At 40.3% G+C, this 72,089-nt stretch overlaps 1 protein-coding gene across 1 annotated transcript; it reads right to left on the bottom strand.

Annotated features, from left to right (window-relative positions):
* Positions 1–48,543: 48,543 nt before the first annotated feature.
* On the bottom strand, positions 48,544–66,969 carry INHBA (inhibin subunit beta A). The gene is made up of 3 exons (XM_065938759.1): positions 66,861–66,969; positions 63,919–64,471; positions 48,544–54,042 (listed from the first exon to the last, which is right to left on the bottom strand). Exons 2-3 carry the CDS (start codon positions 64,304–64,306, stop codon positions 53,153–53,155), a joined length of 1,278 nt encoding a protein of 425 aa, XP_065794831.1. The 5' UTR covers positions 64,307–64,471; positions 66,861–66,969; the 3' UTR covers positions 48,544–53,152.
* Between the last annotated feature and the right edge of the window lie 5,120 nt (positions 66,970–72,089).

Genomic DNA, 72,089 nt, shown 5'->3' with positions numbered 1-72,089 from the left:
TTAGCAGAAACATGGTGAAGAAGCCATAAAATGTGATTTATACCTTATTACCAAAGCAGCTAATAATTACAGTGTTGAACGGGGACACTGAGAGGAATGGTGGAAAGGGCAGAGTGAAAACAAGATAAATGTGAGGTATGACATACATATTCATGAAATACGGGGACTGCGGAATGTTGAACCTGACAGAGGGCTTCCATTAATAAAGGGGCAACTGGTGATGATAGTTGTGGACAAGCAGAATTTCCTAAAGGGCATGTGGACTTAAGAGAAATTACCAAGAGGGCATTGAAAAAGCCTTAAGTGGTATGCAATATACATTGCTCCCTAACAAAATCCTTGCTTTAAATTAGTTAAAAGAATAGTCTGTCAGTGGGGAAAGATGGGAGGTTAATTGTTATCCTGCAGTTTGGATGCCTACAGTGGGGCTGCCTTAAACAGAGATGTTGATTGCTGTGGCCTTTTTACTAACCACACATAAAACTAGCAGGAATGCTAGGCAGGTTATACTGCCTTCCTTTACCAAAACTCACATGTTTGTGAACTTCATGCTGTTTTCTTATGTGAAAAGGTGATGAAAGTGAAAGTGAAATCACTCAGTCGTGTCCGACTCTTTGCAGCCCCGTGGACTATAGCCCACCAGGCTCTCCCATCCATGGGATTCTCCAGGCAAGAATACTGGAGTGGGTTGCCATTTCCTTCTCCAGGGGATCTTCCTGACCCAGGGATCGAACCCAGGTCTCCTGCATTACAGGTAGACGCTTTAACCTCTGAACCACCAGGGAAACCCTAGCCTCTCTAAACCTATCTCCCTTACACACACGTACACACACACATACACATGTTGTATTTTTTTAATTATTATTATTTATTCCTCTTTTACCTTTTTACTTTCAGCAATTTTCTTCCCTAATTTTTCCTTCACATTGCCATCCTGGGTACAGATTAGATGTCAAAGGTAGAAGACACCACCTTGGAAAATAAGGAAATCCTAACTTCAGTAGGATTTTCCTTTGACTGTGTGGATCACAACAAACTGTAGAAAATTCTTAAAGAGATGGGAATACCAGATCACCTGACCTGCCTCCTGAGAAATCTGTATGCAGGTCAAGAAACAACAGTTAGAAGAGAACATGGAACAACAGACTGGTTTCAAGTTGGAAAAGGAGTACATCAAGGCTGTATATTGTCACCCTGGTTATTGAACTTATATGCAGAGTACATCATGTGAAATGCCAGGCTGGATGAAGCATAAGCTGAAATCAAGATTGCTGGGAGAAATATCAATAGCCTCATATATGCAGATGACAATCACCCTTATTCCAGAAAGTGAAGAAAAACTAAAGAGCCTTTTGATGAAAATGAAAGAGGAAAGTGAAAAAGTTGGCTTAAAACTCTTTCCAGTCCCACCACTTCATAGCAAGTAGATGGGGACACAATGGAAACTGACAGAGCCTATTTTCTTGGGCTCCAAAATCACTGCAGATGGTGACTGAAGCCATGAAATTAAAAGACGCTTACTCCTTGGAAGAAAAGCTAGGACAAACCTAGATGCTGCTACTACTGCTAACTCGCTTCAATCGTGTCCAACTCTGTGCGACCCCTTAGATGGCAGCCCACCAGGCTCCTCTCTCCCTGGGATTCTCCAGGCAAGAACACTGCAGGGGGTTGCCATTTCCTTCTCCAATGCATGAAAGTGAAAAGTGAAAGTGATGTCACTCAGTTGTGTCCAACTTTTCGGGACCCCATGGACTGTAGCCTACCAGGCTCCTCCATCTATGGGGTTTTCCAGGCAACAGTACTGGAGTGCAAGGACAAACCTAGACAACATATTAAAAAGCAGAGCCATCACTTTACTGACAAAGGTCCATATAGTCAAAGCTATGGTTTTTCCAGTTGTCATGCTTGGATGTGAGAGTTGGATAATAAAGAAAGCTGAGCACCAAAGAATTGATGTTTTTAAACTGTGGTGTTGGAGAAAACTTTTGAGAGTCCCTCAGACTGCAAGGAGATCAAACCTGTCAATCCTAAAGGAAATCGGTCCTGAATATTCATTGGAAGGACTGATGCTAAAGCTGAAACTCCAATATTTTGGCCACCTGATATGAAGAATTGACTCATTGGAAAAGATCCTGATGCTGGGAAAATTGAAGGCAGGAGGAGAAGGGGATGACAGAGGATGAGATGGCTGGATGGCATCACTGACTCAATGGACCATGAGTTTGAGCAAGCCCAGGGAGTTGGTGATGGACAGGGAAGCCTGGTGTGCTGCAGTCCATGGGGTTGCAAAGAATTGGACGAAACTGAGCAAGTGAATTGAATTGAACTGAACTTCAGTAAAGCAGAGGCACAGTGCACAAGGTCAGGTCCAGAGGGCAGAGTTGAGATTGCAATTATTTTCAAACTAACAGTAATGTGTTGCTTGCAGAATAAGTAGTGGGCCAGACTGTTGGCAAGTTAGCATGGATTAAGGTAGTGACACCAAACTGCACTCTTCCACACCACACATGATATGAATAATAATAGAAATTTAAATATGTTTGCTGATGCAAAAGAAGTATTACTTCTATGTATCTTCATATTTAAATACATTTCAAAAATATTTTGTATAAAGAAGTAGGAAGTACATTTTGATGCATACTTTATTTTTTTGAAACAGCATTTTCATTTGAAAGAATACCTGAGAGACAGCAGTTATTCAGACTTGGATGTATGGTAGACAGGTTCTCATAAGTACATTTGTCACTTCAAGGAAAAGTGGCAGTATTGTTTACAACAAAATTTAAGCCAAAATTAAAATTTTGGAAAACGTGTATCTGCCACAGTGAGTTAGACAGCATCCCGAAATTTACAGTGATTGTAGGTAAGATTTGATAGTAATATTAACAGGAAAGATTTTTTCATATTAGATAAAACATGGCAAAATTAACTTAGTAAGTCAAAATTTCCCAAATGACCAATGCATGATGCTACAAAATCTTACATTGTTATAAGTCTATTTAAAATATCAATTAGGTCAGATCCTGCAATGAACCTTTAAGAAACTATCACTGATCAAGTTTTGGTACAATATCAAAGAAGAGCCACAAATATCTGAAAAGATGAAAAAAACTCCTGTCTTTCTACTATCTATCTCTATAAGGCTGGGTTTTCTTTATATATGTCAGCCAAAACCACACATCACAACAGATTTTATACAGAAGTAGAAGACAAGATTCCAGCTGTTTTATCTTAAGCCAGACATAAGAGGTTTGCAAAAATTAAGGCAATAACACTTTTCTCACTACTTTTTTTGTTTCCTAAAATACATAATATTTTTCATGATATATTATTTTTGTTAGCATGATATTTTTCTCATTTTATATTAGCTGAATTAGCAGAAAATATTTTTAGATCTCAGTTTAAATTACTAATACTAATATGGTACATAGTGATAGATATTGTTCATATACGCAAAAGTTTTGAGGGGCTTCAATAATTTTTTAAAGTGTAAAGGGGACATGAGATAAAAAAATTTGAGGACAACTGAATTGTGTGAATAAAAGATGAAAATTGAATTTTGACTTGCTACTATTTTTACTTTAGCTATCATTCATATAAAATGCTTAGGTTAAACAAATTTTTAATTTTAAAAATTATAGTAATAGCAAAGATAAAAAATGTTCATTGAGCCAGCTCCTAGCTAACAACTTTGTTTATATTGTTGGTGTATGATTGTATGAATGTTTCTGGCCCCCAGTAAATTCATATGTTAAATCCTAACCCCTAATGTTGTGGTATTAGGAGAGACTTTGAAAGATAATAAGAGCATGAGGGTGGAGCCCACATGAATGGAATTAGTGCCCTGGTGAGTGATATCCCAGAGAACTTCCTCTCCCTCCTCTCCTCTAAGAGGACATATTTATAAGACAGTAGTCTACAAACTAGGAAGCAAGCCCTCACCAGAAACAGAATGTTCTGCCTTGATGTTGGACTTCCCAGCCCCCAGAAGTGTGAGAAATAAATTTCTCTTGTTTATAGGCCTCTGGATGAAAGTGAAAGAGGAGAGTGAAAAAGTTGGCTTAAAACTCAGCTTTCAGAAAACTAATATCATGGCATCTGGTCCCATCACTTCATGGCAAATAGATGGGGAAACAATGGAAACAGTGACAGACTTTATTTTGGGGGGCTCCAAAATCACTGCAGATGGTGACTGCAACCATGAAATTAAAAGACACTTGCTCCTTAGAAGAAAAGCCAGGACAAACCTAGACAGCATATTAAAAAACAGAGACATTACTTTACAAACAAAGGTCTGTCTAGGCAAAGCTATGGTTTTTCCAGTAGTCATATGCACATGTGACAGTTGGATGATAAAGAAAGCTGAGCACTGAAGAATTGATGCTTTTGAACTGTGGTGTTGGAGAAGACTCTTGAGAGTCCCTTGGACAGCAAGGAGATCCAACCAGTTCATCCTAAAGGAAATCAGTCCTGAATATTCATTGGAAGGACTGATGCTGAAGCTGAAACTCCAATACTTTGGCCAACTGATACGAAGGACCAACTCATTTGAAAAGACCCTGATGCTGAGAAAGAGTGAAGGTGGAAGGAGAAGGGGACAACAAAGGATGACATGGTTGGACGGCATCACTGACACGATGGACATGAGTTTGTGTTGGCTCCAGGAGTTGGTGATGGACAGGGAAACCTGGCGTGCTGAAGTCCATGGGTTCACAAAGAGTTGGACACGACTGAGCCACTGAACTGATAAGCCAAGTCCATGGTATTCTTGTTATAGCTGCCTGGATAGATTCCTAGTAATCCCCACAACACAGCTGAAAACTTATTCTATAACCATTGCACAGAGAACAAATCTGTACCTTAAGGGAGTCAATAATTTTAGCAAGCTCATAGCTGGCTGGTGACAGAGCCAGTTCTGAAGGAAGTGGGCCTGTCCAGCACCAAGGATTCCTTTGTAAATCAGTCTGTCACCTGAACAGTCTCCCAATGACTGACACACAGATGCTTACCATACTCTAACCTTGTGCTAAGAGCTCACTGTGCTTTACCTCATTTAATCCTAATTTTAAAGAATGATGAAGATTTTTCATCACCTTTTACAGATCTGGAGTCTAAAGCTGTGAAAGATTAAGTGACTTAACCACAAAGAATGCAGTTGTAAATGGTGGAGCAATGATTTGGATTTTTCATCTCCACTCAAGTACAGAGATTTGAGTTCATCTTACTGTTCAATTTGTGGTTCACTAATTACCAGTTTAGCAAGACCTCTCTTGTGCTTTACTTTATTATTTTCTCAAGTTTTACCCATCCCTACTGCCATTAATCTCTCTCATAAAGTCACCATTTTAATGTGTTTCATTGATACGGCTCCTTTGATATATGTTTCCTAAATAAGTTGTTCTCTAATGTATGTATTTAATGTTTAAATGTTATTATATGATAGGTATAACCTTATCAGGCTTCCCAGGTGGCACTATGCTTTACCTCATTGGTAAAGTGGTAAAGAAACCCCTTGCCAATACAAGAGATTTAAGAGACTTGGGTTCGATCCCTGAGACAGGAAGATCCCCTGGAGGAAGGCATGGCAACTCACTCCAGTATTCTTGCCTTAAGAATCCCATGGACAGAGAAGCCCGGTGTACTACAGTCCATAGGGTTGCACAGTCGGACACAACTGAAGCAACTCATGCACGCACACATAATTTTATCTTGTTCCATTTTTTAAATTTGCTTTTTAAGCAGAGACATTACTTTGCCAACAAAGGCCCATCTAGACAAGGCTATGGTTTTTCCAGTGGTCATGTATGGATGTGAGAGTTGGACTATAAAGAAAGCTGAGCACTGAAGAATTGATGCTTTTGAACTGTGGTGTCAGAGAAGACTCTTGAGAGTCCCTTAGACTGCAAGGAGATCCAACCAGTCCATCCTGAAGGAGATCAGTCCTGGGTGTTCATTGGAAGGACTGATGTTGAAGCTGAAACTCCAATACTTTGGCCACCTGATGAGGACCGACTCATTTGAAAAGACACTGATGCTGGGGAAAGATTGAAGACAGGAGGAGAAGGGGATAACAGAGGATGAGATGGTTGAATGGCATCACTGACTCAATGGACATGAGTTTGGGTAAACTCCGAGAGTTGGTGATGGACAGGGAGACCTGGCATGCTGTGGTTCACGGGGTCACAAAGAGTCGGGCATGACTGAGCGACTGAACTGAACTAAACCCTACATTGTTTTCATGATCCACAAAGATAGTTTATGGATTCTGATAGCAGCATAGTATTCCAGCATATGTGTCAATGACTTTTTACCAGTCATTCCTAGTTTTCTCCTAATCACCGTTATCACCAGAATGTAACAAACAAGCCCAAACATCAAATATTATGAGCCACAGATTTGTTTTTGTTTTTGTTTTTCCATTTATTTTTATTAGTTGGAGGCTAATTACTTTACAATATTGTAGGGGTTTTTCTCATACATTGACATGAATCAGTCATGGATTTACATGTATTCCCCATCCCGATTCTCCCTTCCACCTCCCTCTCCACCCGATTCCTCTGGGTCTTCCCAGTGCACCAGGCCCAAGCACTTGTCTCATGCATCCAACCTGGGCTGGTGATCTGTTTCACCCTTGATATTATACATGTTTCGATGCTATTCTCTCAAAACATCCCACCCTCGCCTTCTCCCACAGAGTCCAAAATTCTGTTCTGTACATTTGTGTCTCCTTTTCTGTTTTGCATATAGGGTTATCGTTACCATCTTTCTAAATTCCATATATATGCATTAGTATACTGTATTGGTCTATCTTTCTGGCTTACTTCACTCTGTATAATGGGCTCCAGTTTCATCCATCTCATTAGAACTGATTCAAATGAATTCTTTTTAATGGCTGAGTGATATTCCACCGTGTATATGTACCACAGCTTCCTTATCCATTCATCTGCTGATGAGCCACAGGTTTTTAAAGGTCTATTTCCAGGAAGATATTTCTGAATCAGAAGATGCATCATTATCAATGTTATTAAATATTGCTAGAGAGTTTTCCAGAATGGATATAAAGTTATAGACTATTACCAGTTCATACATAAGGATTAACATTGTTGGCATTTCTCAGCAATACTGGGTTTTGTACATCTTTCCAGTTTTTCCTACTGTATTAGATTTAATCATGATTTTAACTTGAATTATGCTCATTACAAAGGTGGCTCAGTGGGTAAAGAATTCGCCTGCAATGCAGGAGATGCAGAAGACAAAAGTTTGATCCATGGGTCTGGAAGATCCTCTGGAGGAGGGCCTGGCAACCAACTCCAGTATTCTTGCATGGAGAATCCCATGGACAGAGGGGCCTGACACGCTATCATACATATGGTCACAAAGAGTAGGACACAGCTGAAGCGACCAAGCACGCACCCACACATGCTAGTTATTATAAATATGGAACATATCTTTATCCACCTGCTAGCCATTTGGATTTCTCCTTCTTTGCCTGATCCATATTTAAATTGTTTCCATTTCTTTATGGCATTTTCTTTTTCTTATTGATTTCCAAGTATTACTTTTATGTTGCAATATCAATTTTTTATGTTTTAAACATCTTCTCCTAGTCTATTATCCATTTGTCTAAGATTCCTTCCTTAAAGAATAATCCTTACTTTAAACATAGTGAAATTCATCAATTTTTCAGGATGAAAAATTCCTGATTTTTGGATCTGGGTTATAAATTTTCATCCAAAAAACATAAAAATGAAGATATTCTCCTACAGTTTCTGCTACTAAGTTTTTTTTTAAATTTTGCTTTTTACATTTAATTCACCTGGATTTCACTTTTATATGTGATGAGTTCTATTCTTCCCTATAGAGTGAGCCAGTTTCCCTAAGACTTTCCACTAAGCAATCCATTCTTTAGTCATTGACTTGTATTGTTACTTTTATATCAGTTTTCATATACATCAGACCATCTATTTTACTGGATGTGTTCTATTTACTCCTGCACATTGCCTTTTAATCATATTGATTTTGAAGTATTTCTTAATATCTTGTGGAACAGTTATACTGCCCACTCATCATCATCAAACCATGGGATCATTTTGATTTCCTTTTTCAAAATTTGGTTACCATAATTGGCACATTTATTTTTACATATCGATTTTGAAATCACTTTTATAAATTCCTTTTAAATATTTGCTTAAATTTTCAGAATTCTGTGGAATACATAGATTAATTTGGGAAGAATTGATATCAAGACATGTTAAATTGTCCCATCCATGGACTTGGTTTCTAGTTCTTTATTCATTCAGGTATTATTTTATGAATTTAAATAAGGGTTTATATGTTTCTCCATTAATTTTTTTTCTCCTGTGCTTTTTAAACAGGTTAATTTCTAGGTATTTTATAGGTGCTATTGTTTTTAATGAAGCAAGTCTTCTTTTCTAGAAAGTTCTCTACTCACTTTTAGTATTAAGAGGAGCTATTGATTTTTATGAGTTGATCTTATATTTGGCAACTTGTTTATACTCATAATATCCAGTAAATGTGTTAATTCTTTCAAGATTTCTCTATAAATAATTTTAGTATCTGAAAATAATAAAGTACTTGAGTCTCTTTCTTCTCACCCTTAATCTTTTTATTTATCTTTCATGGCTTATTTCTTAGGCCAGGACTTTTGGGGTCTATGGTAAGGGTAGAATCATATGAGAGCAGGTATGCTTGACTTGCTACTTTTGTTAAAAAAATATATTCAACATTTGTTAATTAACATTGGTATTTATTGTAATTTTTTGGTAATAGATTGTGTCAGGCTTGGAAAATGTCCTTCTAATCCTTTTCTTAAAATTTTATCATAGACATTGAACTTGAGCAATTTTTTTCTAGAGCTCTGGAGATAATAATGTGATATTTTCCCCATTGGCCCATTTTTCTACCACTGATAAGGTGAGTAAAACTGGTACATTTTCTCATGTTAAACTGTTTCAAATCATTGACAAATCCTTCTTTTTAAGTGAATAAGCTTTATTATTTTTTTTATAGCAGCTTTAGGTTCATAGCAAAATTGAGTAGAAAGTACAAAGTTTCCACAAATCCTCATCTCTACATACCAAAATCTCCCCCATCACAGACATCCTGAACTGCAGTGGTACACTTGTTGCAATCAATGAACCTATGCTGACACATCATTATCACCCAAAGTCCACAGGTTACATTTGGATACCCTGGCTTCCCTGGTGGCTCAGATGGTAAAGAATCTGCCTGTAATGCAGAAGACCCAGGTTCAATCCCTGGGTCAGGAAGATTCCTGAAGAAGGGAATGGCAACCCACTCCAGTATTCTTGCCTGGAGAGTCCCATTGACAGAGGGGCCTGGTGAGCTACAGTCCACGGGGTCACAAGGAGTCAGACACGACTGAGCAACTAACACTTGATGTATATTTGATGGGTTTTGACAAATCCCATTGCAGTGTATCCCCCGCTGCAGGACCATAGAAAGTATTCTCACTCTGAGGGTATAGTTCAAGTGGGAAACCTACAGCATTCCAACCTGGTCATATCCTCTCCTCATTTCCCTCCTCCCTAAAGAACCTTCTTTTGATTTGCCTGAGAAAGAGCAGCCTTTCCCTGTTACAGAAACCTTTTCCAGGGTGTGTGAGTCGGGGGGTGCAGGGGGTGGTATCCAGAGACTGACCTCATTGTTTTCTGCTCACCCCAGCACCCAGAGCTGCCGTTTTGTACCCCTCAGAAGTAGAATCCTTGCTCATTTTCCTCCCCTCGGGTACTTGGTCCACTTCTGCTCCTGCCTGCTGTTTCTTTTCCCTTCCATATTTGTCTCTCCAAGAGTTTTTCACAGTTTTTAAGATCTGAGAGCAATCAACTCCTGTCTTGTTTTTGTTTCATCTCTAGAGTTGGTTTTGGCATCAAGAGCCAGCATCTTATATTAGTTCTCTTCTTGTCAGCCAAAGTAGAGATTTAAACCTTAGTTTGTTTGACTCCAAAACTCATGCTCTATGATGTCATAAATAGAGAGAGGACTCGGGGCATTAGAACAACTAGAATTCCAGATGCTATTTTGAAATGAGAAGCAAATAAGCAATAGACTCTCCTACAGAAATTCAAGGACACATATTTTTATTCTCTGACCCAGATGTAATAAAACTTCATTGCAGAAAATTTTGAAAACATGCTCTTATAAACTATAGATAACTGTGATTTTATGGTATATTTCCTTCCAGTTTATTTGTATAAAATTTTTAAGGCAGAAGGAAAATCAATTTACATTTTTTCTTTAAAAGAAAGAACAGCATAAAGAGAAAAGAAAAATCTGAGGACAGTTCAAAGGGAATCTCACTTCAACCTCAAATGCAGAGTGATATCCCACTGAGATTTTGGCAAGAATAGCATCCAGCTCCTCTGAAAAGTTCTACCTCATGCCAGTGATTAAAATAGTCATTCAAAATCCATGTCCTATGGCAATCTAAAATAAGTTTAGAAGAATCCCAAAAGTTTGTCTACTGTTAGGAGGCCCTTCTAATTTGTCCCCAGGTACATAGAGCATGCCAATTTTATATCTCTATATCTAGAGTCTGTTGCCTCATGGTTTGGAATTGATCTCCATCAGGACCTTTGTACAGTTGCACATCCCAGCATTATACTTAGTTGCTTAATAGATAAATCCTATCTTTAAAGGTAAAAAAAAAAACAAACCTTCACAGTGACTTGAGAAATTTTCTACTGTAAGAGGACAGAAAAGTCTGAATGAACTTTTTGGCCAACACAGTACTTTAAAAGAATTGTGATTCAGTATGTAATTAAAATATTAAAGAAGCCACAAATGCTCGTTGACCTTAGCTTGTTTGGCACTCACTCACTTAACAAAATCCAAAGGAAAATTCAGGCCTCGGTGGTGTGCTAGAGGATTCACAATGAAGGTGGTTGAATGTTTTCTGAAAGTTTGGTGTAGATGGTTGTACATTGTGCGTACCTTTATACACTCTAAAATTATGTGACTCCACCTTAATCTCCCCTGTGACTATGACATAAGCAAATGGTGACGCAGAGATATGCAAAACACAATGCCAATGATTTTATGTGAGGCTGACCTGGGATTTTTTTGCAGCTAAAAGGAGGTGCAATAATGTGACTTGACAGATTTAAAATTTGATTAATGTTATTCTCATTTTCCTATAGGAAAATGCATTTCCAGGGAGTCCAAGGCAGAAGAAATGAACTCCTGCTACTTTTTCTACAGGCTTCAACTAATGGACTCTGTGTGATTAATGGATCTCCCAGAGTTGCTCCCATTTCTCTTTTTCATTTTTTTAAATATAAGAGTTTTCTTGAGATTTGTATCCCATACAATTCACCCACTCAAAATGCTGAGTTCAATGGTTTTTGGTATATTCAGTGTTGTGCAAGCTATCACTACAGTCAATTTTGGGACATTTTCATGATCCCTAAAGGAAACTCTATATCTGTTATTAGTCACCCCCTGTTTTTCCTCAGCTTCTTCACCCCAAGTCCAGACAAGCACTTATTTACCTTCTATCCTTATAGATTTGTGTATTCTGGACTTTCAAATGGAAAAGAATTGTACAATGTGACATTTTTGCATCTGTCTTCTTAGTATAGTGTTGTCAAGATTCATCCTTATTGTAGCACATGCAATACTTCATCACTTTTCGTCACCAAGTAATATTCCATTATACAGGCATAGCACATGATTTATGTATCCATTCATCAGTTGATGTGCATCTGAATTATTTCCATTTTTTGGCTATTATGAATAATACTGCTATGAACATTTGGGTATAAGAATTTCTGTGAACAAATGCTGTCATTTCTCTTGGGTATATACCTAGTTGTGGAATTGCTATGCCATACAGTAACTCTGCCTAAACTTTAGAGGAGCTGCTAGAGTTCCCAATTTTTTTATCTAGTTAATTCCTCATCCTTCAAGACACTTAGAAAGGATGTCTCTGCAACCCTCACCCTCCTACAACCCCCTGCCGACTGCTTTCGTTCTCCTGATATATCCTACATAGCAATTGGTACTTCATAGCCATTGTGAAATTTGTGATTACGTAGTTACTTTAATGTGAGCTCCATAAGGGCAAGGATAATATCTATTTAGTTCATCATTGGCTACCCATCCTGTGGTTCAATGCCCACAGGTATTTATTGATAAAACTCAATATATATCTACTGAAGGAATGAATGAATGAAATTAGAGTTGCTATTTTCCCTTACCTTAAGGAACTGATACACCAAAACATTTTATTTCTTAACATATTTGATTTCTTTTTAAGCCTGGCATTTTCCAATAATGACATTTTCTAGCTAACCTTGTCCAATAATTTTGAGATATATCATCCAGGAGTCATCAACAATACTGCCTTCAAAAATCAAGAAGTGTAAGGATATCACAGAACTAAAGAGTTAAACCCATGGACTATAGAAAGCACAGGCCCAGGCCACACCTACATTTAAAAAAAAAACAACTTAGAATCTTTATTGAAGAATAGTTGATCTACAACCTTTGACCCCACCCTGTCACATACCTACTTCAAGGACACAATAGAATACAGACAATCCTATTCCATTAAGTTTCAAAGTGGTAAATAAAGATAACTAGATACTATTGCTTTTCATATTGCATTTGCACATGGTAGATAATTAAATCTTATTTAGTCTGAATATAATTTATCAATATATTAACTATTTCTCTCAGCTAAAAACTATTGGAATTCATTTGCTATTGCTTGTATAAATTGGTACAGTATTCTTAGAGGGTGATTTGACTAGATTTTTAAGTGTGCATGTTTTTTGATCTGATTATCCACTTCTAGGACTTTATTTTTGAGAAATAAACCAAGAATTATGTGTGTGTGAATACGTATATACACAAAGATTTTTGTTGCAGTATTATTTTTACTACGGGAAAATTAGAAATAAACTCTCATTCTAATAATTGATTAATGAAATAAATATTAACACAACTATCTAACTGAATATTTGCAGCTTCTATGATTGATGCTCTATAAGTATAGGCATTGACATAGAAATAGTCACCATATCGCTAAGTGAAAAATATAAGTTACCATGAAGTACACAGATATTTATACTCATAGTCTATAACAATTTTAACTTTTAAAAATCCCATAAGGATTTTAATATGAAAACTGAAGTCAAAACATTCCTTAACTTATATGACTTTAGGAATTTCATGGTTTTATTAGCAAAATAAATCATGTGAAAAATAAGCATGAAATTTAAAATGTAACAGCATGCTGTTATAATATAATATATAGGCAGAAGACAGCATTTGGTTCTCAAAGCATTTCCCCTTCCTGATTATATCAGTGAGTTTTGGGAAACTTTTAGAGATGCTTTCTTGACTGCTTAGAAAATTCATCTTTGATTCTGGTGTTTTGCTTTCTGGAAAAAAAAAAAAACTATTTTTATTGAAGATATATTATTAAGAGTAGAATAAGGAATTTGCATGATTTGATGATTTTTAAGTCTTCAAATATCGCGGGGGCAAGAAGCTGACTATGTTTTATTAAGATCTCAGCTGAGATTTTCTGGTTGAAGTGATAACTACAAGTTGTGACAACCGAAGACCTTGTCAGTATTCCAACTGCCCCACCACCCTAATTTCACCCCTCAGCGAAGGGTGAGGATGCCTACAAGGGATTCATGACTCCCTGATTATCAAGTTCATCACCAGGCAATCAGAAACAGAGGGAACAAGTGCCCTTAAATTATCATTATAATGAGGCAATGCACCTTAAGATTATTTAAATGAACAGGAAAATAAATTGACTATTTGCAGAATTAGAACCAGTCTGAGCTCTCCTATAACCTGTAATCCACGGAAGCCATCCGAATGCCTCTGATGTAGATTGGGTTGGAACATGGAAACATATACTTCAATAATAGCAAATGGTATTTGGGGACTCACTGATTTGAGATTAAGTTGCCTTTTAGATGGACCCTTTACCCTGAAGCTATCAGAATGGTGCAGCCAACAAATTTGTCTGTGAGGGGGAAGCAGAGGAAATGCATGGGGTCATTTGAAATTAAATCCCTTGCAGCTGACCCATGAGAGGTGCTGATGACTTCCAGATGGAGCTTTGTCCAGTTCCCATTGGCCAGATGTCTGGGTCTGTCCTGCAGAATTGTTTTGTATGTTGAGTTGGGGAACCATGGAAATAGCATCAAGATTGACCAAAGGTTTACCCTTGACATAAGAGCATTCCAGTCAGAGGTGTGGTCTATAGCTTGAAGCTTATTCAGTGCACTGACTGGTTTCAAGCTCTGGCTCTGTCTCATCAGAGCTCTGTGCCTTTGGGCAAATTATTTAAACTCTGAGGATTAGTTACCTCATCTATAAGATGGAGGTAATGGGAACACTGCTGTGAAGGAGCACAAAGATGATCCATGTTATGAGCTGACTCAATAGGACTTAAGAAACACTAGCCACTTCTAATTATGAATACCATTATCATCTTTCTACACACATTGACTGAGCACATGTTACGTACCCCTAACTGTGTTCGCTGCTAAACATACAAAAATGCATAGAGCATCATTTTAACTTTCTGGAATGTTATTCAATTATGGAAGACAGGAGGATAAATAAATAATTGCCTAAAGTGAGTTTGAATGCTGATAGCAATACGAACACAGGTGCAGGATAGGGGAGAGGAAAGCCACATTTACGCACACTCACCATTGCCACACCCTGGCCTTTTGCTAGACAATGCCATCTTACTAGGTTTAACACAGCCCCATAGACAAGATTCCCCCCAACTTAAAGAGTAAGAAGCAAGCAAAAGTAATTTACCCATGTCCATATAACTTGAAGATGCCAAAATTTGGTTTGTCTTACCTTGTCCCCATTCTGTTCCACAAGCTGAATTCTGAGTACGAAGAAAGTACAGATGGCAAGAAGTGGCAAAGAAGAGTCAGCGAAGGTTTCATCAGTGAAGTGAAAATTGCTATTCTCAATGAGTAAATGAATTCTCTAAATGGGTAAAGGGCATAAAAACACAAAGCAGTGGAAATGCTATGTTTAATAGTATGCAAAGATGAAATAACAACATATCCAGAGAGCTACAGCTCCATTAGGTCTAGAAAACAAGCTTTGGTGTGAAGGTGGAGGTATGTGAAGAACCAGAAAAAAATGAGTGTGATACTGTGAACATCAGTGGGGAGCAGGTCACAAAAGTAACCTGTTGGGTGCTCATAAAGTGTGTGTTTCTTTGTTATGATTTGTGCCTTTTGTCTGGTTACCTCCTGGGCTTAGCACAAGCCAAAGGGTGGCCGTTCAGTGAATCTACAGCAGAAAGGAGAAGTGAGCTGGAGTTGATGTGAATTATGCAAAGATCCTGGCATCTCTGAAGGCCCCAGAGGCAAAGAAAAGTGGGTTATCTGAATGCTATTCTTTCACAAATACATTCAATTCCAAAGATAATTATCAGGGGCTTCAGTGGTGGTTCAGATGGTAAAGAACCTGCCTGTAATGCAGGAAACCCAGGTTTGATTCCTGGTTCAGGAAGATCCCCTGGAGAAGGAAATGACTACCCACTCCAGTATTCTTGCTTGGAGAATTCCATGGACAGAGGAACCGGTGAGCTACAGTCCATAGTCCATAGGGCTCGCAAAGAGCTGAACATAACTGAGCAACTAACACTCTCACTTTTTCTTTTATTATGTGGCATGGCTGGTTCTGAGGGCCAGAGGTGTATATGGATGATCAGAACAAATTTCTCTCTTCATAGACTGCACATCTTAGTCAAGAGAAACAGACTAAATGCCCTAAACAAGTAAATCATGCAGAAAGGTGACAAGTGCCATAGAAAAATAGAGTAAGTGGGATATATATGGAGTGGTTCAGGGAGGCCTTACAAAAGAGCAACATTTGAAGGATGCAAGAGAATGAGGTCTAACTGGGAAAAGACAATTCTAAGCAGAGAGAATTTCTGATTAGGCAATTCCTGAGGCAAGAACTCACCTAATGTGTTTGAGGAAGAGAAAGGAAGTGACAGAGGGAATGTGAATGTCAAGGGGTCGGAGGTGCCCCTGAGGTAAAAGCAGAAGACATTGGAGGGATCTGAGCCAATGAGTGATATGGTCTGGCTTAGATTTGGAAAAGTCTCACTTTGACTGCTGTGGTGAGAATAAACATGAATAACGATTTAAACCAAGAGTAGCTGGATGTCTCAAACTTCATACTTGAATGTCTAAATCAATGGCTCTCAAATTTTTGGACTGTGATCCATGGGAAGAAAGATGTCAGATATGATGACTAGTATTGATGCATACACCTATATAACTGACACAGTTATATACAAAATTATATATATACCTGGCTAGATACATATTTTGAATTCAACCAAGTTACTGGATGCTGCTTTTCTGTCTTTTATCATGGAAGGAACATTTTCAATTACAGCTGACATTTTTTGTGACTTTAGAGCACACCTATTGACCAAACCCTACACCCAGCTCTGTGCTACTGGAGACAGCCAGGCAATGCTTACATGGCTGGACCCATAATCATTCACTTCTTAATTTATCCTAGGAGCACATTATTTATATAACATTGAGTGACCCCTTTTCAGGCTCTTAGCCACCCTTTGAACCCTTGCCCATGTATATTATCAACCTTTGGTTGATATGCTGAAATATTTGGATGCAGAGTTTATAGCAGAGACTAAAGCTAGGGGTGTCAAAACATGACAAGAAAGGCTTTTTCTTGTTTGATTTCTGGCAGGGATCAGAGTGGAAGTGATGGAAGGCTTGGGAAAGAGCCCAATCCTGTCAGTGATTCTAGCCAACTTGGCCGACTCCATAGGTTTAGAGGGTTCAGATGAGCTGTGTCCATAAACCTTTGAATACTTGCAGAGAAACTAATCTTACTGTGTGAACTTTTTTGAGGTTCAACACATCTAACTGCTATGGAGCCAAATTCCTAGCTCCAACCAGACTCTCTACGCCCACCCTCCACCCCCCACAAAGCCATCGAACTCTACTCATCTGAGCCAAACCTAAACCCACAGAAAATGGCAAGAAGGTTGACAAGGTTTCAGCCTGGACCTCACCTGCATTGAGATTGTTAATTACCTGCTCTACTTTGGAGCACACATACCCACCAAAACATATGGAGACATTGTTTATGTTTGCATTTTGTTTTCATGCTTTTACACTTAGTAGAGCTCTGCAAGCTAAAAATGATCTCTATACCATATATCCTTTAAATGCAGACTTTTTTACCTTAGAAGAAGATTTCAGCTGATTTTTATTATTATTTCCAGTAGGTAAGGTTTTTGATTAAATTTTATAAGTAAACTGTGTACACATAAAATAACTTGTGATCTACAGCCACCCTATATAGTAAAACAACTTATGATCTGCATATACTTTACATAGTAAAACATTTTATGATTCAATTTTGATACCTGTATTATAATTCATCCCAGGCAAACCCTCAGTAAAAACATTTTTCCCTTGGAGGGGACACATGTGTATCCATGACTGATTCATGTTGATACATGGCGGAAATCAACACAATTCTATAAAACAATTATCCTTCAATTAAAAAATAAATTAATTAAAAAAAACAAGATTTTCCAGAGAAAGCATGCTATCTGACAATGTGTCATGCTGAGTAAAGAAGGAGACGATCTAGGAAAGAAGATGAGTTTAATTTTTTTTTCTAAATTTCTTGTTTTACATTACATAGATCTCAGATATTTATCTTAGGTCTTTGCAGAGGTCTGTGTAAGCACATATTTCCTTGAGAGTGTTCTTATTGAAACCACATTTCCATTTTTTATGTCCCTGGCATTACTGTGCCCACGAGGCTGGCTCAGGATCAGGAATATGTCACATATCCCTGCCACATTTCCTGAGTGAGTTCAGGGTCCCAGTTGTAGCTGTAGTTTCTCTAAGCTGTAGATACATTCAAGAAAGTCCACGTCTGATGGCCAGAGCGTAACCATCAATGTCCTCTTATCCTGGCAGGCACTTCCTTGAGGCAAGTCATAGATGCCCAATACTGTCAAAGAGTCCTCTGGATTTGTGTATCTTCCAACTTTGGTCAGCAGGACGGTAGGCCTTCATGCCCTAACACATTCCAAATGTAGAAATAGGTCACAGGAAGTGGCCCCGCCTGGCTAAAAGCACAAAGCATTTACTAGAGAAAAAAAGTAAGGAGAATAGACAGTTTACTGGGGCTTCCTTATCTCCCATATCCAGGATCTCTGGCCAATGCAGTCTCTGCAGCACTGAACTTCATATGGTTAAACACATTTTATCTTATTTTACTTATTTATTTTGGCTACAGCATGCGGGATCTTAATTCCCTGACCAGGCTCAAACTTGTGCCCCCTGCATTGGAAGTGCAGAGCCTTAACCATTGGACCACCGGGAAGTCCCTTAACTTCATATTTCAAGTATCAATAATGTAAAAAGTTTATTGAAAGTTGCAAGCTACAAACATCTAAGAAAAATCAAACCAAAGAATCAGAATAAGATAAACACTGCATTACTGTATTTCTACAAAGCTAGTTTTTTTTTTGCTTTTTTTTTTAAACAATCTATTTTTGATTCTCAAAAAGGAAGCCTCCATTTTACTCCAGCCATGACTCAGATAGTAAAGAGGCTACCTGCAATGTAGGAGACCTGGGTTAGCTCCCTGAATTGGGAAGATTCCCTGGAGAAGAAAATGGCAATTCACTCCAGTATTCTTGTCTGGAAAATCCCCTGGTCAGAGAGGGTTATAGTTCATGGGTCGCAAAGAGTCGGACATGACTAAGCGATTTCACTTGCACTTTTCACTTTTCATTCAGTCTTTGTGCTTGTTTCCTTCTGTTTCTGCTCTGAAGTAGCTTTCTAATGTGTTTATAGATTTTTACTATCCTTGGGTGCCTCATGAATGGAATTCACATATTTTAATTTAAATTTGAAATTATATCTACCATATGAAACAAAACTGCCGAAATTTATTTTTACATCAGAAAATTTTATATTTTTTAATGTATTTTAGTGTACCCCAGACATAATTATTAGAGGTATTTATAGCCTTTTCATAATACTTTACATCTCTATAGTTGCAAGAGTCACTTATGTAGTATCTTGTGGACATTCTTATTATGGCCAATATACAAATAAAAGAAATAAATTAATATTATGCCTTATAGAAGATCACATTTTAAAATCTATATTTAATTTGATAAACTCAGAGCCTTTATTAGAAATAAAGTAAAAATTATGCATCCATAAGTTCAGTTCAGTTCAGTTGCTCAGTCGTGTCCAACTCTTTGGGACCCCATGAACCGCAGCAGGCCAGGCCTCCCTGTCCACCACCAACTCCTGGAGTCCACCCAAACCCATGTCCATCGAGTCAGTGATGCCATTCAACCATCTCATCCTCTGTCATCCCCTTCTCCTCCTACCCTCAATCTTTCCCAGCATCAGGGTCTTTTCCAATGAGTCAGCTCTTCACATCAGGTGGCCAAAGTATTGGAGTTTCAACTTCAACATCAGTCCTTCCAATGAACACCCAGGACTGATCTCCTTTAGGATGGACTGGTTGGGTCTCCTTGCAGTCCAAGGGACTCTCAAGAGTCTTCTCCAACAACACCGTTCATAAGCATCAATTCTTCGGTGCTCAGCTTTCTTTATAGTCCAACTCACATCTATACATGACCACTGGAGAAACCATAACCTTGACTAGACGGACCTTTGCTGACAAAGTAACATCTCTGATTTTTAATATGCTGTCTAGGTTGGTCAAAACTTTCCTTCCAAGGAGTAAGCGTCTTTTAATTTCATGGCTGCAATCACCATCTGCAGTGATTTTGGAGCCCAGAAAAATAAAGTCAGCCACTGTTTCCACTGTTTCTCCATCTATTTGCCATGAAGTGATGATCTTAGTTTTCTGAATGTTGAGCTTTAAGACAACTTTTTCACTCTCCTCTTTCACTTTCATCAAGATGCTCTTTATTTAAGAGATCTAAACTCAATTTCCATTGGTCTTTGATTTCACTGAAGTGACCAATCCCAAGAGATCCTATATACCTACATTTTATTGTGGGAAGAGGCTAATAGAGAATCTTGGCAGATTAAAAAGTCTAGATTCAAAGGAATTAAATTTTAATAATGCCATTTCTGAAACTAGGCTTTCAGTTGGACAGTGGTGCTGGCAGCTGATACATCTGCCCAGTGAAAATGTCAGTCATGCCTGTTCCTTGGCAGAGAGAACTATGGCATTTCCCCTGTCCCCACCCATTCCACCCAGCCAGAGCTAGCTCCTAGGAGGGTAAAAGGCACTTAATGAACAATTTCTCCATTATTCTTTCAGGAGGGCACCAGCCACCAGCCTAAGAAGTTTAGAGAAGTCTTCTCCTTGGATATATTTTAGACCTTCCAGACTTAAGTGTAGATAGACAAAAGGGTCCCCATTCATCTAGAGCATGAAGAACACAGAAGAGCATCAAGGGTTACATTCTTTTCCTACAGGAAATACAGGAGGAATACAGGTTGGGAAAAGAAAGTCATTCAGGCAGAGACCATCTTGCCTGAGGGAGACCAGAGGAAAGAGTGCTATCTTCCAGGCTAAAATCCATCCTAGGAGTTACTGCATTCCCTAATCTTGGTATTTACTCAGCAGATAACCAACTAGGGTGGTGCAATGGTAAAGAATTTGCCTGCCAGCGCAGGAGACTCAGGAGACATGGGTTCAATCCCTGGGTCAGGAAGATCCTCTGGAGTGGGAAATGGCAACCCACTCCAGTATTCTTGCCTGCAAAATTCCATGGACAAAAAAGCCTAGCAGGCTACAGTCCATGGGGTCCCAAAGAGTTGGATATGACTGAGCACAAGCACACCATAACAAACTCAGGTTATGTGATGCAGAAAAAGAATCACTCTGGAGGCTTTTCTGAAGATTTTTTTGTGTGTGTGTGTGTGTGTATACCATTTATTTTAAAAGTCTTTATTGATTTTGTTACAATATTGCTTCTGTTTTATGTTTTGTTTTGCATTTTTTTTTCCCCATGAAGCATGTGGGATCTTGGCTCCTCTACCAAGGGTAGAATCAACACACCTTACACTGGAAGGGAAAATCTTAAGCATTGGACTGCAGGAAAGTACCACTATGACAGTTTTAATCTATGAATTTGCCATGTCTGTACAGACTGTAACTCAGGGCTCATCCTGAGCTTGGTAGGGATCTGGATCATCCCACATGGTCATTCAATCAGGCTGAGCATTAAATGCTTAGATGTACATAGTAGAATATACTAACGAACCGTTCCTAGACTCCATGCTCTCAAGAAACAAGCTTTCAGCAGGAACATCATGGGCAAACTTCTGTGATCTACCATCTGTAATTTAACATGCTGTTGTAAATAGTGACTGAAAGAAAAAGAGATGGATGAAAGGAAATACTGGTCATACAAGCTACCTGTTAAAATTTATATTTATTTGGACCTAGGTTTCCTAACCACTCCTTGGCTTATTTTATTTTGTAAAACTTTTTTCCTTTTGAAAAGATTAGTCAGTAATATATGGTAGATTTTCTGCATCAGATTCTCTATAAACATTTGGGGAAAGAGAGAGCTCTTTAGAAAACTCATTTGAAATAGATAAAGATCTCAATCAAAATTCTCTTCCCACAGTGAATGCCCTCCCGATCATGCTGTTGTGGACAAGTTGGGTGGACAGATGCATGGATGATCTTTTTTTTTTGGATCATTCCCTACATGGACAACCTTGTTTTCCACTTTATCAGAGGTCTGCTTTCACTTAGGCAAGCTGGTGGGCCAGGCAAGTTCAGAATAGAGTGGTGCATGAGGACTACCCTGTTTAAGAGAGAGGGCTCCACCTTAGGAAAGAGGTCCAGGCAGCCAAGAGGAAATTGAACCCAATAGCATGATTAGGGAAACAATGGGTTTTAATTCCAGTAAGATGGAGAGGGAAAATGATCTTTCCTGAATGAGCTAGGACATCTTCATGGTCAAGGCAACATAAAATTGGTTTTACAGTGGGGAAAAAAATGAGGTTGAAGAGGTAATAATGGGGTATGGAGCAAGCTCTCTGATGATGTAAATTGTGGGTGGATATACAACAAAAACACGAAACTATTTCTCTCAAGGGTGAGACTGAGCTAACCTTAATAGCAGAGTCATTATGATTATGTAATTTATGGAAAAATGACACACCAAACCTGTAAAATGAAAGTGGAAAAAAAAAAAGAAAGCAAGGAAAGAAAAAGGGTGACAGCAGAAGGAAAGAAAAATAGGATATGAAATCATTTCCTGGGCCAAGAGCAGCGTTTCCCCCATCTTCATGGTAGGTGAGAGATTTTTTATACAATGTTTCAAATAGTTGTTGCATATAGTCTTAAAATTCTGCCTCAGGGGACCCCAAGGGAGGTGGAGCTAGGGTGGAAGATAAGAGAAATGGTTTCCAGGTCCAAGGTTCCACTACCTCTCAAAAAACAGTTATCCGCTATAAATATAAACGGTTTCCGTAAAAGTAAATGGCTTCTGAGGCATGAAATAGCTTGAAAACAACCTTCTAAATGGTCATGCATTATGGTGGTCTTTTAACCCTATTCTTGAGAAAAAACCATGATGGGTATTCCTTGGCATTCCTTCAAGTCAAGTGAAAAAAAATGAAAGTCTTAACTCACCAAACAATTTCTGTCTCATTCCTCTTAACATCCAGTTACAAGGGTATATTAACCCAGGTGGCCAACATGGTGTCAATCTCCTTGCCTCTCTTGGAGGGCCATAACTGTCAGTGGAAATTATTTTAGCTATTTTAGTAACTTTATAGGAAAAGGTATAAGAACCAATCAATCTAAACTCCTGGAGTTCTAACCTTGCCTCAGTCTTCAACTTGCTTTATTAAGAGATGGTCTATGGATTGATTTTATACATCTGGTTCCTAAAAGATCCCTGCCACCATCACCAAATTCCCATCTTTGCATTCTCTGTGGGAGCTGTGCCCAGTCCCATAAAGCAACAACTTGTCTAAATTCTAAATAAAAGGAAAACTAGTAGGCAGCTTTCTTTTGCACTTACATGGGAAATTTCAGACAATGTCACAAGGATTTAGTTATTAAACATGGTTTAAATGAAAACATTTTTCATTGTAACTCAGACCTAAATTAGTGCAACTAAACACAGACCAATATATTAGTCAGAATTAATTCACACGGATGGGAGAGAAGTGTTCCAAATCTCCTCATTTCTTAAACTAAATCCTTTTCTAGTCCCTTGTAGAACATTCCTAACACAGCATGTTTTAAGTGTCATTGAGACGTCTCAAAATCCTACCCATTCCGCCATTTCTAATTCTTAATAGATTTATAAGTTGTTTCTGCACTATAATTAGAGTATTACTATACTTCTAAATCAAAAACACTCTTCAATTTTATGTCTTTTTACCAGAATGCCTACTTATAATAGAATTGCTTAGAAACCCCTAGATCTTTGCTAATCACATTAGCAAATTCTTCCCTGGTACCCTATCTTACTATGGCAACAACATGTGCTTCAAATTTTGGCCACTCAAAAGTTGTTTCTTACAGAAGAAGGAGTGCATTGCACATGGCTAAATGATGAGCACATGTTCCCACACAGACATACACATGAACAGACTTTGAATCAAAGTCTGTTACTGGGACCATAACCCATCTGGCCAATGAAAGTTAAAGGTGTGCATTTGAAGGTTGCCTGTACTAATTCACATAATTAATAAAGCTTATTCAAAATGACAAGCTCATATTGCTATATTTACTTATAGTATCTCTAGCTTAACTAATAGAGTCATGTGCTACTCCTCAATTCAAGTTGTGGTTTTCTGTCCTTTGAAAGTTTTCAGTCTGAATCAATTTCAGTTTATGGTCACCATGCCCTTGTATTCTGTGGCTGTCATGTGCCCAGTTACAATCCTTCTTTGATGTATTGAAGACACCCAACCGGAAAATATTTACTTTCAAAGAAGTCTCATCGTTCCCTTGGACAAGTGCTAACGTGATTACCAATTGTACAAATGGTGAAATTTCAAGTATTTTCTGCTCCTAAAAAATAGGAAATGTAATAGGAGGAGTCTGATCAGCAGTGGGCATCATTCTTAGGTATACAATTTTGTCCTCTATATTCCCTTGTTCTATAATATTACAATGAAGAAGGACTACTTGTGTTTAACCTATGATGGCTTAACTGCTCAGTGAAGACTAGACTCGCACCACAGCTGCTCATCCTGGAACCCAATGAAATCTGTTTCTTTGATGAAATTCACATTGGCAACATCACTTCTGATAACCAACAACCACCATGGTGACAAAGATCTCTTAGTAGAGAACAGTTCCCCATGACTAAGTGCAGTGAATTGAACTGTGGCCTCTAAAAGATATGTCCACATCCTAATCACTGAAACCTACATGAAAGTCATCTTATTTGGAAAAATAAAAGATCTTTGTAAATCAAATTAAGGGCGTTGAGGTGAGTTCATCCTGGATTATCAGAGTATGTCCTAAATTTAATGACAACTGTCCTTTTATGAGAAAGGCAGAGGGAAATTTTAGAACAGAAGGCACAAAATAGAAGGCTGTGTGAAGATGGGGCCAAAGATTGGAATTGCACCACAAACTAAGAAATGCCTGAAGTCACCAGAAGCTGCCAGAGATGAGATGCATTCTACTCTTGAGTCTTCAGAGGAGTTCAGCCTTGTTGACACCTTGATTTTGGACATCTGGCCTCCAGAGCTGTGAAAAACTATGTTTCTCTTAAGCCACCAAGTTTGTGGTAAACTGCTCCAGGAACCTCGGAAACGAATGTACTGTGACTTGCTATCTCTCTGAAATAGCAGATAAAATATATTTAAGTGTCCATGAATGTTGCTTTTCATTTTAGGAGGGAAAAAGCAAAGCCTGGGTATAAATATGAGGTTGGAAAGAGAAGACTTTTGTTGAATCATATAGAATTGATGGCATGATAGGCTGCCCATTTCAAAATCAAAATGATTTATTCTCAGTTTATGTTATTAAGTAGAATGCTTAACTGTAGATCTTCAGCCTTCTTCAAAGCTACAGTCAATCCCCAAAATAATAAGTGGAGTCTTACATTACATTGCTTCCCCTGTGGCTCAGCTGATAAAGAATCCACCTGCAATGCAAGAGACCTGTGTTCAATCCTGGGGTTGGGAAGATCCCCTGGAGAAGGGAAATGCTACCTACTCCAGTATTCTGGCCTGGAGAATTCCATGGACTGTAGAGTCCATTGTGTCACAGAGTCGGACATGACTGAGCGACCTTCATTTACATTACATTTGCCTGACAAATATAAAGTAATGTTTATAAACTAAATACCCCAAAGGTAAACACAAATTTTCACCCATTGGAAGCAAGAACTTCTGGCTTGTTTTCTTTCCCATATCTTCAAAATTCTTGGGATCTAGAAGGCTAGGGTACCTTTTAGAAAAATTGTCTTTATAAACTTCAGTGGATATTTAAGATCAGAAAATATTTTCCAGGAAGGCACTTTTTATTTTGATTTTAAGCTATCTCCATCTTGCTAAATTGTTGGCTATTCCTGATAGGATACATTTTTCCCCTCTAATAGAGCATGAAAAAATAACCATTGTAGTTCTCGTCACATTTGACTTCTTACCAGAAGGCCTCTTTAGTTCAGGTCCTTGGATTTCAGGTCAGACTTTCAATGCCTCTGTTTTTCCAATTCTTGGGTTGTTTCTAGGATAGCCTAGCTGACATTACAGATCTCATTAATAAGATAATTTCAAAAAGAAAGCCAAAAGCTAATGAAGCCCTCTTTCCAAAAGCTTGTCACTGCTCTAGAAACCTCAAAAATATTAAAGACATTCTTATAAGAAATGGTCACAGCAAGTTCTTTACTTAGCTAAATGGCTTGTGCATTCATTGCCTGCTAGACTTATAGGTCTGCCTAGTTAAAAATCCTACTTCATAAGGAGGAAACCCATGCTTTCTAAGATTCCACTAAAATGGGATTTGGTATATTTTTTTCAGCCCAAGAGAGACATACTTAAGACAATATGTAAAAAGAAAGGAAATAAACAGGGTTTACTGAGTTTATTATGACTCCAATGGTGGGCTAGCAATTTTCAAATACTTTCGTTTCATTTTCACAATATTCCTAGGAGGTAGTTATCACCTCCTTAACCTCATCACCATCTTTATATATTAGAAAATTGAAGCACATGAAATCAATAGCTGGACAAAGGTCACAGAGTTGGGGAGTGACAAAGACAGGATTCAGAACCACATATAGTATGCTTCCACAGCCCCTTTTTTTCTTCCACACTATGGCAGGGAACATACAGTCCCGGTTATATAACTCTTTCCTGCTTTAATTTGTGCATTTTTAAGTTGGTAATGAGGCTTAAAGTATAGCAAGAAGGAAAATAGAAAAAACAGCTTTTAATCATATTCATACTTAACATCTACATTTTCAAGAGTTTTATGATGATCTGCTGTAGATGTGCAGAAGTGGTACCTAGTGAATTTCAGATGAGGTTCATGGGTGCCACAGTCAAAGGTTTTTTTCCTGGGAATTTCTTAACTCCTCTTGTTCAATTGAAAAGGATTTTGCCAATAGAATTTGTGATTCTCTGGAACTTAACCACTATATATAATAACCACTATATATACAGTATAAGGAAGGTCCTTGACTTGGTTCTAAACAAAATATTAATAATAGTATGGTTTAGAGCAACTCCTTCCTGTGTATGTAATTTTGCTTCAGTCACAGGAGAATGAGCTGGCCTCCCAGGCAGTTAACAGGATACAGTGAGATGGGAGATGAGAAAATGTGTTCAAAAATGTGATAATGAATTTATTGAATGATGTCATAGTAAAAATGATAGAACTCAAACAATCAATGTTTTAAACTTACCCTCGTGAATGGACTAGCTTGGTCAGCTGTTTTTCCTGCTGTTTCTATCTATAATAACAACAGTCATCATAATTAATCCTCACAAAACCAGGGAACCCAACATCACTCTCACTTCTAGGTGAGAGAACTAAAGGCCAGAAATCTCAAATAAATGGCTCAAGATTATCTAGGTAAGACTCAATATTGTATCGCCTAGCTCTAAACTGTATACTTGTTTTCCATACTGTAGTACTGAGATTATAATGGTTTATCTCACACATCTATGCATAAAAATTCTCATTTAAGTGATAGGATTTAGGCAGTGCCCCAGACTGGAAGAAGACCCTCCACCACAGCCATGCCTCATGGCTGGAGACCTCAAAGGTCCCAGAGAAAGAATCACTTTCATTTGGAAGAGACAGTCCATCATTAAACCTCTTAGCTACTTTAGCTATCCTTTAGCTGCTTGGTTTAATTGGTTTGTCTCATTAGCTGGTTGCTTCTTACTGCCTCAAAGGAAAGAAAATGAGGAATTTAGTTCTTAATCATCAAGAAGTTCAGAAAGTCCAGAATTTGGAGTAAGCACTAAACCTCAGCCAAGCCTTTCTGTTAACACAAGAGCCTATGTTTGCTCCTGAAGCTTATTATATCATGGCTGTGACAGATGAATTTAGGAAGATGGGTGAAGAAAAGACTCTACATTAGACACTTAGCTGGGAATCAGCACAGACTTTGAAGAAAATTTGGTTTGGATAAAATCAGCCTCAAGCACTTCTTTATTTTAACAAATGAATCTCACATGATTTGACAAGGCAAGAATGTGTAGAGTCATAATGGACATGATGAAGTGTGATAAGACAAAAGAAAAGATACTATGAATTGAGAGAAAATGTTTTTTGCCCATAAAAATATAGTAAAAACAAAGGGAAATGAATGAAAACCAGCGTGACCATTTGAAAATCTGGTTTTGCCTATAAGGCCTGTGTGCATAGATCAGTATTTTAAAATAAATCTGAACATTTACCCAAGCCTAAATTTAGGTCCCCTGTTATTTGTACTGCCTGTCTTTATCATAATTCAAGGTTCATATTTCATTGTGTGGAAGAAGTATGTGGCAGGCTAATGGCCTAAATACCTAAGTCTCATTTTATAAATATTTATTGCCAACTGATGTGTTCCTATCTTTGAAGTCATAGGCATGGTTCACTGTGAGCCTGAACTTCCCTCCTCTCCTTGTAGAGAATAACTACCCAGGACCCTTGTTTACATGAGGATCACCTCAACACGGAGTTAATTTTTTTTATCCACATCTTCTCACATCACTCATCTTTGCTTTGTTATGTTTTCTCCCCTCTTTCACCTCACATTTCATGCAGCAAAGGCCAGAAATACGATAATAAACCAAACAATGTGATCTGTGCTGCCGTTGAATTAAAGCAGTGGTACAGGCTGAGCTGATCATTCATAACCTGCCTGGGGTCGCCGCAGGGGATCTACCAGATCCAGGAGAGAGAAATAAACAAAACCCAGAGAAGAAACTCAGAATAAAAGAAGTGAGCATGGAGGAGCTTGAACATCAAACCAAAATCCCTGGACATGATTCTTCTGACAATAGAGAGGTTTTGGAGGTCTTGAAGCAAGAGAACCAAGTTAAGAAACAGCTGAAAATTAACCAGGCATTGTACCTAAAAAATTGCCACAGGCTGGTGGTAAGCCCAATGAGGAGACAACTGTAATAATATGGATGAGATGAGATGAAAATCTGGACATAAACATAGTTTCACTAAAATTTAAGGATTGGATGATGACAGCAGAAATATATAGAAAGGTGCTGATGGGAGAGATGTGTGCATGCTAAGTCATGTCCAACTCTTTGCAAGCCTATGGACTGTAGCCCACTCTAAGTTCCTCTATCCACAATATTCTCCAGGCAAGAATATTAGAATGGGTTGCCATTTCCTTATCCAGGACATCTTCCTGACCCAGGGATCAGTTTCATGTCTCTTAAGTCTCCTGCACTGGCAAGCAGGTTCTTTACCACTAGCCACCTGGTAGCACCACAGAATTGACAAAATTTGGAAATATTGGATACAAGGTAAACTTGAGTAGAAAATATGGTAAAAAAAAAAAAAATTTAACTATAAGGAATAGGCAAGTGAGGGTGGCATTAACAAAACTTCAACAAGGAACAGAAGAGAAGCATAATGAGAAGAGAAGATTATGTGAATTGTTCATTTTAGGACCTCACAAATTTTAAGTGTTACTGGAGCATGCATAATGAGCCATCCACAGAAGGAATAGGTGATAAAGGCTGGCATGAGTTAAATATTTGGATGACTAAGACATGGGAAGTGAGGGGAAAAAAGGTACAGAGGAATGGTTTCTGGTTGTTGATATACATGGCCATGTGGTAATAATAGCCAGGGTAGAGTTATTAAGGAGAGAGGTTGAACAATGGGGGAGGGAGCCCATACAATCATGTTGAATTTAAATTTCTTGTAGGATATCCAGGTGAAAACATTCAGAAAGGTGAACTCACCTGCTTGGAACTCAGTAGGTGAGCAATCTAGATTTGGGAGTAGCAACAAGAATTTAAAACACTGTTCCACAGAAGAGCAGAGTTCCACTTTGGGAAGATGAAGTAGACATACCTTTTATTATTGCTGCCACTAAACAGAGCTAAAAACCCTGTACATTATTGATAAAACAAACCTAGGAAGATTCTTAGAGGTGGAAAGAAGAAGACAGACCCATCAGGACCTTAGGATGAGTGGAGAAATATGGTGGGAAGTTTCCAGGATTATCTTTGTTCTTATGTGTCTCAACTTGGAGCTGAAGCAGTTGGCAACCAGGAAACAACAATGACACAGACAACAAAGTCCAACAAGCCCTGCTTTTTCTGATCAAAGAGCCAGGAAAGGGGAAGCCTATCAGGTCAAAAACTTTCAGACAATGACTGGTCTACTCCATCTACACCACAGAAAAAACTGCAGCCCCTCCCCAACCCATGCTAGCTAAAGCCAAGTGAGGAGCCTAGACTTTTACTTTCATGGAGGCATAATAAGATGCCTCAATACCTTTGACAGGGTGGGATCAGAGAAGACCAAGTAAGGAACTAGGACTTTCATCCACGTTCAACCAACAATTAGCTCTGTCCATCTCTGTTTTATCGGTAGACACCATGTGGGGAGTCCTGGACGTCTGACCCCACTGGGCAGGGATGAGGCATCCCTCTCCCTCTCTGCTACAGGGCTGTGTCACAGGAAGCCTGGTGGAAAGTGAGGACCGTCACCATCACCCAGCAGTAACAAGGCCTCCATGCCACTGAGTCTCAGTGAAGACTACATGCAGAGATGGAGCTGTGATCCTAAGTTGGAATAACAAGGAGTTTCCACCCTGGGTGTTAGGCTGAGTCAAGAACCTGGACTTACACATCCACCTGGCAGTAACAAGATGCCTTCCTTTCCTCTCCTTCAGAATGAGTGTCAGTAGAAGCCAGCAAAACCCGATGATGTAATGTCCAGAGTCTTATAAGACAATATAAAATTGTCCTCACTTCAAATGAAAAGTACTTAGGAAGCCAAGAGCCAGGAAAATTTCAAACTAAATGAAAAAAGACAATCAATAAATGCCAACATCAAGATGACAAAGACGTTAGAATTATCTGACAAAAATTTAAAAGAAGTTATGTCAGATAAGCATCTGGATAAAAACTCTGAATAAATAGGAATAGAGGGGAATGTCCTTAATTTAATGAAGCATATCTAAAAAACCCTATAGTTCAAATTATAATTTTAATGGTGAGTGAATACTTTCCCCTAAGATCAGTAGCAAGACAAAAATATTTGCTTTTATTTGACTCAGTCAGCATACAGCTGGAAGTTCTAGCCAGTGCAATAAGGCAAGAAAAGAAAATAAAGGTATACATATCATAAAGGAAGGAGCAAAAGCTGCTCCTATTTGCAGATTACTTGTCTGTATATGTAAAAAATCCCAAGGAATCTACCAAAATATTTTTAGAACTAAAATGTATGCTTATCAAGATCACAGGATACAAGATAAATATTCTAAAATCAATTGTGTTTCTATACAGTAGCAAAGAATACATGGACAATGAAATTAAAAATATAAAACCATTTACAGTCAGTCAAAAAATAAAATACTTGGAAGAAATCTAAGAAAACCTGCAAAGGACTTGTATGCTGGAAGTAACCAAAGAAGATCTAAATAAATGGAGAGCCATATTGTGTTCATGGATCGGAAGACTCAACATAGTAAAGATGCCAATTGTCCACAAATTGATATACAAGCTTAATGCTATACTTAAAAAATCCAAGCAAGATTTTTTTTAGATATAAATAGGATTATTCTGAAACTTATCTGAGAAGCAAAGGAACTAGAATTGCTAAAACAGTTTTTAAAAAAAGAATGAAGTGGGAGGACTCAGTCAACTCAATTTTAAGACTTACTATATAGCTACAGTAAACAAGACTGAGAGGTATTTGGAAAAGGAAAGGCACATAGATCAATGGAACATTACAGAGATTCCAGAAATAGACCCACAGTTATATGCCCAAGTGAGTTTTGAACAAGATGCAAAAGTAATTCAACAGAGGATGGATAGCCTTTTCAACAAATGGTGCTAGGATGCAAACATAGGCACTGCTCAATCTAAGTATCATGCCTTATACAACAATACATTGCAAATATCTGTAGACAGTAAACAAATATATCATGTAAAATTAGAATTTTTTTAAATGTATAAAAAGTACGAGAAAATCTTCAAGAACTATGGACAAAGGATTATTTAGACTTGACACTAAAACCATGATCCATAAAAGGAAAATTTGATATCTTGGGCTTTATCAAAATTAAAATCTTTGTTCTGTGAAAGACCTCACAAGAGGTCTGAGGTACCTTATCCTCTTAAGAGAATAAAAGGACAAGCTACAGAATGGGAGAAAATGTTTTCAAATAATGTATCTGGCAAAGGACTTTCAACATTCAAAAATGAAAAAGCTAACAATGAAATTAGAACATGGGCAAAGACAAGAAGAGCTATTTCATCAAAGTAGGTATATATATGGAAAATAGGGATATTGAAAGATAGTAAACATCACTAGCCATCAAGAAAAACCAAATTAAAACTACAATGAAATACCACTGCAAATCTATCAGAATGGCAAAAAAAAAAGAGAAAAAAATGTCAGCACCAAATGCTACCAGGGAGACAAGGAACCTAGATGACTCATATTTCTAGTAAAAATGTAAAATGGTACAGTTTGGTAGTTCCTTATAAAACTAAACATGTAACTAACATATGACCCAGTAACTGCTTTCTTGGGTATTTACTTCAGGGAAATGGAAGATTCATTGTCCTACAAAATGAACATTAATTGCAACTTTATGAATAAAAGCCAAATTCTAGCAACAATTCAGATATGCGTCAGTGCGTGAATGTTTAAAGTAATTGTGGTACATTCAGGGAATGAAACAGTCCTTAACAAAAAAAAAAAAAAAAAAAAATCTGAACTATTGATACCAAAAAAGCTTGAATGAGACTTCAGAGAAAAATGCTGAGTGAAAAACATAGAAAAGCCAATCTCAAAAGGTTACATCCTGTATGATTCCATTCATATAGCATTCTTGAAATGACAAAACTACAGAAGTGGGACACAAGCTAATGGTTGCCAGAGGTTAAGAAAAGGTAAAAATGCAAGCTAAGTGGGTGGCATATAAAAGAACAACAGGAAGTATCATTTTGTGAGAGAACTGTTCTATCTTGACTGCTGTTGTGTTCATATCCTGACGTGGTTTTGCCCATAGCTGTCCATACCCTTGGCAGAATCTGGGTAAAGCGTACATGAGAATTCTACATGATTTTTTTACAACAGCATGTGAATCTATAAATATCTCAAATTTAAAACTTTGATTTAAAAAATACTGTGCAGGTCAAGAAAAATCTTGTTTTACCTGGATATGATCTGCAGGGTGATGGGTTACAAGTCTCAGGTAAGGAGTATGAAAGAGAAGGCAAACATGGCCAACTGAGAAGCATCAATATTCAAGGGGTTACTGGAAGTGGAGGATCATATGAAATAATATTGATAATTATCATAATAATAAGGTCATGTATAATCAAACCCAAAGATGACTGACCAAGGACTTCTCATTAATGTGTAGAGCCAAAGAAAGAAAGAGAATCTTAGAAAGTAGAACTTAAGCTTAGGAACTTAGGCTTATTTGGGAAGTACAAAATGGGTAACAGCTTGCATTCAGCAATACCCCTTAAATGCCAACATGTATAGATTTTAACGAACTTAAAGAAGGGCTAAGTTTCCAGTTTGGTAAATTTAGTGATAACTGAGGAAGCTAAGAAAGATATGAGGTCGGATTCAGAGGACATCATAAGAATATAAACAATCCTCCTCTCCCAACAGTAACCATGACAATCACTTGGGGATGGTCTTCAAGTCTATCTTGTTTTGATCTCAAAAGTCAGGGAAGTCCAATTTGATATTTGGGTAAAAACTTCAAACATGCTGAAATCTTTCATTTAAAAAACTCTCTCTCATTTTCTGCTCCTCTCTTAAGGCTGTCTGGTGGTTTTCCTACAGTTAAGTTCATTAAAACAATATTTTCACTGTAATCATCTCTTCATTTTCCATTGCTTTCTTAAAGCAGAATAATCTGATTTCTGCCTCCACTACTCTAACAAAATGACTCTCAAAAGTTACAGATGACTCCCTTCTTGCTAAATTCAAAAGATATTTTTTCGGTCAATATCTTCCTTAGTTTTCTTTTTTTTTTAATCATTGGGAAATGTGCCCCTTTTGAGCACTCGTTTCTTCCGTATGTGGTTTCTTCACCATTCTTTTCTAGCACTCTTTCTGCTTCTGCATCCACACTCTTGGACCTTTCATGTCTTCTGCTTTTTTGGTCATTCCTTGAATTTTGATGCTCTTTAGGTTGCCGTCTCTCAGTCTGCCCCTGGAATTTTGTTTAAATCTTTGATTTAGTTACTCCCAAGTCTACAGTGGGTCAAGATCTCTTTCTTTTGTAGTCAGACACAGATATAAGATACCCAACTCCATGTTGGACAGATTCATAAAGTGTGCTAATCATGTAAGTATTTATTGGGCTTTTTGTGTCCGACACTCCTCGACGTTAGAGCCGGGTGAACAGAGCTCCTGTTCTCAGGAAGTCGCAGTGTGGAGTGAATGCAGCATTTATTGCATGTCATTTCTGCTCCTCATTTGGGTTTCTGAAAATCTTTCTTCTCCTTCTTCTTTGTCATCTCATCAAGGTGTCTCCCTATGACCTATCCTGCTAGGTCCTCCCGGAGAGTACCATCCCCAGCGGGTATAGCTATCCTCCACTGTGGGCTGTCAGCTTACTTGCAGGACACCAGAGTGAACAGTGGCTGATGACCAAGTACAGGGGAGGAAAAATGATCCTCTCCCAAATTCTGTACCACTGACATCAGATGCCTATACCCCAAGTCTTGAGGATATCTTACCCTATTCAATTCATTTAATAGTTTTAAGTACACAGCTAATTTTTTAAACCGTATTTGGGTATATGTTCCTTAAAGCCAAAAGAAAACAACCAATCTCCTGAGACTGTTCACAAGACCAAATATAACCATTCAGCAGATCCTCTTGGGCTCTTCATATCATCCCATCCCTCTCGTTCTTTCCATCTTTCCTCTGACCACTCTCTGATGGGAGCACTGCTCATTTTGCTCCACTCACCTCATTCCCACCTCCCAACTAAGATGAACTCTTCCAATTTCCCATCAGTTGGGCTCAATTTCAACAGTTTTCCTAGCCCTAACTCCCTCACTACAAACCTGGCCACTTCCCACACTCTGGGTTCAAATCCACAGAAAGTCCCCAGTGATAAACATCAAGATCTTGTCCATTAATAGAGGAATGAATAAAGAAGGTGTAGTACATATATACAATGGAATATCCTCAGTCTTCAAAAAGAATGAAATAATGCCATTACCAGCAACATAGGTGGACCTGGAGATGATAATATGAGGTCATTCAGGCAGAGAAAGACAAATATCATATGATATCACTCTTATGTGGAACCTAATTTTTAAAAATGATACAAATGAACTTATTTGCAAAGGAGAAACAGACTTACAGATATTGAGAACAAACTTGTGGTTGCCAAAGAGGAAATGTGGAGGGGGGAAGGATAAATCAGGAGCATGGGGTTAACATACATACTGCTACATATGATAGATAATCAACAAAGACCTGCAATGTAACACAAAAAAATCTACTCAATATTCTGTGGTAAACTTTATGAGAAAAGAATCTGAAAAGGAATGAATATATGTATAACTGAATCACTTTGCTATATACCTGAAACTAACACAGCACTGTAAATCAACTATACTCCAATAAAACTTTTTAAAATGATCTTTATCCATATTGCTAATCAGAATCACTCCCCTAGGCAAGTACATCTGGCTTCTCTCTCTCCTTGCAACCATTCACTTACCCCAAATCATTCTACCCATCCCCTCTTTTCTTTAATCAAAAACTTTCTAGATGGCATTTCTTCCATTCCCTTCACTTTGAGTTAATATGTGCCGTATTTCTTTTCTCTCTCTCTCTTCCTATGAGTATGTAATTCTGTAGAGATTGCCCTGTTCTTTCATTTTCTGTCTCTGTGTTCCCATGCATCCCCTTGACTCAACAGGATGTCCATTCTTTGCAGGTGTCACTGGAGGAGAATTACAGGGATAGCTGTAATCCATGCAAATGTATAACAAAGAAGAGAAAAATGTACCCAAATTTCATATGGGCATCAGTTGACACCAGTGCACAGCTACAGGCAATGGATTGATGGTGTAGATACACCTGTTCTGAAAATCTATTGCTGCCATGCACAAGCTGAATTATTTTGGTAACTTTGATGACTATATCAATAATATTAATGATAAGGTGTGATTGAGGGTCTATTTCTTATTTTGAACTTTATACAAATATATATATATAAATATACAAATATAAATATATAAACTCAAGGGGAAGCTATAATGATCTAAACTTATTAAAAAGGAATGAGACTTAAAGAGGTTAGCAGGAGGCTGTCACCGTGTGTGCCCCTCCGAAGGGCTTCTCCTAATGTGGCAGCTGGCTTTCCCAAAGTGTGATCTTAGCAAGAAGGAAAGGAAGAGGGAGACAGAGATAGAAAGACAGAAGCTAAGGGCTCTTTTATAACTTATCTCCAAAGTTATATACCAGTACTTTTGCAGTATCCTACTGATCACACAGATCAACCCTGGTACAATGTGACACATGGGGCTGGGAGGGAATTTTACACAAGAGCACGAATACCAAGGAGCAAGGTTCACTGGGGGCTATGTTGGAAGTTGGCTGCCACATCAATAAAGATAGGACTGGTAGGTGTTGCTGGTTAATATTTTTATGTTCATAAGAATAAATTTGCACACTATTAACAAATCAGAATAAGAGCATAATGCAAGCATCAGTTCTCCATAGGTAATCCCCTCTCCACCAACTATTACAGTCCTATTGTCCAGAGATAAATGTTTTTCAACATCATTAGCTCTTTTTTTTTTTGAACAGTTATTCTTTTTTTTTTCTTTTCTAAAATTTTTTCCCTCACTGCAACATGTGGGATCTTTGTTCTTCAACCAGGAAGTTAACCCACACCTTGTTTTGGAAGCACAGAGTCTAAACCACTGGACTGCCAAGGAAGTTCTTGAATAGTTTTTTAAGGTGATCAACAACATGCATTTGTATGATTTGTGATTAACTCTAGAAATTGCCTTGCTACTATAGTTGAGGACATAGCATTCTTATTCCTGTAACCAAGTGGCTTCCCCATTCCTGCCCCTAACCATGAATATGCACACACCTCCACAATTTCATCCCTTCAATAGACCATAAAGGCTTCCCTGGTGACTCAGGCAGTAAAGAATCTGCCTGCAATGCAGGAGACCCAGGTTTGATCCCTGGGTCGGGAAGATACTGTGGAGGAGGAAATGGCTACCCACTCCAGCATTCTTTCCTAGAGAATTCCAGGGACAGAAGAGCCTGGTGGGCTACAGTCCATGGGGTTGCAAAGAGTCAGACACGACTGAGTGACAAATACAAAGACACACACACACACACACAATAGACCATAAAGCCTTCTCACCTGACATGTAGTTGGTTGATTAACAGAAGAAGTTGGTTAAAGAGGGTAATTACACAAAAGAACATGTACTTTTAACATTTGGTTTTAACTTAAAGTATGTCATTGTACATTCATTCCCAAGCTTTTGATACACAGCCAAGGCCTTTTCTTGGCGAGTGGATTTGCTGATTGGAGGTTGCCACCATTTTCTCGTGTGAATTGTACTTAAAATGCATCATCTACTATTTTCCAGTTGCAGAGTCTTTAAAGAACAAGAACTTAAAAGTCCCTGCACAAATTCATGACTGTAGAATCTTTTCATGTTTTATCATTTTTCTTCACTCTTCTACGGCTGTCTCTCTCCTGGCTAATTTAGCCACAACATGTTTTTAGTAATTTTCCTTTAACTGTACAGAAACAATTAATTTGATTGTTAGCCCTCCTTTTTTGTTTGGTTGGTTGGTTTTCACTTTTCTCAGATTTCAAGTTTCTATGTCATACAATCACAAATACAACTGGCATAAACAGATTTGGGAACAAACACAGTTAAGCCTTCATAAGGAGAGAGCTCATAACCATATAACTTTGTAAGCATACAGTGAGGGAAAAATTGCACAAGTAATGTAGAGTGGCCTACTGGTCACATATGTTCAATATTCTGAGAGTATCAGACAATGTATTTCATACAGAACATCGAGGTCATTCATCAATCCCAGAGCCAGTTAAGTGAGATCCATTAAGAGACTTTTTGTGTTATTTCCTCTCATGGCAAAGTAAAGTTGGGGAAGGATGGATTTCTGCCATGAAAGCTTAAGTTGTTAGCATCACAGCAACTCAGGAAATGAAATATTCAGAAGAGCAGTCATAAAATTCAAAAAGAACCAGAAACTAGTTAGGTTACGAGCAAGCAGCTCTACCCACCTAAACAGTAGTTGATAAGATTGCCACTGAATGATCATCTTTATATATTATCTTCCAAAAAAAGAAAAGGCAAAATTATGATCAGTGTTGTCTATTTTAGGATGTGGAAAGTAGGGACACACTATAAAGATTTCTGTCAAAAATATGGGAATAAAAGTTTGGTGCTTTTGCATTTTGAAACTTTATCATTCACCTTAACAACCCCACATACCCAGCAGCAATGCAATTTAGGGAACTGTCCATTCTCAGAAAGTTGGTTCTGATTTGTCTTAGTCAATCATAGTCTCCTGTCCTTGTGATTGGCCTGTGTCCATTTGGGCCAGAAAGTCACCAGGAAAGATTTACTCACTCAGTAACTTTTGTGAAATTTCTTCATTGTTTTTAAAATAAAGTCATGGGAAGCATTCTATGCTGAATGCAAATGAAAATGAATAGTGCCCAGGTTTTTGCTAAAGGCTGTGTTGAGACCAAGTGCTGGACGAAAAAGTCAAAATACTGATGTGGGAAGTGATTAGAGAATTATAAAGAAATGGAGCTGTGATCATACTCTGCTGGGAAACTTGGTTCCAAGTTCCTTGAGCAACAAATGTCCTTATTATTTAAACCTGCTTATCAAAGGCTTACTTCTTATATCCAAACTTACATTGATTTCTTTTTCAGTATTTAAAAGATTATTCTTCAATTATGAAAAAAAAAACTCTATGGGGCACTTCAGTTTCTGTCAGTTCAAGGAAACTATGTATTACTTTAATTTGTACGTTAAACTAATAGAATTTGTTACCTCAAAAGGTAGACTAAGCTGAAAATGTTAGGTATAACAGGGTTATTAAAGAAAGCTCTTTGGGTTAAAAACAATAATAACACTCTACAACTGATGTCATAGCAAGCAACATCAACTCTCAAAATGTTCGGTGGGGCCACTGCCAGAACTCAAGTTCTAGAATGTATGGGCTAAGGGTCTGACTGAAAGAGGTGTTTCTGATCACTCTAGGAGGATGCAGGCATAAAAATATTGTTAGATATTTTTAGCAGGGGTCCACATCAGACACTGAGCTCTATAATTTAGATGTCTTTCCACCTGAAAAATATCTACCTAATATGATATCTATCCTAAATGTAAAGAAGAGAAAGAAACATGGTTGGTGAATTTAAATAACTTACCCCACTGTCCTAGTGCCACTAAATAGCTGTGCTAAAATTTCTGTTATCTAAGATCACCAGCCCAGGCTGGATGCATGAGACAAGTGCTCGGGCCTGGTGCACTGGGAAGACTCAGAGGATTCGGGTGGAGAGGGAGGTGGGAGGGGGGATCGGGATGGGGAATACTTGTAAATCCATGGCTGATTCATGTCAATGTATGAAAAAAACCACTACAATATTGTAAAGTAATTAGCCTCCAACTAATAAAAATAAATGAAAAAAAAAAATTTCTGTTATCTAACACAGAAGTTATTCTGTTCACCACTATGTTATATGTTTAATTGAATTAAAAAAATTTCTTTAACTCACAGGCTAAAAAAAGAAGAAAAAAACAGCAATGACTCTTAGAAGCCAAGTATTACAGGGCATGCCTAACTATAATGATTGGAAATATCTCCCAACACTTTTCTCTACTGACAGCTAACTCAGCTTCCTTTGTTCTAATAGCATGTACCCTCTCAATGGGCCTCTCTCTACTTTTCCAAATAGAATAGTTTTCTGTTGTGGGTATCTGGAAAGTGGTACAATAAAGGCATCTCCATTAGTTATCTATATTATGCATAGCATTGATAGTGTATATGTGTCGACCCCAATCTCCCAATCTCCCTCTTCCTCCTTGGTAACCATACATTTGTTCTCTACATCTATGTCTTTATTTCTGCTTTGTAAATAGGATCATCTGTGCCATTTTATGGCTGAAAAGTATTGGTTCCTTCTCATGGCCGAATAATGCAATAATAGTATTGTATATACACGTCACATTTTTACCCGTTTCTCTGTTGCTGAACGTTTAGGTTGCTTCCTTGTTTAGGCTGTTGTAAATAGAGCCGCTGTGTCACAGGGGACTCTGAGCAACGCACTGTGGTGATCCAAAAGGGGAGAAAGTGCAAAAGGAACAGGATGCATGTGTATGTATGACTGGTTCATTTCCCTGTAGCTTAGGAACTAACACAACATTATAAACCAATTACACTCCAATAAAAATCAATTAAAAATAAAGCAAAATAAATGCATTTGCAGTGACTTTATCTTGGGGTGAGATGGTAAATGTACAGTGCTGTGTCTCTCAGCTTAGTCACTCAGTCACGTCCAAACTCTTTGCGACTCCATGGACTGTTGCCCACCAGGCTCTTCTGTCCATGGAGATTCTCCAGTCAAAAATATTGACGTAGTTTATCATGCCTTCCTCTAGGGGATCTTCCCAACCCAGGGATCAATCCAGGTCTCCCACATTGCAGGTGGATTCTTTACCAGCTTAGCTCCCAGGGAAGCCCAAATGTATAGTTCATCAATCCAAAGAGATTTTGAGATTGATTCTACTACTTTATGGAGGGATATTTTTTCAAGTTTATAACATAAAGTGCTATTAAAAATCCAGCTTAATGAAACCTGGTCACAATCATTCTTTAAAAGCTATATTTAAACTGACTGGGAGCGCCTTCTTAGCGCAGTGGGCAGTGCGTCAGTCTCATAAACTGACTGGGCTTTTTCATCCACTCATCTCACAGCAGGGTGCTGAGTGGTTTGCGTACAACATTAAATTATTGAATTAAATAATTTAATGTTGAATTATTGAATCTCCCAAGCCATTTGTTATAAACAAATGAATGGTTTGGGAGATTGTGTTTATTGATTAAAGAAAATGGAAAGAGAAGTCTCATCACTATTTTGATTCTTCCATCACTAAAACACTTGGATGCACCTCCTTCTCATAACACCTCAGCGATGTGAGCAGAATAGGCATCACTGGCCCCACCATACAGAAGAATACATTTGGAATCAGAGCATCTAGTTCAAGGTCACATTACAAAGCAGAGGAAAAGCAGTGTGGACTGAATACATTTGGTGCTCCCTTCGTGATCCACTCATCTTCTATTTTTCCATGCATAGTCAGTTTCCAGTAAGGTGAATGCAGCGTGAAACCAGGTTGAATTTATCATACATGAATGTATATGATTATTAAAATTTCCTTCATATTAAATCTAAAGAGAAAACAAAGAGCTAGGAATAGATAACTAAGCCCTATATATACAGCTTAAAGCCATATCCATCTCTAATTAGATAACAGCTACTAATAATCTTTTGAAGAAAGTGCCTTCTACTTCACCCTGGGCTCACCTTTCCTACCCACGTTTCTGGCAAAGATTATTAGAACAGAGAAAGAATCCAGACTGGGTAGGTATGATTTTTAGCCACTTTGTGCTAAGGCACCACCTACTTATCCTCAAAGATGAGTTCAGGGGCACCAATACAGTGTGGTAGGTTCCAGCGTTTCTAATTTGTATACCTCCGTTCACTTGGAAATAGCAACAGACTTTATTTTCTTGGGCTTCAAAATCACTGTAGATGGTGACTGCAGCCAGGAAATTAAAAGACACTTGCTCCTTGGAAGGAAACCTATGGCAAACCTAGACAATGAATTAAAAAGCAGAGACATTACTTTGCCTACAAATGTCCATATTTTACAAAATATGGATTCCTGGATCCTATTCCTCACACATTGTCTCAAAAATATCAGTGAATGGTTCATAGAAATACATATTTTTAACAAGGTTTCCAGGTGATTGTGTACACTAAGTTTGGAGAATTTCTGGCCTTGGGCATGAAGCCCCATTTGAAACTTTCTTTGCCTAAATGTTTTATTCTTAATGACCTTATCACTGACTTTCAGAAAAAGGCAGAAGAAATGAAGAATGATAGAAAATAAAAACACAAAAATACACACTCCTTATAGTGAAAAAAAAAGGTAGAAATCCAATGATGTGCAGAGTAAAATATAGTCCAGAAACATATAAGTGCATTAAAAAATAGTCAGATAGGCTAAAAAGGCTAAGTTGTACATGAATATATCTGTCATGTAGCCAAAACTCATCCTTTGCTTTGACCTCTTCTTTCAGAGCAACACGAGTAATTCTGAAGCAACAGCTAGCCAATTTGGTTGAGCGTTTTTGACAATTGTTTTTTCCACAAGAAGTAATTAAAACAAATGTTTTACTGCTGTTGCTGTTACAACAAAAGCAGTGAATGGGACATCAAAAACAGAATGACACTCATTTAAAAAATATATCTTTTGATTACCTACATCCTTAGGGTAATATCTATTACAGGTCCTTTGGCTAAAAGGGAGATGTAGGTACTTTGGTCAAAAGATACGTGTCTAACCCTGATCTGGGCAGTTTGAATGTTAGAATCTCGAGGCTGAGATGCACTTGGGGAGATTCTAACTCTGTTCTTTTTATAGATATGGACAATGAAAGCCAAAGATGTAAATGGGACTGAACATGACAGAGTTACTTAGTGACAGAAGCAGGCTAAAGCTTGGATTTCCTGACTCATGCTCCAGCATGTTTTCCTCCTCGCCAAAATGCCTCCACTCTGTAGGTTACCTACTGGCTGAAGAAGTAGTTGGTGATAGCAACTGTTAATACACAATTCACATGCAGAAGTAGAATAAGGCCTTTGTGTGGCATTGACAGAACCGTGGGGTAAAAGCAGTTGTACTCTTGGTAGAGAAGCAATAAAGCGTATGAGGGGGTAGTAAAGGGTTCAGAGCTTCCCTGGATGGAAACCCTACAGCTGTCACATGCTAGGAGTGCCCCCTGAAACACGTAATGTAACTATTCTGTGCCACAGTATTCTCACCTGCAAAATGTGGCTATGGTCCATCTTTAAAAAGGAAGGCCCACCTCCTAGAGTTCTCATAAGGAGTTGCTTTTAAAGACTTTCATTAATAAGACAAATAATTTTTGTGATTTGTTTGAATTGGGGTTCAAAAATAGTTCTTCTGAGGATCGACCACACTTTTCTGTGTCATTATAAAACCAGCATAAACCCAGTGTTCTCCACACTAACAGAGCTGTAAAAGCAGAGATGGTGGCATGAAATAAAATAGAGGTGGCATGAAATACAATAGAGATGGTTGCATTAAATAACTTCACATCCTTCTGTACTATTGTAATTTACATAAACAACATTGGAAGGACTGATGTTGAAGCTGAAACTCCAATACTTTGACCACCTGATGCGAAGAGCTGACTCATTTGAAAAGACCCTGATGCTGGGAAAGATTGAGGGCGGGAGGAGAAGGGGACAACAGAGGATGAGATGGTTGGATGGCATCACCGACTCAATGGACATGGGTTGGGGTGGACTCCGGGAGTTGGTAATGGACAGGGAGGCCTGGTGTGCTGCAGTTCATGGGGTCGCAAAGAGTCAGACACGACTGAGCAACTGAACTGAACTGAAACAAAAAATGTATTAATGAGGGTTTTAAAACTAAAAAACAGACTGAATTAAAAAAAAACAAAAAAAGGAGCTCTTGCCTCATTTTCTCGAAGATGGAACTTAGTCAAGTCCATACTGTGCAGTGCTCAGCTGTGTCCAACTCTGTGAGACCCTGTGGATTGTAGCCCGCCAGGCTCCTCTGTCCATGGGATTTTCCAGGCAAGAACAGTGGAATGGATTGCCAATTCCTCCTGCAGGGAATCTTCCTGATCCAGGGATAGAGCCCACATCTCTTGTGTCCTCTGCATTGGCAGGTGGATTCTTTACCACTGTGCCACCTAACCCATCCCTAAATTTTGTCCACTCATGCCTGGGAAACCTCAGTTGTTTCACATGTGCCATAAATTGCTCATTCAGCTTTACAAGGTGGCTCTTGGGTTCTTCCACACCTCCAGTAGAATAATCCATCACAATGCCACTGCTCCCAGAGGCCACCTTGCCAAAGCCAAAATCTGATGGATGTACTATATCTCACAGCTCCCAAAGCCTTTGGGCCATTTTCCATGCATTACCCATAGAGCTATTTTCAGTGCATAATTGGGGGAAATGGTCTCTTTTCCATATAGTATCACAATTTGTTACTTGGGGACCAAAGGAATGGTCCCTTTACACTGAGTCATTGGTGTAAATACTTATTGTTTTTCTTCCTGCAGCCACTTCTCTCCAATGATCAAGACCCAAATCCTGGAAGTCTGACAGGGGGAGGTTGCAACTTTTCCCACTCTACCTTCCCTTGGGTACCTACCCTTCCTTCAAGAAAATGAGAAAAAGAAACCTCAAGCAATCTGATTCCTAGAGGCCAGCATGTGCATTGATCCAATCACTTCCAAGGTGAAGCTAAGTCACAACTGACCTCATTCTCAGCACCCCTGAGTTTCATCTCCTTCCTCCACCACATTTTTGATCATTTCAAAGGGTTTTTTTTTTTTTTTTTACAATAATTTCCATAGAATTTACCTTCAGTGCTTTACCTATGTTCTCCCAATTCTGAACAGACTCCATGGAACATCAGGCTTCCGAATGATGGATGGATCAGACCAGAAGCACAATTGGGTAATTGTTTCATATTAAATGGGTTTAGATTACACTTCCTGTCTTGTGAAATGGTTAAAGCCCCCAAATAAAAGCTATTCACTTTCACCCTACAATATCTGGTTGTGAAGAGTGAGCTGGAGGGGCCCAAGGTACTGGGATGAGAACAAGCTCTCTTAGAAAGAGGAAGCCATGCTGATCCTGATTCTCCATACCCTGCTGACATCTGCCTTCTTGGGGCACTGACGGGGCCATGGAGCATTTGCTTTTGAGGAGTCACCGGGCCATCCTACCTCCTAGCCAACACTGAACTTGGAGAAAGCTCTTAACTCCTCTGCCCCAGACTGCTTTTGTATAGTGGCCGAAAAAATGATGGCGCACATGCTAAGTTGCTTCAGTTGTGTCCGATTCTTTGCGACCTTATGGAGTGTAGCCTACCAGGCTTCTCTGTCCATGGGATTCTCTGGGCAAGAATACTGGAGTGGGTTGCATGCCCTCCTCCAGGAGATCTTCCCAACCCAGGGATCAAATCTGTGTCTCTTATATCTCCTGCATTGGGAGGCAAGTTCTTTACTGCTAGGGCCACCTAGCAAGTCCAAAAAAAAAAAAAAAAAAAAAAAGATTAAATCAACCTAATTAGCTAGAGTCTTCAATGTAACTCATATCTTACTATCCCAAGTCCAAAAGGAAGAGGCTCTGTCTGCTCATTTCATTTTTTAAATCTGAGGCCATTGGTAGTAACTTCCTTGGCAACACGTCCCAGCCTATGATATTATGGAGACTGGTGAAATGTCATCATTTTGAGAACATAAGGGTTAGCTGATTTCAGGATCCTGAACCCCTATAATAACTTGGCATAATAATAGCTACTGAATATATTTTTGGATACCTTTTCAAGCCATTTCTCTAGTTGGCAATTTGGTCATGTTTGGGATATGATTACTCAGATGGAAAATTAGTTTTATCTTTTAAAATAGCCTATTTAATGACAATTCTACTTAGAGTCTTTGAAGGATTAAAAAAAAAGTGACCATGAAACACAAACATTTGTTGCTGAGATCAATGGTGAGAAACCTCCCTGGTTCCATTTAGAAGGGTTTGATGATTGTCTTCAAAGTGCTTGGCAGCTCTAGGACAATAAACACTTTGAAGCCCAATGCTTTGTCATCCCCCTGCCTCAGGCCTGCCATTTCTGGCATAGATTAGCGGTGTTTGCTATTTCTTTCTTTCTTTCTCTGTTTCACAATGGAACAGTTTCCCCATAAAGATTGTCTTTCTCCCCTGTGAGTACCAAGCTTTTCAAACAGCTTAGGCTATGGCCCTGAACTGTGTGGACAACTTCATTAATGAAAGATGTACTCCATGGGACCTCTGTTGCCACATTATAGAGTTTGTCTTAGAACACTGTGTCCCCCACATGACAATGATACAGACAACACCACCACCATGATAGAATCACAGCTGCAAATTAACCCTAGCCTTGGGTGGCTTTTTCGATGCTCTTTTTCTAATAGTGTTTAAACCTTCCCTCAACACTTCCTCTGACTGTTTCCCAAGCAGAAATCAGTTTTTTAAAAAAGAAGATCCTTCATCATTTTTATTCAATCAGTTGACCTAATATTTCCCAAAACGCTTTCGGATTTTATCTGCCAAGTCTCCTGCAGGAAAAGTACTTCTCTATTCCTCTAGTGAATTAAAGGCATGGTAGGACTCCTAGGATGACAGACTTTTCTCAAAAGTGGACATGGTCAAGTGGGGCAATTAATTTTCTATTTCTAAGAAGTCTTGAAACAGCACTTTGATGCTTTGCTTGTAGATAAACAATTTGTCTTTTTTTTTTTTTTTTAACTGTAGACACTGATGACAAGACAATTAAAGAAACCCTGAAAGGGTATAATGGTGAATTTCTATGGATCCTACCTTTTCATGGACCAAAGAAAGGAAAACATCAAAAATTATTTTAAGATAAATGCAAAAACAATAAATTTTTTTTTTAAGGAAGCTGACACTGGCTTTGATACAGGAAGGAATTATTGAACTTCTCTCTACCCTTCAGTTTGGACAACTTCTCAGACAACTGATTTCTGAGAAAGGATCAAACCTCTATGTGAAATAGATTTAGATGGTCACTTTAAATAATGACATATTCTTTCTCTCTTTCTGCCCCAAATATATGTCTCTGTGTGTGTATTAGATATGTAATATATATATTACAAATACATATGTGTTTTTATACATACACATATATACAAAATTATATAATTTTCTATAACTGACTTCTGTTTTCTTTTAGTTTCTTTTTCTTACTTATGATAATGTCCATAATGTTTAAACTGTCTGTTATAAATTTCATAATAGTGCTACTTGTTTGGAGTTCAGTGGATTTTGCTCCATTCCTAATATGCATTCATTATTAAATTTGGGGGGAAATTAAGGCTAATGCCTGTGCTCATGTGTGTAGACACACATATCACTGGGCCCACAACATAAAATACTTCTGATGAAAGGTTTCCTCCAGCAAATATAAGCAGAAAAAAAAAAAGAGAGAGAGAAATTAATAAATGCAAAGCAAAACTATAGCAATTCTCACTTTCCAACTTTAAAAAATTGGAACTTTCCCAGATGGCACAGTGGTAAAGAATCTGCCTGCCAAGGCAGGAGACACAAGAGATTCAGGTTCCATCCCTGGGTCCGAAAGATCCCTGGAGTGGGAAATGGCAACCCACTCCATTATTCTTGCCTGGAAAATTCCATGGACAGAGGAACCTGGGGTTCCTGTCCATGGGGTCACAAAGAGTCAGACAGAACTGAGAAACTGAGCACTCACATACATGAATCTACATGAACTGGTAGTTTCTCTGGAGATAAGTGAACTGTCTGGCAGCTGTAAAGTATTTGCATTTAAAAAAAAATTATAAGTGTGTTCAACACTCAACCTCCACCTCCTCCATCAGCTTTCTTTCCCTTGGAACATAAGGAAGTTAACCAAAAAAAAAGAAAAGAAAAAAAAAAAAAACTACAAGTATAAAATAGCAAGAAAAGATTAATCTGAGACTTGAATACAGATCTGGCTTGGAATCCTAGTTCGAATTAATGTTATTTAACCATCTCTCAGATTCATCTTTAAAAGCAGGATCATCAATGTCTAGTGTTCTGGTTGGTTGAAATAATGAGGTGGGAACTGCAAGTAAGATGAAGCATAAAGTCATGCTTGCTTGTATTGGCATTCACGGAAGTTAGTTTATCCATATAATCTCTAATATGGGTGAAGAAAAAGGATCAATTCATTCAGGACTGTACTTGTGTGACTCTGAATGGGTCTTGTTGGTACCAATCTGTTTCTTTCCTGTATATGTAGCTCTTGAGACCTGGTAGTTCCATGCAATTCCAGATTTTCATCCAGAAAAGAAAGGAGGAAGAATAAAGAGAAGGAAAAAGAAGGAAGGATGGAGGGAAGAAGGAAAGTTGGAGGGAGAGAAAGAGGAAGTGTCTATCTCATGTTACTTACTACTACAAGAATTTTGCCATTGAGAAATGGGAAATTAACAAAATGTATTTAATTTAAATATTGCTGGTCCAAGTACCTGCCTTGGTGGCTCAGATGGTAAAGAATCCACCTGCAATGTGGGAGACCTGGGTTCAATCCCTGGGTTGGGAAGATCCCTTGGAGAAGGGAATGGCTACCCACTTCACTATTCTGGCCTGGAAAATTCCACGGACAGAGGAGCCTGGCAGGCTGCAGTCCAAGGGGTCACAGAGAGTCAGATACGACTGACCAACTTTCACTTTCACTTCACAAGTACCTGCAATCCATTACAAACCTCTGCCTGCCACAGCAATATATATTCTTTTTCTATTTGAGCTCTCTTAGTTCAGTTTTTGTTCTCTCTCTCCCATGTGATCTATTTTTCTCATATTCTTCCAGATAATTACAGTAGAAACAAAATTATCACCCAGCAAAAGACATGGCAATATGTGTGCAAGGTTGATCTTGGGAAATCAATAAGACAAAAAAATAAAAATAAAAATAATAAATCCCAAACAGGTCTTTTTATTTAACATAAGGCCAAAGAAGCTATCAGGCGTTGCTGAATACTGTCCACTAACTGTACAAAATATTGACTGCATGCCTCGCAAACACCAAAATATCCGCTGGAATGCCATAGAAATAAATAACTTCTGCTATAAACACATGAAAACATATCAAACTGTTATCTCTTTAAACATATCGTAAATAAAAAAATTACCAGTACTTCTACACAATAAATATTAAGAAATCATTGACATAGTTGAAATGCACTCATATAAATTAACAACTTTAATTACATTAGCCAAACAGACATTGGTTAAAGAACTGCATGTAATATGCCAAAAAAAAAAGAATCAAAATAAAACAAACAAACAAACAAACAACACCAACCACAGAACATAAAAGGTTTTAAAACAAAACAGGCTTCAGATTATCTTGGCTTTCATAATTATATTTTTCTTTTAAAGAAAAATATCAACCCATTGTCAATGCACTGTTTCTCAAAGCATTTAAATAGAGGGTAAAGCCCATTGGAAATTAATACAGAAGAAATGATTCACTTTATGCATAAAAAATAAATAATAATATAGCTGAGACATGTGGTTTGCTTCTGCTCTTGAAGATGTGAACAGCTTCTAAGCATTCATTTTCTCTGACCCATACAACAGCTTCTCAGTGATAAAGGGTTTAATTTAAACATACACAGTGTCCACCCCCAAGACTTCTGCCCACATCTACAAGTTCCATTTATTGTGTAGGTTTTCAGGGTGACTAAGTTTTTCTCTATATTGAAAAGAGAAGTTTCCAAAAGGCCCACAGGAAATCATTTTTTCAAGTGAACATGATAATTTGAGTCTAAGCTTAATAGCACTAAGGCATTTGCCTTTTTTTGATTTTAGAGTCACCTTGACGTTCAATCTCTTGAGGGTGACAAAAAAATTCACTTGGAGAAGGCAGGTACTCTCCTTAAAATCAGAGTATGGAATCAATCTTAAATAAGTATGAAATTGATTAGTCTCAAGAGACAAGAAAATCCCAACTCAGTCTTCTGGAATTCACCTTACTTTTTTTGGGAAAAAAAAAGAAAAAGAAAAGGCAATCAAATCTACAACATATTTAGGATTCTTAAAAATTATTTGCGAACACATGCTTTTCAGATCTTTGAAGATTGGATGTGGGTAGACTTTTAAGAGCCTAGAAATGAGCCCTACAGAAAGAGCACAGACAGATCAGATGAAGCTAAACTTGCTTTAGGAAAACAGATAGGGAAGACCCAGTCTGGTGGAATTTAAAAGCTTTTTCTTTTGACCTCACGCTGCTCCATGAACAGCATAGCTGTTTACAAAGTTGCATAACTTCCAAGATTATCAAAGATAGTTGTAATTTATCATTCTATTTCAAGGCCATATACATTTAATAAAATATTTTAATTAAAGTTTGGAGATGTGTAATTTATTAAATGAAATCTTCCCATTAAAATATTGTCATATGTAATTTCATTTAGCTTTGCTACTAATTACTGTGGTCACTCAGCAAACCCCACTGTACCCTCAACATATCCAAGATTTAAAGGCTTCAGTAGATGGCATACATATTTGAGATGAATGGGAGCCACAGACAGAGATCAGCTATTTTTTCAACCTCTTTTCGCTTTGTCTATTGCCTGGGCCATCTCTGCCATTACACAGCGAACTAGGACTTGATTTCCCATGCTATTTTCATAGGTTCCTCTATTAGTTCCAATGCCAAATAAGAAGCAGTTCAAAAGGCCCTCAAAGTTTTTCATGAAAATTTCATGACACTCAGCTGCCCAATTTCCTAGCCAATGGTTAAGGGTGAGGAAGTATCAATGCTGCATGCACTCCATCTCATACTTAATTAGAATCTATTCTTATGCACTCATGTGGGGTTTCCTGCACAACAAAGGATGAACCTCTAGACTGTAGTGTGTACAGCCAGGTAACAACATTAAATCTGCCTACATACAGCCTAGTAGATAGCAGATTGATTTGGTCTACTTCTCAAGAAGAGCTAAATCACCTTGGGAATGATTTCTCACTGATACTTTATTTTCCTACTATCAATGTTTTTAAAAAATCTACAAATTGGCATAGGGCTGAAAGCTTCAATATTTTACAGAATTCTAACAAACGTAATTTCCCCCATGGGACCTTTTTTGTCCCCCAACTTACACAAATTTCAACAAATCAGTATAAGTAAGGCTCTGTATTTTAAAAAGCACATAAATGAGTAAGTATGACCTAGGCAAGCTAAATATCATAGAATAAATCAATAACAATTTAGCTTTAAGCATGTACTTTGATATTTATAAAACAAAGTGGTTTTTTTTTTTTTTCCTTTTCACATCTGAATCAATGCATACCAATTTATACATCAAGAATCTGGGCTGTAAATTAAAATATCAGGGATTTTTACTACTGCTCTCATTCCTGTCTCCCATTCTTTTTCTTACTCCCATGCTCTTAAACACCTTCCCCCAAATTATTTATCGTTTAACTAGTGACAGCAACGTTATTGAGTCCAGCTGCGCAGGTAATATTTCTCACAACCAGACCTTAATCATAAAAAAGCAAATTAAAAAATGCACCCACCTCTTTTATCCTGGCTTACAGGTTAATTTTTTTTCCTGAAAAAGTTTCTGATTTAAGATTGATTCCAACAGATAATACATATGCTATCCAAATAATCAGCCTAGATTGAACACGAGTTTCCTGTTTTGTTTTCCCTGCAGGGAGTAAGTAACTTGTAGGATGGGGTTGGAGGACAAGAAAGAGGAGGGAATTGGATCCCTGTTACATTAAAAGAGGGTCTTGCTGAATATTCACTGGAATTCCCAGGCTTTTCCCATCCAAATTTTTGAAATGTGCCCACCTAATTCAGAGTAAAAGCAAAAACAATAGCCTATCCTTCTTAAAAATACTGTGTTTTGCACACAAACATTCATTGCCTTAAGAACATTAAAAAATGACAGCCTGAAGTGCTTAAAATGTGTATGGACACGATGCGCCACATGTATACATACACACAGACATGCATGTGCCCGAGCACTGTATATATACACATACGAGCATGGAGCGGTCCATGAATCTGATTGAACTTGATATCCAACAGTGTACAACTACTGTACATCCAGTATGAAATGTCCTGTTTCATGGATGTAAAAGGAGTCAAAAAAAAAAAAAAAAAAAAAAAACTTTTCAGGTCTTTCAAGCCTGAACACAATCCACCCTACTCAACCTTGAATCCCAACCCCTGACTCATTGATGGTGAATGATACCAACCACAGACAGACTGTTTAAAGGCTCACACAAATGTCTTTGGTGTATGTGTCTATTTTTTAAGGTACAAAATAATAATAATAATTATAATTATAATAATAAAAATAGCTATTTTGTGTGCTGTAGCAGTTCTTTTATAGCTCACATTAAGTGCAGCTCTGAACCCCACCCCACCCCCACCCAAAGAAAATACTTGTTAAATAAGGATTAGACAGGTCGAACACCATTGTAGTGCAAATAGTAAACGATAAAAAAAAAACAACATTTACAAAATATAGAAATGTTTGGATCCAACAGATGGACAAACATATTCCTTTCAAGTATCTCTCCTTGAAGAAAATAAAAATTAATCAGGTTACTTCCAATACAAAAAAGTCTCTCTTTTTGTTCTCTCTCAGGTAAACAGTTTCAAACCTATTAGGTTGCATAGTTCTAAGATCATAAGCACCTTAACGAAATGTAACTTGGTATTCTTTTCTCCTTGATCTTTCATGCTTCCCATTCTTGTTCTCAATTTTTTTTTTTCATGTTGGTTATTGTTTTGTTGCGGAAGTGGTGCAGAAAAAGAAGGTGTGACCACCTGCACACTAGTGTTCTTTTACCAGAATATGTGTATGTGTGTGTGTGTGTGGTGTGGAAATGCCTTTGTGTGTGTTCGATGTGTGTCTCTGTGTGTACGAGGTCTGGTGTGTGTTCATGTGTACGTGGTGGGGTGTGTGGTCTGTATGTGTGCATCTGTGTGTAGTGGGGTGTGTGTGTGTGGTGGGTATGTGTGTGTGTCTGCGAGGGGGGTGTGTGTGCATGGGCTGATATACACAGAGAGAGGGTCACACAGACATACCTTACGACCTGGGTTACTGGGTGGGAAAGTGCCTATAAACGGCCCTTTCAAATGCATGGCTTTCTAGATGCTATTTGGGTTGTGTCCGCCCACATTACTGCAGACCAGACAAGCTGACTTCGAGGCTCAAACAGAAAGGGAACTGAAAAGGAGAGGATGATATTCCCGTTTGAGCAACTGCTGTCACCCCTCGGATGCTGGAGGAAGAAGTGAAGGGCACCCCACTCTCCCTCTCCCCCGCAATTCCCATCTCCTTCACTGTTTCATCTCTGAGCCCTGGCTAAGGAGTTCCTCCACATCTTCCTTCATCTGCTTCAGGTTTTGCTTTTAGTTTTGTTTTTTTTTTAATTTCTTTTTTTTTTTTTTTTCTGGTTGTTTCAGTCATAAACCTTAAACATGTCTTCATGTCACCACTGTCTTCTCTGGACCATCTCGCTCCCATACCCCCTGGGCTGGGCGCTCTATGAGCAACCACACTCCTCCACGATCATGTTCTGGATGTCCTTCTTGATGATGTTCTGCCCATCATCATAGTACAACATGGACATGGGTCTCAGCTTGGTGGGCACACAGCATGACTTGAGGTTGGCGAAGGGGCTGTGACCCCGCATGCGGTAGTGGTTGATGACCGTCGAGTGAAAGGAGAGGGATGAGCCCGACGTGCCTGCTATGTGGCTGGGGCACTCACCCTCACAGTAGTTGGCGTGGTAGCCCGAGGGAGCGATGATCCAGTCATTCCAGCCAATGTCCTTGAAACTAACAAAGAACTGTTTCTTACAGCAGATGTTGACCTTGCCGTCACACTCCAAGCCCCGCCGCCGGCGCCGGTGAGGGTGGTCTTCAGACTGGCGGGCCTGCAGCATGAGGAAAGGTCTGTGCGACTGCTCCTTCTCCTCGTCCCCTCCCGCCCCTCCTTCTCCATCCCTCTTCTTCCCTTCCCCCTCCTCTTCTTTCTTCTTCTTCTTGCCCAGGAGCACCAGGCTTGCGCCGGTCTCCTGACACTGCTCACAGGCAATCCGTATGTCCAGGGAGCTCTTCCCCTGGTCCAGCAACCGCTGGATGCAGCTGGAGACGGGGAAGATGTGCCAGGTGCTCTTCCGAGCATCCACCACCTTCTCCGATATCAGCATTTCACTCTTCTCCCCCTTCAAGCCCACTTCCTCAGCCTCCTCCCCTGCATCCAAGCTGCCCTGCAGGTGCTTCTGCTGTTGAAAGAGACGGATGGTGACTTTGCTCCGGGTCCTGTTGGCCTTGGGAACCTTCAGGAAGAGCCAGATTTCTGCGCGCTCCACCACGGACAGGTCACTGCCTTCTTTGGAAATCTCAAAGTGCAGCGTCTTCCTGGCTGTGCCTAAAGATGAAACACAGAACAAAAGAGAGCAGGGATACGTTAGTATCAGGTTCAAGGCAACCTCCTAATCTCTGACAAGCATGGCAGCCTCTGTTACAAACCATCTCTAACCAGGCTTTGCGAATGAAGGCCTATGTATCTTAAGGATGGTTTGGACATCGTTAAATGGCTGAAGAAAAATAGGATGCTGTGACATGTGAAAATTATATGAAATTTAAATTGCAGTGCCCATGAATTTTTACTGGATCCCAGCTAGGCTCATTTCTTTACAGGTTGTCTGTGGCTGCTTTGCACTAGATTTTGGATTTGAATAGTCGCAATAGAGTCCATTTGGCCCACAAAGCTTAAGAGACTTACTCTTTGGCCCTTTTCAGAGAAACTTCATCAATTCTTGCTCTAGAAAGAAGAGAAACTGGATCTGAGTGTGTCTGGGAGCCGGGGTCTGCTGACTAACTGCTTAACCTGAGTCTTACCTTTTATAAAATGGGAATAATATAGTGACATCTGGCCCATTATCTCAGGTTTGGAAGGACCCAACAGGATAAGATAGATGAAGATATAGTATAAGCTCTAGCAAGCTGTAGAAACACTATTATGCCTTAAACAAATATGCAAACACCCTGCTATGTAAGACTGTCTGTAGTGTCTGATGGCTCAGATGGTGAAAGAATCCACCTACAATGCAGGGGACCTGGATTCGATCCCTGGGTTGGGAAGATTCCCTGGAGGAGGGCTTGGCAACCCACTCCAGCATTTTTGCTTGGAGAATCCCCATGGACAGAGGAGCCTGGTGGGCTACAGTCCACGGGGTCACAAATAGTCAGACACGACTGACCAACTGAGCACATACAGCACTTCCTGGCGTGTCCCCATGGGGTTTGCCTCCTCCTCCACAGCCACAACCTGCTTCACGCCCCACCATTCCTTTCCTGGGTCACTGCAACAGCCATTTCTCTTAGGCGCAAGCTGTCAGGCCAGCATGGAGTCAGGCCCCTCTCCCATCATTTCTCCATTAAGCAGGTAAAGGGATCTTTCCCAGAGGTGGACTCATTCCCATCACTTGTTCCATCCAGTCCTGCACTGAGCTCCTGCTGTCCTCAGTATAAGACAGAAACTGCAGGGAACTCTGGGCTGTACCTGAGCTTCTCCCACCTTCCGGCTCAGTTCTCTCCCAGCACCCCATCTCTGTGCTCCAGCCTCACAGCATGAACATCTCATACAACCTCTCATCTCCAGGCACTGACAGTTGCTGTTTTTCTACCTAGAAGACCCTTGCTCCCCAAACACCATCCACAGTGACTGCCCTTAATAAAGCTTTGACTTTTAGATGGGATGACCCCTCTTCCCCTAGAAGTGACGCCTCTTCCCCACCTCCACCCCCACTCTCCTGCCAGTCCAACTTAGGACACCCCAGGCCTGAGGTCCTATCTATCTCGTTTACTGTCATAGCCCAGGATTTAGCAGGAAGTAGTCAATTACTTGCTTCTTTATTAACAAATGGAGGCACCCTTAGCACCGAACTAGAAGAGATCCACCTCCTACCCTTGTATACCTCAGTTTTGCCTTCTTTCCTTTAGCAGTTTGGAGGTTTAGTCACTAAGTTGTGTTCGACTCTTGTGATCCCATGGACTATAGCCCACCAGGTTCCTCTGTCCATGAAATTTGCCAGGCTAGAATACTGGAGTGGATTGCATTTCCTTCTCCAGGGCATCTTCCCAACCCAGGGATCAAACCTACATCTCCTGCATTGCAGGCAGATTCTTGACTGCTGAGCCACCAAGGAAGCCCTTGAACGCTGCTTAGAGAGTCCCAATGTAGCAACAGCTGTTAATAAGAGAGGAGACCCCTACATTGGCAGAGCGGTTGAATGCAGGAACCACCCAGTTCTTGCCTAATTCTAAAATGAGAAAAAGTCATTCATTTCCTTCTCTTACTCCAAGCCCCTATATTCCTGCAACAACATTTACTGTAAGAAGCGGGTGTCCAGACTAGAATTCTTTGATTGATCAACGTGAGGTCCCCTCACTTCCCCTGCTACCACCTGGTGGTATCTGAAACAAGTTCTCTTTTCTCAACTGCCGCCTGTGTGTACCTGGCTCCAACTGCTCAAGTACATGCATCCGGAGGAGCATAAATCTGAGAACCATCTGAAAGTTCCTCTTAGAACTCGCAACTCCCTAGGGGGTCTCCCTGCCTGGATTTCTATAGCTAACGGAAATCCAGCCATACTTATCACTCTCAGCCCTGAGATGTTTACGGTACTATAAATTTTAGGCACAGTTTCAAGTTCTCTGCAGCAGAAAGGCTATTCCGTGCAGGGAGAGCTGTGGATTCTGTTCTTAATTTAACAGTGTGATACTGCTAGTGGTAAATTCACTGAGGCCGGGGCCCCAGCAGGGCTGCATGTGTATAGGAAGGGTTCTCTGGTTTCCCTGCACAAACTTGAAAGGACATTGGCTCTGATGGTGTCGGTGCTGGTGGTGGTGAGCAGCATTCCTTTGCCTCCGACCTCGCATCTCTGGCAGGAGTTGAAATGAATCATGAAGTTAGGTTTATGATTAGATCACCAGAGCGGGGAGCAGTTAGAGGAGTAAGCTGTCATTTTTAAGGAAGCAAGAGGATTTTTTTCTTTTTTTTTTTCAAAACAGGAATCCAGTACTCTCTTTTGCTAAAAATTGGTGGGGCTTGGGGGGTGGTGGTGGTTACTGTTTATCTTTTAAGAAAGCAAAAGAGAGGAGACCACAAAACAGAGCTTCATCACTTATCTCTAGAAAGATCATCAGCTGTAGATTCTGAGCTGTAGAGTCCTCCAGAGACGAGAGGAAAAGGCAGCTGGAAGCTGCCCTGGGCTCCGTGAAAAGGCGTGGAGGAGCCTGTGGTCTCCCCCATTGCGGGCACAGCCGCCCTGCCCCACAGAGAATGCTAACAAGCTCCCTGCTGGTCTCCCTTCTGCCTCCATGCAGGCCAACTTCTGAAACCTTAAACCGCACAGGGTGCCACTCTAAAGACAGAGATCTAGTAGCTGCTAAGTTAGAGGAGCCAGAGGGCACAAGGTTCTGATTTGCTTTTCTAGGAAAGAGTGACTGTCCCCAGGCTGGGAGGGCTCTCTGGGTTTCAGGTAACTCATTTCCACAGGCTCAATCCACAGGCTCAATTTCCACAGGCTCAAGCCTTCCTCAACCAGTAGGGGAGAAGGGGCTGAGGGTGAAGGTAGATGGTCCCCGGTAAAGAGACGGTCCAGGTGGCAGTGCGGACCCACCCACATTTGACTTTCCTTGAATAAAATCCAGGGAAGTCTACAGATGCTGGGAAGAGGTGGTGAGACGCTCACTGGCTGACTTGTACCAGTGGCAGCACATATAAATTGCCTCCAGAGGGTCAGCGAGCCGAGGCCCCTTGCTTCCAGGAACAGCCTACAGGGCAGCCCCTCATTTCTCAAGAGTTGGTTTCTGATGCACAGTATAGCCCCACCCCTTCTCCACAGGCAGCTGTACTTGGAAGCAAATGATTTAGTGTTCCTGAGAGAGGATTGTACAAAGAGAGTACTCATTAGAGGGGACTCAATCTGTCAGGTGCTGTTATATTAGGATCAGAGAGTCATCATAAAATGACTTTCATCCTGGTCCTGGCTGATAATTAACTGCATGGCATTGCCTGCGTACTGGGAAGAGGCGCAGTGCTGAAATATGCATCGGTTTAATGATCTGAGCAAAAAGACTCAGTTCCCTGTATTTGCCTCCATTGCCTGCGTGCTGGATCTCTCCCCCAGATTTCTGACATTTGGATTTTCCCCTACTAATTGACATGCCTGTCGCCTCCTTCTCCTGGTGTCCATTTCTGGAACTGCTATTTGTATATTGCATGATATTTTATCAGGGGAAAAAAAATAAAACTGAGATCCAATTTCACGAAAATGCCGTTGCCATAATGCTCAGGAGAACAGGGGGAAGAGAGAGATTCAAGGCTTCCTAATGTCTACCTTATATGCAGGTACATTTTCAAAGTTCTATTATATTCTGACTTATTAAGCAGTGCATTTACTTTTTCTTTTACATCTAGCTTTCATTGCAGAAGTGGAGGGGGCACAGAATGAGAGAGCTAGGCTCTGGATGGAATTCATATTTACCAGGACTGTAGGTTTCAAAGAGATATTACAACCCTCAAATTTCTTAGGCATGAAAAATATAAGTAGTCACTTGATTACATTTGCTTTATCTGTGTTTATCGGAGACAGATGGCTATACTGTAATGATGCTTTCAGGATGCGCCAATCCTCAAATCTCCATGCACAGCAATTCGAAAAATGGAAGGAGTTTGCCTAAGGCTGCGGTGTTTAGGATCAATTACTAGTCAGTTTCAGGCTTGACTTAAATATCTCCTGCTATAAAATCTTGGAATGGAAATCTTCCCAGAGTGCTTTGTGGTACAGCATTCGTTTATACAGGTGTGCACCGGGTTCCTACACTGTTACCTACCTAACTAGATATAGCTGCTGGCTTTGCTAACCTTTCATTACCTACTCTATGATAATATTCTTTTCATCCTCTGTGCTATTTTTTCCCTCCCGAGGCTTGTGAGCAACGCTTGTATCACAGCCTGCTCTGCCTGAGTAATTCACTAAGAAGTCCCACGCAAACCCATGTGGGTGATAATATTTCATCACTTAAACCTCTCTTGAGTTTGGTGGACACATACCAAAGGGAGGGGAAAAAAAAGTGTCTAAAAATGGGTAGGAGAGATGATTACTGCACCTTGTAGGGAACACCTCAGAAATGTTTCTGAGTGGGAGGCATTGAATGGAGGAATGAGTTTGGAAACCTGCAAGTGAAAATACCTGAAAGCACATTTTCCTTTGCTTTGATGCTTTCAGAATTTTTCAAATGTTTTCATAACTCACTCACAGATATAGGCAGGCATGCCAAGGGTTAAGCAGCCAAGTTCCTGGTTCTTCCCCCTCCCCAACACTAGAATACAAAATGCTGCTCATACCCCACCCAACCCCACCAGCATCGCAGGTTCATGGATCCACGAGAAACTCCGATGAAATAAACGATACTAACATGCAGTGTTTCATTTTTGATATGTTTTGTTCTCCTCACCTGGGTCCTACTTAAAGTATGCTGCCCTTCTCCATGTGGGTAATAATTAAGTCTCTAATGTTAACGTAAAGAGCCTTGTTGTTTATGAAGGAGTTAAACTCACCACGTGGGGGTGGGGGGGCTCGCTGTAAAATATAGCTGTTACTTTCATTTTCCATTCTTCACCAACGTTTCCCTGTGCCTAGACATGGTACAGTCACTGATGGGAGAATATAGCATGTGTGCTCCCTGAAGCACTAATTTTGCATCTGGACTGTTTCCAGGGATTTCTGCTAAAAGCAGCAAGTGAGGCCTTGAAGGTTATGCCTCCTTTAACCTGCAGGAGAGGGTCTTGCCAAAGCAGAACTTTAGTTATAAATTATCTTGATGTTCTTTTTTTTTAAGACTTACTATCTTTGCTTAGGATCTGCTATTGAATTGTAAATGCTTGGCCACATTCCTGCATCTTTCATTTAAATAGCAATTAAAAAAAGGTTAAATATTTAGAGAGGAAGGTATTTTAGATACCTAAAAGGAGAAAAAATTTCTGAAGGTTCAACCCTCGGACTTTCAGAGCCTTCTTCCAAAGTTCCTGAGAACTTTTACACTTTGGGTTTTGGAGCTAGGAACCAGTCGGGTATAAAGCATTCTGAACTACAAAAGATTGTGCCTGAGTACACTTTAGCAGAAGAGGGGCCAAGAGAAACAAGTATTTTTATGCAAAGTGCCTGGGAAGGTATGATTCTGGGTTTTCCAAATATGAAAACTGAATTTCTACGCTGATCCTCCCCTACGCCCACTCCAATACACCTCCTCCTCTGGCCCAAACCACTAATCCATCTCTTTTCACATCTTTTCTCCACCATTTCTCTCTACATTCTCAGTGCAGAAACAAACGCATCCTCTAAAGCCTTACGTGCTGTTCCCACAAGGCATAAATAAATAGACTTTCTCCTCCCTGTCTGAAGTCACTTGTCCTTTGTCGCTGGTGAAAACTGCTGATAAAACAGGCCCACTAGGCAACCACATCAGGGGAGACGGAGACGGAAGAAGTTTTTTGTCAAAGCCCAGGCAGCCGTATTAGGGAGAGACGTGTGAGCAAATCAGGATAGCTGATGATTCACGGTCACATTTCTCCCCGCTCCGCTTTGTTTGCTTCTGAAATTTATCATTCCTCTGTCTTCCATAGAGCTGTGGAATGTCCATACGTATCACTACAAATCCTATTTCCTTACCTTCTATCTCATGTAATATGTTACAGGTAGTCATGTTCCTCTCAACCCATAAAATCCTAACTTATCCTGCAGGATGAAAGGAAGGAGGGCGGGGCGGGGAGGGCGGATTGTTAATCAGCAAGATTAGGGCGATGCAGGCTGGGGCTTCCAGTAGGTGAAATTGTTTCCCTGGAAGACTAACTGGTAAGGAGCAAAAGTCTTTGGAATGCGCCCTCTTGTGGCCGATTATTTCCATTATTCAGAGAAGAGAGTGTATAACCCCTGTGAGGGTGAATTCCCAGCAAGTTCAGAAGATAGGCATGGGGTAGTGGGAGTCATGTCCACCTTGAGATGGCTTTCCTGGGGTGGAGGAAAACAGTCATCCTAGCAAGCCACCCTTAGACCTCTGTCTGGGAACCTTTGTGTATGTACATTTTAACTCAAATCTTCTGTTAGCTAGACTGTTCCAAGGAAGGAAATGTATGTGTTGTATTCAACAACACCTGGTCTGTGTGCGTATTTTCTATTTCTTGGTGCTTGATTTGTCTTTCTTCCCCTACACTTTCTTCAGTAAGTGCTATCAATTGCTAACCTCATTACCAGAATCGGCATGAGACTCAAGGATATACCATTATCCTCCTTTAATTGACTAGCTTTTGTCACAAATCATAAAAAGAGAAAATAGAGAAGTCAAGAAGACCACTAATTTGGCTTCAATGATAATTATGGTGATAGTTGGCTTGACTCTACCCATCTCTTCCTCCTGTTCCTTAAGGTGTTAAACAACAGAGGATTCTGTTGCCAGCCTTCCAAAAAATGCAGTTACCTTGGTAAGCAATCTGGGGTTACAGATATAAAAAGAAAATCATTGTTGTTTGTGAGAATACACTTCAGAGAAGCTGAGGGCAATGCTTTAGCGCTTAGTCAACAGCAACTCATATCAGCTTTACCAAGGTGGGGTGCTTTCCACCTGAACACAAGGGATAGACTCAGTTCAAAAAGTTCCTGGCACCTGAGTGCAAGTCCTTCAACTGTGGTGGCCATGTCTTGGCCTTCTTCAACCGTCATAATGAGTAAAGGTAACAATAAACATGATTCCTCAACTGAGGAATCATGAGGCTGAAGAATGCATGCATGGTGAGCATTTGTGACATGCATGCAGATGATACTGAATTCTATGCTGTAAAGAATGGTATCTAAAGAAAAAAAAAAAACTGAATGCCCTTTGCTATTCTTAAAAATCTTGATGTTTGACATCATTTGAGAATTACTAAGGTTGAATTATTCCAAAAGCAACAAGACATTTTCATATATTCACGACAATTGTTCTGATGATAAATCTCTCTTCTGGGTTAGCAAAGGAGCAGCAAAATACTCACATAGTACTTACTCTACTCGGAGAGTAGATTGTCCATAGAGCAATCATTTTTGTGAAATCATACTAAGTCGACTTAAAGTTGATGCATGAGACTTCTCAAATGAGAAAAATGAACAAGTGTCAAAAACCTTTTCTAAGAAGCCAGCAACTTGCCCAAAGTCAAGCTGTAAACTCAACCTGGAGGAGTTTTCCATCATAGACCTTAAACTGTAGTCAACACGTGAGTTAAATGAATCCACCTTTTCAAAAAGTAGCTCAATTTCTTTCAAACCAAATAGGGACCAGAAAAGTTTTTTTGAAAAATGACGAGATTTCATATAATTGACAAAAAAATTGGCACTGAGATGAAGGCCATAAGTAAGAAAGAAGGCAAAAATTCAAATTCTTTTCCCTGCAACATCTCTCAATGCCAAAGGAGTGATTTGTTTTACAAGTTGGAGAAGTCAGGAAGCGGGTGCAATGCTCGCATCAGGTGTAGAGTTAAAAGTGGCCAAAGGCATATGTCTGCTTAGTCATATGATGTGGGTAAAGCCAATTGAGGAAGAGCTGCAATTAAGGCCATTCTGTGTGGCAATTAGTATATAAAAACATATACAGGGTCCCTATTGTGGCAGAAGAAGGAGCAGCGCCTAGACCACTGGAATCCATTTCCCCGCTCAGGACCTCAGAAAATGTTAAGAAAAATTGGGGTGGCAGCTCAAAAAGACTCCAACCTGCCTCTTTCCCTCAGTAAGCTTCACAAGATAAAGTCAAAAACCCTTTGGGACTGCATCGAAAAAGAGCTTTAAGGGAAGAAAGTCAGACCTTCTTGAAAAGAAAGAAGCTTCTGGTGAGAGAGCTAAACCACCCGCGGGACACCAGAGCTTTTCCTGGGAGGGGGAACCAGCAAGTCAGCAGGCTATCTGCTCCACCCCACCCCCACCCCCAGAAGGATGCCCTGGTCTCACATGGTTTTCTTGAAAATATACCATCTGAGTCAACAGGTTTTCAGGATTGGAAATTCTGAGTGTTGCCTTAATTGTTTATACTGCTGCGGCAAACTTTTAAACAGCAATGCTGGGAGTCCCGGCACATACTTTACTGGCCATATGCTCTACCAAACAAAACAATGGCATTCCTTTCAAATGGATTTGGCAAGGGATGCAATTCTTTAGCCTGGCATTACCATGAAAGTAACATGAAATTAACACATCTGTGTGTGCCCAGGCGCAGCACGCATGGGCTTGTAGACAGGCAAAAGGATCTGGGTCACATAACTGTAAAAATAACCTGACCCCGGGTCTCCAGCAGGCCCTTTTGACAGGTATTGTTTTCTTCAGCAACAGGTTAGCATGGTCCTGAGCCAACGATTAGAATCTATTTATTAAAGTTCTTCCTCTTAAGGATTGAGTGGGAGTTCAGTGTAGTATCTGAGAGCACTTTGTCAAGGTTGCATTCCTTGGCAGAGAGCTCTTAGTAACTTTACAGAGAACAAAACTCTTTTTTTTTTAGTTCAGAGAGCAAAAGTCAGTGTTCCAAAAGTGACTGATGGTTCAATGTCATCTGTTCCCTAGCCCACCCCACCCCCCAAAGTCGTTCTTCACTGCCTAGAATGTGATGCTTGTGTCTTTAGAGGCAGAGTTTCTAAAGGTAAAAATGACTGTCACTAATATGCCCTGCTTCTCGATGTGGCCCCTGATTGGACTTTTAAAGAAAAAGGGATGTTTTTAAGACAATGACTTCATCTGGGCCATGCCATCCCGATCCTGCGCTTGCCGCCATCCCCCCACCCACCCCACCCCCCGCCAGTAAAAACTTTAGATGGGGTCCGGAAGCCTCCGGGCTTCCCTCCAGCACCAGAAAATGCCCCGACTTTCCTCCGGCTCCTCTGATCTAGTTCCCCGGGCAGGCAGGGCGAGGGATCCTCTCTCAGACTACCTTCCTGCTGCACATTGGGCCGAGGGCTTCCTCCGGGACGACCGGCTGAGTTGAGCAAGTGTAAGCTAGCCATCTCCTGCCAGGGCTCTGCCCAGGACCCCAGCACCCCAGTCTGGGAGGTCCTCTCGCCCCCTCCCCAACCCTCTACCCCCGCCGCGGTCCACCCGCTACCGTCCCCTAATAACTCATGACCTTCCCAGGCAGGGTGCAGTTGGAGGGCAAGAAGTTCCGCCGCCGAGGACAGTCAGAGCAGGGTGCCCCCCACCCCCACCCCTGGGCAGGCACCCACCTGATTCCGCGAACGTGATGATCTCCGAGGTCTGCTCCATAAGTTCATTCATTTCTGCCCTCCGTCCGATGTCGTCCTCTATCTCCACGTACCCGTTCTCCCCCACTTTTCCCACATGAAGCTTTCTGATCGCGTTCAGAAGCGCCGCCTTGGGTACCGGCTGGGTGACATCGGGTCTCTTCTTCAAGTGCAGCATGTTTAAAATGTGCTTCTTGACGGCCTCCACCATCTCCGGCTGAGAGTTGGGTACATCCTTTGGGAGGGTGGCCAGCGCGCAGGACGGGCAGTCTGGGGCCGCGCTGTGCCCCTCGGATCCCGGGGTGGGGGAACTCCTCACTATAATCCAGCAACTCGCCAACAAAAATCCTCTCAGCCAGAGCAAGGGCATCCTGGCAGCAAAAGTTGTTGTGTTGCCCTTTTAAAAGGCTCTGCTTTTCCACCCCCCTCACGCACAGGGTCTTTTTTTTTTTTTTCTTTTTGGTTTTTTTTTTTTTTTTTTCCTTTCTTTCTTTCTTTTTTTTTTTTTTTTCCTTTCTCCTCTTCAGTCAATTCTCTGGAACAAGAACAAAAAGTTTTCTGTGAAGTTTTGTTTGCAGGTTCCCTCTCTGAATGCAGTCAGTGCTGTAGGTTTGTGGCTGTCAGGGAGGAGAGTTCTGACTGTCTCCGAGTAAGAGAGAGGGAGGGAGGGAGGGAAGGAGGGAGGGAGGGAAGGAGGGAGGAAGGGAGAGACAGGGTGGGGGGGGAGAGAGAGACAGAGAGAGGACGGGAGGGAAAGAGACAGGGAGACAGAAGAGAGAGGGAGAGAAGGGGGAGAGGGAGGGAGGGAGAGAGGGAGAGGGAGAGAGAAAGAGAGAGAGAGAGGGGGAGAGAGAGACAGAGAGACAGAGCGATTGGCCCTAAGTGAGTGAGTGAATGGGAGAGGGAGGGAGTTTGTCTGTGAGTAAAGGCTGTGATTAGGAAGGGGAGGGACAGCTCTTTCTGACAGGCTGCCTGCCTTCTGCTCCCTTACACACACACCTCTCTTCAAATATCACCATTCTCTGGAGTTCTACTTTCCCTTCTGAAGGAAATTCTCCTGATTCGGTTCTACTACTTCTTCGTTTCTCCCCACCACCCTGTTTCTTTCTCTGCCCAGTCCCCTTGCTTCACCTTCTTCCTCTTTTGGAGGGACAAGCAAAGCCTGTCTCCATCAACAGGGAGGACCAGACTGAAACAGCCTGCCCCAGCACCCCTCTACCCGGCCTGGCCACTGCCTGGAAGGTGGGGCTCAGGGTGCCCAGAGGTGGGCAGGCAGGTGGTGAAGGTCAAGAGGGGCCACTGTGTCACTTCCTGCCGGAGGGAATCTTGCAGACCGTCCTTTCCCCCATTCATTCATATTTCAAGGTTCAGGGCCGTCAACACTGGCAGGCGATCAGAGGGGAGTGCAAATAGAACTTTTGTTTGGGGTCATATAATACACTCTACTTTTTCCAACTGCAAAAGGCAGCAGGTTCAGAGGCAGGCAGCAGGTTACACGCTTGTGTCATGTGAAGTGAAGCTCTGGCCCCTGTCTTTTGCGGCCACCCGTCCTGTCCGGCACACACACTCACAGATGACAGCTCACCACCACTGGCTCTGACTTCACAGGTAAAATGCAGAATTCCATTGGCCTTTTATACAAATAGTGAGCTCCTATGACTTGAATAGCTGGCCCTAGCAGGGGAAGAATCTCTAAAATATACTGGTAAATAATTTTCTCTGTCATGGGGTAGTTTGTTCAGCCTGCTCCCTATCCGCATCCTGGACCAGTCAACAGACTTGCTTCTTTTTCTCTCAAAGGAACAGCACAGATGAAATCATCATGGATTTCAGTGTTCACAGAAAAAGAAAAATGTGAATTTTTAAACAATGCCTCTCTGAGTTTTTTTTTATTCTCCTCCCCCCGCCCCCCTCCTTTTTTTCATTTTTCTGTCTTATTGCTTTTATCTTGCAGAAGTATCTTTAAGAGGTCCATCTGTTAAAGCTTTCCTTCCCTCTCAGTTGCTTTCCCACACATAAGCAAGCCCTCTCAGTTTCTGTAGATACAGTCAGCTTATATCTGACACCTAGTGTGTTCAGAGCATTATAGTCAAGCAATGCACTTTGGTTGGGAAAAGTTAATAAATAACATTACTAGAAGCATAAGAACTGAGGGCGAGGGGAGGAGGGTGAGACCAGTGTGATACTAAGTTAAAATTACAGTTTGCACAGGTAACAAAGCTTTTCTGAATTGGATACCCCGTCCCCCTTTTCTAAGGCATCTGCCTGTGAGACTTTCTCTGTGACCAGCCACCTTTAGGATTTTTACTTCCAGGAACATCAGTTACCCTGCTATTACTGTTCAGATTTTGTCAACATTTCTTGAAGAGTCTAATTTTTTTCTAGTGGGGGATGGTGAAAGAGAATGGGGAAAGGGTGGCATTTGTGTTAATAATTGCTTAGTAAAATATCTTTGAAACTGAAGATTTATAACATAATCTACCTATTTGGCGTCCCATATGCAGTACCCAAAGCATTTTGCAGTCCAATTAAGTTTTACAAGAGAGGTTGAAATAGAACTCAAAGTTTAATGACTCCAAACAACTTGAGAGTCCCAATACCTGCATTTAGATAAATGTAACTCATCATCAGGACCCTCTCTGTATATGAGTTTGTGTGTATTCCCTGAATTTACTATTTGTGAATGTAACTTAAAAATTAGCTTTCTCTTTGACACAAGTCCTTGCCTAGAGATGCTGAATTGGGTTGTAGAAATACATAATCTATCTGCATGCTCTACTGCTAAAAACACTATTCACTTGCTTGAACACATAAAAAGGTACAGATCACAATCTGCATGGAAGTGCCAAGAAGTTGTAAAAGTCCTGCTCACCATCCTGCCTAGGAATGTGGAAAGAGCTCAGAAGTAAGTAAAAAAGCATTACCTTTCCGGTTCTCTCTTTCACCAGCAGACTCTTGTCTCGTGTGGTAAGAGCTGTCCGGGTTCCTCTTCATGGTATTGGCACTGAGGGGTTTTATACTGTACTACTTATTTGTACAGTCACACATTGGTACCAGTCAAACAGAGGGCTGGGGCTTTGTTTGGGATTGGTTAGCATCAGCATGACATCAGCAGATGACTGGTTTTTCCAGTGTGAGACATATTTCATAACTCATTATCTAATGGAAAGCCTTTCTTGGCTTCAGTAACACTACTGGGTGATCAGTGAGCCAGTGAAATGTCTGACTGACTGGACTCCCCTTTAGAACAATCCTGGAATCCAACAACTCTGTCTCACTGAGGGTCCAACTTTCAACTTTCCTTTGACCAATTGAGCACACACTTCTTCTTATATTCAGGCTCAGTTTTATATCTTCACATAAAGCATCTGTTACTTCATGAAGTTGCCTCTATTTACAAAGTATTTTATTGTTTCTTACAGGGAAGAAAGTTCACAGTGCTCTTCCTAGAGATTCTGATTTTACTTTCTTAAATAAGATATTCCAGGGAGGAAAAAAATAAGAAAATACATATACCTATATGGGATGATCGCCTCTCCCCTGATTTACAGCATTATTTAACATCTTGAAAAACTTAATTTTTAAAAATAAGATGTTTTATTGAGAAAAAGCCAAGGGAAATATGTATCCCTATGGGATGATGTTCTTCCCTCTTCTGACTTACACTATTATTTTACATCTTGAAATTGAATACCTGCTTTATAAATCATTTATCACCGAGAACTTTGGAAATAGTCACTCTCTGCTAGTGAACTTTATAAGTATGCTTCCCAAGCCTTTAGAATCCCAATCTAACTAGAAGAAAAAGAAAAGAAAAAGAATCTCCTACATGATTCTTCTTTATCAGAACTTCAAGTCCTATGATTTCTAAATTGTTACAAATATAACATGAGATTAATGAAAAAAAGTGAACATTTCTTGAAACGAGTTAAGTTGGTCAGGGTGTTTTGGGGGAGGGAAAAGGCAGTGTTAGCTAGTCAGGGATAACACAGGAGGAAGGAATTCTCAGACAAGAATGCTGGGGAAGGGTTGTTAGAAGAAGCAGAGTTGAAGCCTAAGTCGGGTATTCATGACAAGTTGAATAAAATGTGCAAAATTGGGAGCTAATGAAAGCCATATGACCAGATATGTTGTTTTGTATGCAGGATTTAACATGCATAAAATAAACTTTTCACTGTGCCCACAAGCAAAATATAGAGACTCTGGTCTCCTGATGTGCAGTTTAAGCAGGTTCCTTTAGGACACCAGAAGTTTGTCTCAAGGGGTCTGTCTTGGCTAAACACAGAGCACGTGTAGGTGCTGAACTGTATACTGGGGTGAGGCAGACTAGTCTGAGAATTGCATATTCAGAAATGAAGTAGGAAATAAAATGTTAGGTTGTAGAGAAACAGAAGGAATCTGAGAAGCAAAGATAGAAACAGGATCAGTGTTGGTTAACGCCAAAGCTGCCCATCAGGTTTGAACTGGATGGATTCAACCTTCCTATAAGAAAGGAACTTCCCCATCCTTTTTGGATGAGCCCTGGGGGGTGGGAGGGGGCATCTAAATTCACCCCTCCTCCCCACATGAACCCTGGTGTCCTGGAAATAGCACCAGGTTTATGAATTTCGGGGCACAAATCAACCTGGATGAGACCCCAGTTCCACTGCTTACTAACCAGATAACCTCAGGCCTCAGTGTGCACATCTGTAAAGTGGGATCCACCTATTCCACTGCAGGATCAAGCACGTGCTCAGAAAATACTGGGTGATAAAGATTTCCTGGTGCCTCTCTCTGAACATATGTGTCACAGGAATATGCAGCACCCCGACCGGAGAAGCCACCCTCTCTCGCGGGTGACTCAGATCGCGTTGGCCACGAATGCCACCAAAGTGCCCACCTGCCTAGGTCAGCCCACCAGCTGTGATGTCATTTTCCACCTGAATCCCCAACCTCAGAGCTGAGCCACGCGGGAAATGCCTCCTCACTCAGTGGAAATGAGGTGGAGGTGGTAGAGGAAGCAGGCAGGTTAAAATAACTTCTGTCGACTCTTGTGGATGGGGGAATGATCTTTTCCCTGCCGGACTCCAGGGCTCCGGGGAGTGGAGGAGTTGGTCCGCCCAGCTCCTGATCAGCATCTCCTGTTCCTTCCTCGACTTGGTTTCTCTTTCACTTCCTGCCCCCTCCCCCCGCGCCCCAGTTCCCCCACCCCGGCCCTGCGGGCCCGCTGCTCGGCCTGCTACTGTACCTTGAGCAACACCTGCTGGCAGCTCCCGGGGATCACGCCGGATCGCGGCCGCTGCTCGAGCTCGGCTCGCGGGGCTGGAGTCTGGGCCAAGCCTTGCGCAGCGGCCGCCTCTATTTTTACCCGGAGCACCAGCAAGGGCAACTTCTTTTAAGAGCAGCTCTTGATTTTTCCCCCCTTTTGGCAGCTAGAGAATTCAGAGAGGGAGGGGGGAGGGAAATCACTGATCAGTAAGTGCAGCTGGGAATCTCTGAACCCAGTTATCAGTGCCAAGACTGAAAGCCACGGCCAATGTCAGGGACCAGGAAGGGGACTTGCGGGCTGGCTCCCAAGCGGACAGAGGCGCGCGGGGAGCGCTCCCGCCCCGCCAGCTCTGTCCCCTTTCGGATCGCGGAGCCCGGTCCTCCCCGCCACTGCGCTAGCACGGTGGCCGGCTGCCACCGCGCTTTTCACCTAGTGCAGGAGGCCTGATTTACTGACTCCTTCACAAAGCTCCTCGACTCTTCGCTGGAGCCTTTTGCAGGGCTCTGTTCTCGCCTGGAGAAGCGGCCCCTGGAGAACCCGGTGGAGCAGCTTGCTTCGAGGAGCCGGGAGGGAAACTGTGGTACCTTATTTTACTGTAATTGCAAAAGGCGCGATGTGCCAGAGATCTATATTTAGAAGTTGTATGTTTCTACTTTTATGTAAATGGAGCAATTAGGGCCTGTCTTGCTGCTGCTAAACTCCAGGGCTTGTGCCTTGCTGGGAAAGCTGGTGTTTTCAATCACAATTAGTGAGCTGGTCAAAAAACCAAGTTCGTTTAAGGATAAGAGCTCAACAGTGCGAGCGAGGGAGAGACCAGAGTCCCTGTGCCATCCTGGGACCGCCGTGACACACCCTTGGGGCACGGCTAACCTATAGTGGAGTTTACCCGTGGCAGCAGCTGGCCCCGTGCAAAGTTGGCATAGATCAAGGAGCGAGAATGTTCATTTTCCTTCTCAAGCAAACCGTCTGTCCTTCGGCTTCCATCCATGCTATTAATTGGTCTCTTTGCTCACTACTCCTGGAACAAGGAGACAGGCCTAGAAAAGGGGACTGTTTTGTTCATGGCTCTGTTGTTTTAGCTGCTGCTCACGCTTTGGCTCTGCTGTTATTCTGTTAAAAAAAAAAAAAAAAAAAAAAAATACCCACTAGGAGGCGTGAACGCCCCAAGCAGGTGACTGGGACCTTGTCATCGGATTCAGTCGAAATGGCACGAGGCTGGGGGGTTCACAGCACTGACTAGGCTGCTGACGACTCAGGGTGTTTTAGTTCCTTCCTATGAAAAATCTGTTCCCCCAAAAGCATGATTTCTGGTTCATCTCCCTGTCTGGGAAACCGAACAGAAAACGTGACTAGAGGGAGAAATCAATAAGATTTGAGGTGTTCTCAGCTGCTGACGTGTTATTCTGAGCTCCAGGCAGGAAAACCTTGCCTCCGTGGGGAGTGGTGACTCCCTCGAGAGGCAGCGCCTCTCCGGATCCAGAAAACGTGGGCGGGATCCAGAGTGGTATTTGCTGCCGGGAGATTTCCGGAGTCTCATCGAATGGTTTGGGTTGAATAGGGAACTGGCAATCCCTGCCTGTTTCCTGGACAGCCAGAGTTTGCCCATCTCCTGGGCGCTGGGTTAGGAAGAGGGATTTGGGACAAGGAAGAATGAGCATTTCACATTCTGAACTGAACTAGGAGGCTATTTGCTTGTCAAATCAATGAACAAACACAACTCAATAGAGAGGAAGAGGGAAACGTGAAAATTCCTCCAAGGGATGGATTAGGAGTTTGGGATAAATAGATGCAAACTCTTGTTCTATAGAACGAATAAACAGCAAGTTCCTACTGTATAGTATAGGGAACTATATTCAATATCCTGTGATAAACCATAATGGAAAAGAATATGAAAAAGAATGCATATATATGTATAAATGACTCACTGTGCTGTACAGTAGAAATTAACACATTGTCCATTAAATATACTTCAATAAAATAAATTTTTAATAAACAGTCCTCCAAAATTCACTAGAACACAACAGGATCAGAAATAGTTAATCTAAAATTCTTATTCCTAAGCATCCTGTTTATTTTGAGCCACCAGAATATCCCACAAGGCCTTGTGCTATGTGCAACTACTCTGTTTTAAGAGTAGTTGGAAGTGCCTTACCTGAACCAAGGAAACCTAGATGCTAGAATTAAGATTAAGGGAAAAAAAGAAAGAAAAACCTCAGTAGATAAACTGTTATCATTCCATCTACAGCAGTGTGTCTCAACTGTGATGATTTTGCTCCCCAGGAGACATATTGCCATGTCTGAAGACATTTTTGCTTGGTGTAACTGGGAAGGAAGGCCTCTAGTGGGTAGAAGTCAGTGATGCCACTAAACAGTCTGATGATGCATCTGACAGCCATCTCAGCAGACTAATCATCTGACCCCAAATGCTAATTCCTCTGCAGTGGAGAAACCCTGCCTTTGAGCTATCATTCCGAAGTTTCACCTAATTTCCTTCCCATCCATGCTCCAAGGGGGCTTAGCATCTATGCAAGAGAGGAATCATTCAAGTGATTCTGCCTCCTTGTATGTCTTCGGCTTCCTAATTCCCGGAAGCCTGCACCGTACAACGGATATTGACACAGCGAGGGTACTTCTCCAGCATCCCCACCAACTTTCCAGGGAGGCCTCCAAGTATTTGCTTCTGGCTTTATGTTAGAACCAAAAGCAGAAACTTGGTGATCGGCAGCAAAGCGGGATGAATTGGCCCCCACCCAAGCTATTAGGAGGCAACAGATAATGGAAGACAAAAAGTGAATGAGGAATGAGTTATTCATTTGAGCAAGTCAGTATCTGAGAAATCGACTCACTAGCAAATTCCCTGAAGTGAAATTCACAAAAGCGAGATTACCATGCCTTGCTCCCAGTG

The sequence above is a fragment of the Muntiacus reevesi genome, chromosome 6 (assembly GCF_963930625.1).
Source record: "Muntiacus reevesi chromosome 6, mMunRee1.1, whole genome shotgun sequence".
Classification (NCBI taxonomy): domain Eukaryota; kingdom Metazoa; phylum Chordata; class Mammalia; order Artiodactyla; family Cervidae; genus Muntiacus; species Muntiacus reevesi.
This window is presented reverse-complemented; position numbering and strand designations above follow the sequence as displayed.

What these genes read in the sequence shown, in the direction of transcription:
- INHBA (XM_065938759.1), bottom strand. Translation starts at nt 64,306, where the DNA reads ATGCCCTTGCTCTGGCTGAGAGGATTTTTGTTGGCGAGTTGCTGGATT. An exon ending in CATCACGTTCGCGGAATCAG is followed by an intron (nt 54,043 to 63,918) that starts GTGGGTGCCTGC and finishes TTTCATCTTTAG; the next exon opens with GCACAGCCAGGAAGACGCTG.